Source organism: Corvus kubaryi, unplaced genomic scaffold (genome assembly GCF_017639235.1).
Source record: "Corvus kubaryi isolate FWS band 111438036 unplaced genomic scaffold, C.kubaryi_AGA036_p1.0 133, whole genome shotgun sequence".
Lineage (NCBI taxonomy): Eukaryota > Metazoa > Chordata > Aves > Passeriformes > Corvidae > Corvus > Corvus kubaryi.
The window spans coordinates 17,953,755-18,025,843 of record NW_024580667.1 but is presented as its reverse complement, the minus strand read 5'-3'; the positions used below and the strand labels follow the sequence as shown (position 1 = coordinate 18,025,843).

At 37.1% G+C, this 72,089-nt stretch overlaps 1 long non-coding RNA gene across 1 annotated transcript; it reads left to right on the top strand.

The window, feature by feature from the left end:
* The first annotated feature begins 32,847 nt into the window (after window positions 1-32,847).
* Window positions 32,848-41,455, top strand: LOC121666821. Its single transcript, XR_006016808.1, has 3 exons — window positions 32,848-33,179; window positions 36,275-36,921; window positions 40,760-41,455. It is a non-coding gene; the product is annotated as an uncharacterized LOC121666821 (long non-coding RNA).
* The last annotated feature ends 30,634 nt before the right edge of the window (window positions 41,456-72,089 follow it).

Sequence of the window (72,089 nt, the reverse complement as noted above, 5' to 3'; positions counted from 1 at the left end):
GAGCCGAAATAGGGCTTATAAACATGTTCCAGATACTGCTGCTGTCCTCATCTAGATATTTCTGATAAGGGTGGTCAGTGAATAATTATGTCCTGTTGCCCTCATTTGAAAATTGTGTTAAAAAAGTGCCAATATCTGAAAAATACTTTGAAAATGTGACTCTCAAATAGTTGGAGAACAGTCTAACTAACAAGTGGTTGAAGATTTTCTAAGGACTTGAAAAGCTCTACACAAGACTCCTGTGATGCTTTGTGGAGGAAAATGTTCAAACATGACATCAAAAGACACATAATTTGTACAGAATAGAGTGCTGTTGTGTCTGCACATACCCACCACACAAACAGCTTAATTGTCTAGTTAGAAATTGCATGTTGGAAGATGGCAGCCAGTGGGAAGTCAACAGCATACTTCTGTGAAAACTTTTGTGAAGAGGGTTTTATTCTTTACATTGGACTGCTGGCCAAGGAGGTCCAGTTTTGTGCTGTTTGATCACAACATTAATGTATAGGTTTGTTTACCACAGTAAGTATCCTCAGATAAAGAAATCAGATTGACAAAAGAAATATTAAGCTGGGCAAGCACTAAATTAATGTGTTTCCTTAAGAAGAGAGAGTTAGATGTGAACTCTGGACCAGACAGCTGTGGCCAATTAAAAATATCTGCACCTGGTGTGACATGAGTAGGGCAGAGCTGCTGAAATGTCTTGGAGATGAGATAGTGGCCAGTGGGGCAGTGCAAATGTCAGATGGTAGAAGAAGGGAGACCTGTAAGGAGTGACCAATGACACTAACAATTTACATATGGCTTCTTTTTTTTGTTCTTAAGTGTTTTGGTACTTCCCTGGCTATTCCCTTGCTCATGAGCAAACAGCACATCCTTATACCAAGAGGTCTGAGCTGTACCCACAGGTGAAGGAGTAAAGTCATCCTTTCTCCATCCACACTGCTGGAAGTGCCCTGTTCTTCCTTCCAGCAGTGGATCAGGAAACTGTGCCATTCAGTTTTAAACGGAGCAAATGCTTGCACTTTTTTTTGGAGGGTTCTTAACAGCCTTCTATAAATTTTATCAAGGAGCTTTCACAGTGACCAGAATTCCCATTATGTCTTTTCTCCATCCACCCCCACAATGATTCATGTGACACACCTTTTGCATAGAACCACCCAGGAAAAACAACCCCCTTATGCAATTGAAAGTAGTTTCATCTTCAATTTCTTGCTTTGCCAGAGGCCACGAGAGCTTATTATAAGCATGTGGTGGTGGCAAAAGCCCTAGATTTTGCTTTATTATTTGTGTGCATTTACAACCTTCCTATGTGACAGTCTCATTTAGTTAGTGCTACAGGCAATCTCTGTCTGTACTTAAAATATCTTTAACAGCTACATGTAGGGAGCAATCACAGGGGAAGGAAAAAAAGCATACAAAAGAAAAAGGCAACTTAGAAAGGAACTGGAGCCAGAGGAATTCATGGCTGGGGTTCTTTTATTACCTAAAAGGACACATATTTTGTGGAGCATGCAGAGTCTGCTTTTACTGATTCTATTTTTGTTGATATTTTGTCCGTTGCCATTGTTTGCTCAAAATAGTTTCTCAGGAAATACCTGGTGTCTGCTGGCAGCAAATTTTAACAAAGTAGCTCTGAAACTGAAAAATTGGATTATTCTCTACAGAAGACAACTACTTTATACAAGCACATGAAATATCTATGAATCTTGGCATTATATATTGGGGAGTGTGACAAGTTCCTATAAAGTCACAGACACAACCAAGAAATAGTGCTAAGAAAATATTTTTCTCTCTTTTCAAACCGTCAGCTGAAAAGACTGGGGGGTAGTATCTTTTATGTATTTTTCTGGTACTCACTGGAATGCTCACGTTTAAAAGTTCTTTTATGTCCTTTCTTCCCAAAGTCCTTGTAGCACTTATTATCTCACAAAGTTTGCCTGATCCCCTTCCTGCCACCCTGTCACCACTTCAAAAATTGTTAAGCTAGGGCTGAGAAAAATCATTTGCTCTGTGTAATCTCAAAGTGAAGACCTTAAACTGGCAAACAGAAACCAATTTATAACCTCTTTATGAACTACCCCTCCCTCCGTTTCCATCATTTTCTGTAGATTTTCTGTGTTATAGGTGCTTATAAGTATTTTAACTTAGTGATTAGGCAGAAGGTGCAGTATAGTCCAGTTTGTCATTGGACACCCCATCAGGACTGTCTGACAGCCTGCCTGTTTCTGACATGTATCTAAATCCCATTTAATTTCCTCCTTTCCCCCCACCCATGCTACAGCTTTGAGATCATAATAGAAACAAGTTTCTGGATATCCTAGTTTCTTGAGGGATAAAATTAAGTATTTTCTTCATCCCAGAAGAGTGGGATGGTGAGTAGGTTATAAGATTCATGTTGTCTCCATTTTCAAGGTGTTTTTATTCGTTCAACATATTGGTTCCCTGAGGAACTCTAAGTGTTTTAGAAAGGAAGGCCTACTCAGGAATGCAGAAAATAATGTGTTGCTCCTCATACCCAGTGTAAGAAAAAATATTTCATAGTATCTAATGTGCAAAGAGATGATCATCATTTTCCCAGTCTTTTTATTCTCATGTTGCAAAGCAAGAATAGCAGAAATATGTGCATTGTGCCCCTTATATCAGTGCAAGAGTGCCCACATATGCCCACATATTTTTCTCATCTTTCCCTTAGATATCTTGTCTGAATTATAAGAGGATTTTGCTTTGTCTGTCCCTCAATTTATTCTGAACAAATATTTGTCTACCCTGTCATAAAATTGTCCAGTAACTGGGATTTTATAACCTGCCTAAGTACTCTTTTCTGGTGCTTCACTAAATATTATTAACTCAATTAATTTCCCTCTAATTCCAAAGAGAATAAAAAAAATGAAACAAAACACCCACACAGAATTCATTACTTCCAAGTAATTTTTACTTAACTCAACTCTGGCAAGATTCTTCTAACCTGAATTTAGACGTCCATAAAAAAAAATGTTTAAAGTTGTGCTGACTCCCATTGTCTCCTTCTACACTCAATGGAGAAAATGAGACATTTCTAGACTTCTATTCATCTGGCCTATTTTAGCTAATCAGTAAGATTAATCACGACCTGGAATTTCCTTTTTCACTCACTTAGCTAAAGAGGGACCTCAAGTAGATTAAGACATAGAGCTAGAGCTTTACATTTACTCTGGCAAATTCCACCTAGAAGAGAATACAATGTTACTACCTAAGACTTACGAATTTCTGAATTAAAATCAATCCTTCCTATGATATCCAGAATCAGCCAATAGCGTCACAATAGCTGCTCAAACAACCATGAATCTGGTATCTCACTATCAGTTCAAGTATGAAAAAAAACCCCAAAAGTGAGGAGGAGTGAAAAATAAATGGGCATAAATTAAAGATGCCCAGAGTTTTTTTACAAATATATCAAGACGTTAGCTGTGATGAGGACAGAGAGTAGATGCATGAAAATGTGAAAAAGTGAAGTAAAATACTCCTGATTCATATAATAAATGAAATAATGAACTGCTTTCAAAGAACCTAGAATTTAAATAAAAACTGAACTAAACTAAACAAATGGACTTCTGGCTGTTAAAATAAATGTGGAAAAAACTTTCCAAACATTAATGTTTTCAGAGACACAGCAGTGATGTGAGTTCCTCTAAAGTGAATGTCTACACCCTTGGACTTTCCCTTCGTCTCTCCTCATCCCACTGTGCAGCAGTAGCACAAGCAGTTGAAGCCATCAGAAAGAAATGTGAAGACTTCACTCAAGAAACCCCTTGAAGAATGTTCAAGCCAATGACTGAAAGAAATAAAGCTAAAGAAAATACTTGCTTGTAAGTTTCCATTTCATGATGAGATAAATTTGCTCACATTTTTGCAAAAGCACAAAGTAAATTTGAAAACAGTCATAGTTGTCAGTCATGAAGTTAAGCATCCAGAGTTTTTCTTTCTTTCTTTCTTTTTTTAATGTAAGAATTCATAGAGTTTTTACCTATTTTTTTCAGTTTTTCAAACTCCTGTTTTTCCCAGAAGCCTAGCTGATTCAATACAAAAGAGACAAGCTATGCAAAGAATTAGCAATTTTTCAACATTTTTCTTTTATGCCTTGAACAAAAGGTTCCGCTATATGAGTTCTCGAAGTTCTAGAACATTTCTGTTACCATTTTCAGTACACTCCTTGTAACAAGGTTTAAGAATAAGAAGTGGAAAACCCATCCAAGCATCTTCAGAAAATCTTAGAAGAGCTCATTTTTTCACAAAATAAAATTTAAAATGCAAAGCACTAACCAAGACAAACAGTCAGATGCTTGCAAAATGTTACACATATACATCTGACCCAGGCTAACTACAACCACTTTTTCCTTTTTGTGGGTACGAGGTTTGAGCCAAAGACATCTGGGGAGCACTGGGCTAGGTTAGTTTTTATCTAGAATAAAAATGTGTAAACATGAAAGAGGATGAAAGGTAAATACTACATACACTTTATCAGAACTTGCTGCTTATTACTTCTTGTTGAGTTACTAAAAGTGGACACTTTTTAAAGTGAAAGCCTGGCTGCATATTTTTGCAGCTCTCTGTGCTGAGAGGCACTGAGGCATCCTTGAGGCTGACTGCTGGGAGTTCTGGAATATAAAAATAACTAGAGAAGTGTGCATTTGATTAACAAAAATAAACACCTCAGTAACTTCTGAACTGTGAATCAACAAATGAACACTACTTAGCTGTAAAAGATTGAGTTCTAAATGAAAAAAATATTTGCTGAATTTCTGATCACCCAGAAGAAATTTGCATTGCAGATAAGTGATGCTTTGAAAGGGTCATATCAATTCTTGTGTGTGTTTCAACACTGCTGAAGCTTAATTTATGTGCTGCCATTGGAGAGAGGGAAGTATAATGGATTTTTAATTATTCCAAGTTTCAAAGAGCAAATGGGAGGTAGTCCAGTTTCCAGACAAAGCAGAAAGAGAATTAAGAGTTATAAAGAGTGAATTACACAGTCATGCCCTATTAAAATTTTCTTGGGAATGTGGCATTCTTATATTTTAAAATGTTTACATTCATTTCTTGATCCACTGTCAGGGTACAATGCTTTATCACATTTTTTAGATGGTTAACGAGGTTGCATGCACCAAATTAACTCTGGTTGATTTATATTCCCACATATCTCCTCACTTTTTGGATAAGTAGGTTGATGTACCATACAAAGGCAACAAAGCTCTGCTATAACATTTAATATTTTGGGATTTGTTTTCCAGTTCCTTGACTAAAGAAAGTAGAAAGTTTTTCACATACCTTGAAAAAGTTCTTTGTTCTCTGATCATGAAAGAAGGTACATCATTAAAGGGATTTTCAAGCTTAAGATTTTTTCAGTAACTGCTAGCACTTAGGATGAGAATTTAAAGAGCCAGACTGATAGGCTTGTTCTGACAAATTATTGCACTGGCGTGGTTTTGAATCTCAAATGTTTTTGTTCAGTAATAGCTGATTGATTACAAGCACATAGCAGTGCTTTTCTGTATCTCTTTTTATTTCTTTCTGTTCACTAATAACATGATCCAGCACCTGAAAAAGGTCACAAAAATCTTAATAATTTTGATGTGGATTTAAACCATCACAATGCACAGAACATTTTTCCTCCCTAAACCTACCAGAACTTTATCACTAAAACTAATATTTAGTATGCCCACTTCTCCCCCAACAAACATCTTTCCATGTGTCCCATGTCTCATTTTTTCCCGTTTCATCCTGGTTGCCACTGAAAGCACATTTGACATGGGCTTTCATTAAAATAGGTAAATTTATATATGTTCTTTTTTAAGTTGCATTCATCTAAATATAGAAAATTTTGATGATTAGATAGAGTTGGGTTGAACTCTTTGAATAATTTGAGTTTTAGAATAAGTCTGGAGATCTTACAAGAAAATATTTTCTTGGGATATTTAGAGCTGTTCTGCTTTTGGTTCTGAAATACTGCAACAAACCCTGTTGGTGTTTCATCATTTGCAGTTCCATCTGGAACCCATAAGGCAAATTTGCATACATAAAAATAAAATGTTATTTGAATATTTCAGACCTTCATTAAAGGCTTGGTCTAATTTCAGGTCTAATCACAGATGAAACTCTAGTGGTGTTGGGGGACACTTAGATTTGGACTAGTTCGTATCTAATTTTCATCACCAGGAAGACTGCCTTCTCTTGGGAAAAGGCAATAATTAATAACTCTGCTGCTTTTTCTCAAGATTATTGGAAAGTGAAACTAGAAGTTAATGGATTGGATTCAAATACTTGTTAAGCCTTTGAATAGGCTTTGAAGGACCACAAGAAAGGGAAGGTAAGAGTTCAAAGTCAGAAAGTTTGCATGCACCTACTGTTGATAATTCATATGATTTAGTGCAGAAACTTCTGCAGTAGAACATAAGACTGGTTGTGGACTCTCCAAATGAGTCTCTCTATGGCAGTGACAGCTATGCTTCAACCATAAAGGAAATAAAATATGTTTTTATTACTGTGTTAAAATTTTTGAAATAGATTGGTTCCATTGTTTTTTAGAACATTACTTCATTGTGTTTCACAGCAGAAAAATTCACACTGGGACCTTTTGAAGACCCCGCATGTCTGGAGAGCTCGGGCACAATTTAGAGGGCTTGCAATTGAGCTGTCTCTGAATCCACAGAAGGAAACCCACTACTTCCATTATTTTGAGTTATTAGTGTTTAGTTCCTTTATTTTTCTAATACATACACAGTGTGTAACAGTTGATTTCTTTTCTCAAATTAGATTTAACAGTAAATGATATCAGTTTCACCAGAAATGTTCATATACCACGGAGACTATGGCCACATCTGCTATCAATAACATAAAGTAATATCTGGGACACTCCAGAGGGTACTAAAAGTGGAAACAACATCTACAGTATCAAGTTCTCAAACCAGAAAATTATGATATGGCAACATCGTAAAATCCACCTCTGTGAGTAATGGCTGACATGGATACAAGTCTCAGGCTCAACCTTAAATGTAATCTATTACTTTTGCTGCTGCCATTCCCTGGTGACTGCTGGTGCACTCTGCAGGATGGAGAATGCAAGCTACCAAAAATGTGTGTTTGCTACTGTTGGTAGACTGTCTGTGAGAGCAACATACAAAGAGGGAAATCAGACATGTGCCATCCTTCCTGTGGAAGTTTTCCAGGAGGTATTTCAACATGCTTTGAGGGAAAATTGTGAGATGACATTTCCGTACTTAGGAAATAGTTCTGGAGGTGGGGCCTGCTGAAGTTCTTTGGGGATAGAGAAAAGAAAAATATTTAGCTTCTTCTAGGGTTCAAGATTATAGCAGATAAGTCTAGTGAGGAGAAATTAATGATAACATATATGTCAAAAAAAATTTCAGTCAAAAGAAATATTTTTTTTGTCAAGGAAACCACAGAATCTGAAGGTGAGTGTATTTATCCTTACTTCTGAACATTTTTGCAATTTTCTGCATCACAGATAAAATAGATACTTCATGTAGCTGGTGATTGCGCAGCCCTGTCAGTTGAAGTCCTGCTGTTAATAATGCATCAAGCATTTACCTTGTAGGTACATAGAGACTAGAAAAATAAGGACCAGAATAATGCAGTCAGTATGGACTATTAAAAACAGTTGCACCTCCCACCACATTGCAGCTAACCCAGCCTCGGAGAGGTGAAAATTGTTTCCTTGTACAAATACTTGTTGCTACAGAAATAAAGCTGGGAGAGATCTGTGAATTACATTGCCATCATCCACAAGTTTTAAAATAAAAGCACTTATGAATAATGAGCAAGTTCTCTCAAGTCCTGACTTGAAAACCCTGAACTTCTGTGATGTAAAAAATAAAAAAGACAGACATTTAAAAATGATGCCACAAAAGCATACAGAGAGATACCATAGGTGCTAAATACTGTTCCCAAGGAGGAGACTTAGCTGGCTTGCAAACATGCAGTTATCCTATAAGGAGTTGCCAGTGAGAATGAGTGATGAGAATGAGTAATAAGAATGAGCAATGAAGAATGTAATCAAGATTAAGCAGGTTATTTGGAGATACGTAAGTGTGGTAGACATACATTTTCACCTGATTCCAGTTTGCTTTTCTGATTTGGTGTTTTTCTGGTGATATGTAACCACTTGGGTATTGTTTTTTCAGGAGTAAGGTTCTCTTTCTTGTAAATTTTGATAGGGAATAGGCCTTTGATGTGGGTCTTCCACACCCTTTGTATATACTTGGTTTACTGAGTGAGGTGTGCTGCATACTTGTGCCAGTTATATTAAGAAATCATCCAGTCTGATCCTGATAATCTCTCCTTTGGAAGTCAGTACAGTTCCACTAACAGACGTAGTTGTGGCAAATCACTGTCATCTCCTCTGGTTATATCACTGCCATGAGAAGTGCAATTCTTCTCTTTTTAGCAGATTGACAAGGTTTATTCTCCTTTAACTAGTCTCAAGCTAGTTATGGTACTTTAACTAATAGCTGGGGATTTTCTTACTGACATCAAGAAAATTGATGAGAGTTAAAAATAAATTAAATTTCAGATGGAAACCCTAGTGTCTGTTAGATCCACAGATTTGCTATCAATCATAGCAGGGTTGAGACTTCCTAAATAAAAAGAAAAAAAAAAGGAAAAAAAGAAAAATAAGGAGAAGAAAGAAAAAAATAAAAGAAAAGCTTGTGGAAATATGTCAAGTAAAAAAAATATGTTTTAATCTTCTTTTTGTCATCACTGGGATATAAACCAAAGGCACCAAAGATTCTTATGACATATGATTGACAATTTTTTTGTCTTTCTGCCTGCACTCAGAAAAAAAATGAATGTGTTAAGTCTTCTTTTTGGCAAAATTTACAACAAGATCCGAAAGATCATTTATAAAAAAACCAAGATGATTTTCTGACCAAGGTCCATATCCCTGCCTGGATTTTTTTATTATTCTTATCAGGACATAGGAACAGACATCAGGATCAAGAAGCCATCACATCAAAGCTGTTTTCAGTGTGTTGCAATTACAAATTCAAAGAGTAATGGTATTACAGCAGAATATATTTAATCATTTCTGTATCATGGTATGAACAGAGAACACGCTTTAAAAACCACCTAACTGAAAACCTAGAAGATCTGGCAATCCACAGAAATATTTATAAACAAAAACACAGCAATCAAAATCTCATTAACAGAAATTTGCACAAAATTGTTTAACACCAGAAACATGGTAAAGCATGCTGAAAGGTGGGATTACATTAATTAAAGGGTCTTAGCAACCCTTTTCTTTTTTCTGTACTTCACTGGGGTGAATTTAAGTGGTATAACATCTGCAAGATGGGCAGCTCTTTTGTTTTATGTCACTGCATGTGTGAAGGTGCTGTAAAGAGAGAATTCAAGATGACCCTCCTTGCAGCTCAGAAGGCAGGGAGGTACCCACTCTGTGGTGATGTACAAGATCCAAACCCTGCCATCTCTGCTGCTGTCCACACAGAAGGCTGATGACCCTTCTGTCAGTAAGATCTGTTTCTGTTTCCCCCAAGTAAAACTTTATAGTCTGGGGACAACAAAAGGAGTCATAGAGTAAATTTCCATGTGTCCTGACTTTTTTGCCTGTCCAGTGGATTGGAAGTGATGTAGATCCTGTTTTATTGAGATTAGAGTGTAACACTAACCAAAGGATCACATAGAGGTGTCAACAGCATTCTCTCACTGAAGGAACTCCATGAAAAACACGTTGCTCTGTATAATGAAAATTTAAAATTATATGTTAATGAAATAGATTTAGTGGAGAAAGTCTCTAAAAAGTTTCTTAGAATTAGGAAGCAACACATTTCCATTGCTTTAACATAATCTGACTATAAAATTTTGTATTAAACTGAAAATTAGAAAAATTTAATCAGAAGATATTAACAGAAAGCTGGTTCTTGAAAGTCAGTTGTGATTAAAAAGATGTTAGGGAGCAAAGTCTTTGACAAATACCTCTGACAGCTAATTATTAATTTGCTTAAAAGTTTCGTCTTCCAAAGCAAGGTCAATGCGGGAAGATATGTGAAAATGAATAAAAAGAATGAGCTGTCATTTAACATTCTTTGCTATAAAATTAAAAATATGCATTTGTGTCAAGGTTATAACAGCACAAATGTAATACATTACATAAGCATCTTGGTTCACTTCATGATAAACTTTGCAGCAAAAATGTCCACCCCCTAGATCATAAACTGCAATCCCTGTAGCTTTTATGTATTTTAGTTTGTGGAATGGATAAGAATATAGGGTAATACATAGCCTAATATACATACCGAAGTAGTTAGACAGTGGTTATTTATGTTGTTGACATTGTATGTTAAAAATGTTTAAAATTTGTCATCAGCCTAATGTGTACTCATATTCGAGTGATACAAATAAAAGGAGTAAGCATTTTACTTTACCATCAGTTCTCTTGAGAATTATATATGCACATATTCATGTTCATGTGTAATTCCTTCTAAATGCATGGATTGAATTCTTTGTTCTACAAAATCATCAAATCATAGAATTATTAGGGCTGGAAGGGACCTTAAAGATCATTTAGTTTCAATCCACCTGCTGTGGGGAGGGAACTCTCCACTAGACCAGGTTGCTCAAAGCTACAACTTGTCTGGCCTTGAACACCTCCAGGGGTGGGGTGTCCATAACCTTTCTGGGCCACCTGTTCCAGTACCTCACTCCCTAAGTGAAGATTTCTTCCTAATATCTAATCTAAGGCTGCCCTCCTTCAACTTAAGACCATTATCCCTCGCTCTATCACTACATGCCCTTGTGAAAAGCCCCTCTCCTAAAATCATTAACTATTTTTCATTTATAACTCTGTGTATATACAAATGAATAAACCAGGTCAACTTTTACCCATAGACTTCATCAGCACCCTGAAGAAAAGAAAAATGCTCTTAATAATACGCAGAATTGGAATTATGCATTTTTGGGAATTTTTGTGCTACTGTAAATTCTGTAAAGGGTAATGTAACTACTAGTCCTATTAACAGAAAAGATTTTGAATGAATGCCAGAAAACAAGATTTGGCAAAAATTCTCCTTCCCATGGATTGAAGCAGTTTCTCTTTGTCCCATTAACTCTTGAGTGAACAAGTGAGGGTGTGATATGCTTTCTGACAGTATCATGCAAAAGGATTTATTTCATTCCATTGCTGTGAAATAGGTTGTTACCTTCAAAATAGTTTTTTTTAGAAAAACATGGACAAATAGCAATAGAGTGCTTTGAATCCTTTAAAATTGCATGCCTGACAAATACGTCTTTATCTGGTGCAAAACAAAATGATAAATAATTTATTTCTCTAAATATTATGGCATCATATTATAAAGAAAATGTCAGAATGAATAGTTAAAAAATGCTACTTATGAATAAACGTATCAGCTGCTAACCCACTGAAGTAGGACATCTACAAAGTTGTGAAATATTTTGACATTGAAATTTTGTCACATTCAGAGTGGCATCTCCTCACCTTAAGGTGTCTCCAGTATAGGTGTAACATTTATTCTGGGGTATCTAGACCTTAAATTTATTCAGTCGAGACCTACTCAGTGACATCTGTGGCCTCCAGAGGTTTATTCATTCCACCGTAGAGCCAAATGTAGATTTGATCAGATAACTGCATCCTAACCTCATCTGCCTAGTTAATCTGCTGTAGTGGAGACCAAACGTGTTACTGACAGGTACAGGTCTGTTTCCTAAATGGACCTACCACTCTTATTGTAGGAATCACAAGATGTTCCAAGAAGGGAGAAGAGGAATGCAGAGGGCACCAGGTTCTTGTTTTTAGCTTTTTGACAGCAGCCAAGCATCATTTCATACTATTAGTCATCTTGAGAGTGGCAGTTGAAAAAAAAATGAAAATACATGTCTCTTTGCTTTAGCGCTAGTATACATCAGTGTATTAAAGGAGGTCAATACCAGAATTCACACTTCAGACTGATGAATATAAGGAAGAGAATAAAATGAACTCTGGAACTTGAATGACTGACAAAAAGTAGTTTCAATGGAGAGAATAAGGAGAAGTTTCAGTGTAAGGGTGTATACAATAGCTATTATGTAAAACTCTTTTAAAGTACTTTTTCTTGGACAGCTTTAATGGTGAACTTTCTTTTCTCTTAGATAGTAACAATACAAAATGTAGGAGAATACTTCATATCTCACACAAGAACTGATCTTGTTAGCCAAAGCCACAAGTGAGGCCAGGAGTATAAAGGTCGGTCTCACAAGTAGCAAGCAATTAGGTTTTGTATTTGCTGCTTTGTACTTAAAATAAAGGGTAATGCTAGATTAGAACATTAAATTTTTAAACAAATACAAAAATTAACCAGCTTAAAAGGAAGGCAAACATAATGAATTTATCAAATGAATGGTTATCCTGCAGGAAGCATTTTACTGAACTTTGTGTAGTATTTCTCTCTGTAAATATAATTTTTCTTAGACTGTAAAGAAATGTAACAATGTAAATGTAAAGAAATCAGTAACAAAGAAAAAAATCATATGAAAAAAGAAAATTTGAAAAAGCATTACTAGCATATCTAGGACACAAGGTATTTAGTATTGGAACACAATCACATATTGTACATTTTTTATGTGGAATTTAATATATATACATATGTGTCTTTATGTGTATGCACACTTATTATTCCTTGGATGAACCACACAAATTTCATCCTTTTAAACTGTATGAAAGACAGATAATGGAAACAAGAAAGGAAATGTATACATTCATGGAAGTAAATGAAGCAATGACTAGAACATAATGAGGCACTAAGTCATAATTCTTTCTGCTGAGAAAGAAGTTTTCCCAATGGAGAGAAAATATCTGGTACTTATGAAGCAGGGTTCTTGATTTTAGCATCTCTTCAGACATTCAGAGATCTTCTGGCATCTCTAAATGATAGAAAATCATCATAAGTGACAGAATGACTATCCAGATTGAATATATACTGTGAGCAGTGAAAACTAACACAAATGAAATAGAAACATCCCTGCTTACAGAGAAACCAAAGAAAACTAGATTGAAGAAATAATGTTTGCATTTATTTTATGATCACATTTGCACTTTGTCCGCTCATACAAAATATCCTCCAGGCATCCTGTTCAGACTCTGACTTTAAAAGTATTGATTATTTTGGGTTAGAAGCTAGATTTCATAGTTTGAAAGAATAATTTGCATTTTGAGGAAAGAGGACTTGTAAGTATAACTACATAGGACAGATCTACAGTTTGGTGCTCATCTCTTGTGTGAACAGAGCATCAGAGGGGAAGAGGGAAAAGTAGATTTCTTAGTCCAGAAAATTGTTTCCAATTACAATTAAAGATTGCTTAAGAAGAATCATTTGTGAACTGTATGGTTATGTCTACAGCATTTAATTTCAGAATAAGATTGTTGTGCTATTGTTCTGTTTGGTTCTATCCTATTATAGGAACACTATCAAAATACAGAAAGCTTTTTCTTTGTCTGAGATGGTTCTGAAAAGAAAAAATTCCAGTATAGTGGAATGATGCAAGTACTTCACAGCTGTGGGCTAGAGGTAGTCTAGGAAATTGCAAGTCATTCAGCTGATCACATTCAGCTGCTGACAGCTGACCCAGTGATCCATGAAATAGTCCAGATCTATGCTACTAAGATCCTGTATTCCCCAAAAGTGGGTAGCCATAACCAAGACATGAGTGGGCTGTGGTGCATTCCAGCTATGACACATGCCTGGAAATTGTTTAGGAGACCATTAGCAGACAGTGTCTTCCAGAAATTAGAATGGACCCAGCTACCTGGGCTTGGGGAGAAAACTCTTCCAGGGACTGTTCACACAGGCATACCTGGAGGCAGCTGTCACGACTTGTGAGTCTGCTCTGTTTTGTCAAAGTCCTCCAATCTGCTGCTGCTGTCTTTTTTACCTTTCTGCCATCATCTGGCTTGCACAAAATCTTTGTGGATCCCTTCTCTGTTTAGTCAGCTCTTCTGCAAGTTTTTGTACTTTTCCTGTTGCCTTCCCACCCTCTCTATGTGACTAACATTGCCTCTGCTGCTACTGCTAATCATCATTTGCCACTGATTTTTGGGTTCCATTCTTAGCAGAACTGCACCACCATGTTGGGACCCTGGATGACCCCAAGACACTCCTGTCTCTACACAAGTAATCAGTAGTCCAAAGCTGCTTCTGGCCTTGTATGAAACAATTTAGTTTTAATCTATTAGCTGAGATTATTTGGGGAAGTTCTATGTTACGTGACTTCATGTCAAGACTAGCAAAACCTGAGACTAAGACTGAAAACCTCTGTCTTGGGAGATTATTAAAAATTTAACATTGTGATTTGAAGCAGTCGAAATAAACTGGATATCTGAGCAAGCGTAACAAGCTGAGTGCTTTAACAGTCCTAGGAAAACAAAAATAGGAATAAGCCCTTTCTCTGTCACGTGGTTTTTGGCAGGAGATATGACCCTAAGTCAGTTCAGCCATAAACACTGGATTGATAAGCCTTAGATCTTATTTATGGGCTTTCCCAGCAGTGTGACTCATCATCATCTAAGTTGATCTTTTTGATTTCGATAGATTTGCTTTGTCTTTAAGCTGTTAGATTGCCATTTTATGTTATGTACTTTTATGAGCTAGAAACAGAAGCAGAGAAAAACAACCAAGTCTTTTAAAAAAGCCAATCAGATTGTACCAATGAACCTTAACTATACAGGGGATGCTGTTGAAATAAACTGTCATCTTTGCTCTGCCTTCTGCAAAGTTGAAGGCTTAAAATAAAGTGTCTTCTTCAAATAACACAAAAAAATAATTTACATGCAATGACATGGTTTTTCTTATCCTCATAAGCCCATCTGTGCAATAGAGAATATGACAGAAATAGAAATTGTAAGGCAAGGGGAAAAAGCTATCTATCTACCCCATCAATGTTCATATAGTAGGCCAACTGAAGTAGCACATGAGCAATATAAAGCTCTGCCTATTACCTTGGTGAGAGTGGTGGAACATGTTCTGTGCCTTGGCTGGTCCATTTCTGTATTGATTTTGAAATAGTGTCACAGCTGAGTGATGGTCTTGGTTAATCTGTACTGTAAACTGGGCCTCTGGTTTCTTAACATGGTTTATGCAACAGCATGCCAATATGGACATACGCAAATAAAGGTAGAGAGGACCCTCCAAAGCAGATTTCTTCAACTTATTGCAATTATTTCCTGTACAGCCATCAGAAATCTGCCTAATGAGCTTCTGATACTGGCAGCAGGCTGTCATGTTTGTGGTTATCCAGGCTCATATCCATAGAGAAGCTTAAGGAACTCTCTTTTGTTAAATCACAATGCTTTGTGGTATTATTTTGTACATGGCAAACTCCATAAATCCAATACCTTTCTTTCCTTTGATATTTACCTTTTGAACCCATTATGGAACCAGTCTCTGGCTTTTACTCATTGCAGGACTAGCACAAGGATCCCTTCATATGTATTCTACAAGTGGCTGGAATTGGAAGAAGGGCAGAACAAATGTCAAATTTGTATTAAAGCTTTTGGCTCTAATTGTCCATTTGGTTCTGCAGGTCAAAATAAAATATTTTTTCCTCTGTGTTACAGAGAGTTCTTTGACCTGTAGAGGACACAGTTCCAGAATTGCAGTTCCCGAAGTAATACTGTATAGTAGCAGCCATTTGCCAGTTCATAGCACAGACCAGATAGTTTTTGGAACTGGGTGTTCTGATCAACTTGATCTTGTTTGTTGAGGTTTCTTCCTCACATATAGAGTATATATGATTGTGTCTTAACTGTTTAGAGACCAAGACAAAGGATTGCTGAAGTTACAGGATCCTCGTCTCTTCCTACTGTAGTAAAGGCTTGTATTTGAATTTTACTTGAAATAAGCACTTCCTTTTGAGCTTGAAAACTGAATGAAAAGCTGTACCTTTTTTTTTTTTTTTTTTTTTGTCCTGCTGTGCCTAGGTACTATGCCAAGCATCTATTGACAATCCCCTATACTTTACTATGACAACAGAGGGAGACCTTCCATTTAAACTACATGATTTCCTGGGAAACTTGTTTTATCTCATAATTGAGTGCCTTCAAACCCCATGAAAGATCTACAGTTTGTACAATTTAGCTTTTTGAAGAGTCTTATGACCTCGAGGCAGATCTTCAATGGTATGTGTTGTTGTGCTGGAATTGCAGACAATTTTAAATGCCTTAAATTCTAAGGATAAAAAGAAGTATTACATTTTAGATGTGCTATAGCAGTTTAGATATTTATAGTTAAACATAATGAGCAGAGATTGCCATTTTTTTACCAGGTAACTGAATATTTGTTTGTTTAACTTAAGTGTTGTTCCCATCAACTCCTGTTTTAGCAACACAAGTGCAACCTGATAACTGAACAAAACAATGGTGAGACAATAATGTGGAATTTGTAGCTGTTTTCTGAGTAATGAATTACATTCCTCAATGCCAGAACAATATACAGTCTAAAATCCGAGAGTGTATTTTTCTCCTAAAATCCTCACAGAATCTGGACACTTAATGTGAAATATCAAAGAGTAAGCTATATGTTTTGCTTATATCTATGCCTTTATTTTCTCTCTTATTAAATAACAGATGGGCTCACATTGAATAATACCTTATGCCTGAGAAACCCATCTATGAATCTATTTATGGATGAGTATGCTTACCTACCTGTCACTCAGTTCTGTCCTTGTTAACCATTACATGATAGCACTTTCCATTTATTTCACTTCTAATTAAAAAAAACATAAATTTATAATCTCATTCTGAAAAAAAATTCAGAAATGCAGTTCTGTATAATCACAGAATAAGATGAATTGGAAGAAACCCTCAAGGATTGTGGAGTCCAACTCCAGGGCCTGCGCACCACCATCCGCAAGAGTCACACCATGTTCCCAAGAGTATTGTTCAAGTCAGGCTTCATGCTGTTACCACTGTCCTGGGGAGCCTGTTCCAGTGCCAAACCACCCTCCGGCTGAAGAATCTTTGTCTAATATCCAATCTAAACCTCCCCTAACACAGCTTCAAGCCATTCTCTCAGGCCCTGTCACTGGTCAGCAGAAAGAAGAGATCAGTCTCTGCCTTTCCTCTTCCCCTCATGAGGAAGCTGTAACTGCAATGAGATCTCCCCTCAGTTTCCCCTTCTCCAGGCTGAACAGACCAAGTGACCTCAGCTGCTTCTCATACAGCTTCCCCTCAAGGCCCTTCACCATCCTTGTTGCCCTCCTTTGGATGCTCTCTAAGAGCTTTATATCTTCCTTACATTGTGGCACCCAAAACTGCTCCCAGCGCTCGAGGTGAGGCTGCCCCAGTGCAGAGCAGAGTGGGACAATCCCCTCCCTTGCCCGGCTGGAGATGCTGTGCCTGATGTCCCCCAGGACAGGGTTGGCCCTCCTGGTTGCCAGGGCACTGCTGACTCATATTCAAGCTGCCATTGACCAGCACCCTCAGGTCCTTTTCCTGGCACTGCTTTCCAGCATCTCATTTCCCAGTCTGTACATCCACAGTTTCCTCATTCCAGGTGCAGAATTGTCCAGGTCCCTTCCCCCCTGCCATGTGGTCCTTGGAGAGGGGCCCTGGGGGGGAGACACAGGGTTTCCCTGCCCCTGGTCAGCCTCGTTCCCCACTGGCTGTTTTGTGTTCTCCTGTGGGCAAGGACCCTCAGGTCCCATGATTGCTGCAGTTCCTTGGCAGAGCCCCGGCCATGCGGCTGGAGAGATAAACATCTCTGAAACATCTATCAAGAATCGGTCTATATATATATTTCTTTTCCACGGGCCTTGTTGTTTGATATGTTGCAGTTTCCCCACTGTAACAAATGATAGAGAATTGCAAGCAGAACAATCCCTGATCCCTAAGGACAGCGACTGATTTGTGAGTAAACTCCAGATTTCTCTTTTTGTTTTTGTTTTGCTGTTCCATCTCTAAACTATGGAGGAACTGTGGAAAGACTCTTGGCTCTCTGAGCCGCATATGGACATTTATCTTAAATTTGAAAAGATTCTTGAACAACGATTTGTAAATTTTAGCTTAATTCAAGCTCAAAAGGAACTGAAACATTTCCTTTTGTGGTTGTTTAAGAACTTTTTCTACGTTTCTTGGGATTTGGTTCTTACCAAAGACTTTTGGGAAACTGTTTGGACTCAGTTTTTCTGAGTCAAAATATATGCTGATAGAAGAATATTTTTGTGAATATTATTCAATTACCGAGACTGTTGAACAATGTCAGCTGTCTCCTTGTGAAGTTAAAACTGCTTCAGGGACCGTGTGACCCAGGCCACGTGGACTGAGCGCTCTCTGAGCAGCAGCGCGGCAGTTCCTGTGCACGGGCGGAGCGACACGAGCTGCAGTGTCGGCAGCAGAGCGAGGCATGGCGGGAGCCTGCCCCGCCCCGCGCAGCGCGTGGTGGAGCGAGCCCCATGAGAGGAGCAGTGCATGGGCAGCGGCTGGCAGTGGAGCGGAGCCGCACCTAGCCGAAATGCGCACTGGAGCAGGGTGCGGGGGGGTCATCGCTTGGAGGCCCGGCCGAGACATGGGCGTGGCCCCAGGCAGCGGCAGCGCAGCTGAGAGCAGAGGCAGCGGTGTGCATGGAGCTGAGCGGCGCGGCCCGGCCCGCGCGGCCCCAAATGCAACCCCGGGAAGAGCGCGCAGGCCCGAGCAGCCCCCATGGCCCCAGCAGCACTGACAGCTCCAACATGGGAGTGAGCGAAAGAGAAAGCAAAACCACAGAGAGACAGAAAACAGCAGCCACTCAGAGAAAGGAAAAAATCATCATAGCTAAGGTTTTAGGAATAGTAAAATGGTATAATGGTAAACAAAATTATGGTTTAAAATGGCATAATGTTAAACAAAATTATGGTTTTATAACGAGATGTGACAACCAGCAAGACATATTCATTCATAGAACTGCTATATAAAAAGAATAACTCTGAAAAATACATCCCAAGTTTAGGAGATGGAGAAGTAGTAGAGTTCAAAATTGTGCAAGGTAGAAAAGGGTTACAAGCAGCAGAAGCCGCTGGGCCTGATGGTGTTTTTGTGAAAGGCAGTATATATGCTAAAAATCGTAGTCAGACAATATCTCCATTATAAGCCCCCCCTACAGTCTCCCTTTCCTAATCCCACCTTTCCCTTTTAACCTATATCCCATTACCCTCAGTGTATTCCCAATCAGTCTTTTCACCCATGGTTTCCCTCACAAAACCATGCCTTTGCCAATTGTTTCCCCAAAAATCCCTTTCCAATGCCGAGTGGGGGAATGAAGAGGGGGAGGGAAGAAATTAACTATTGTTGTTTAGAGTTCCAACAGGTACAAATAGAAGAAACCCTCTCCTGCCTCAGTTTCCCCACAAAGCATGCTCGGAGACGCCTGTCTCCCTTCTGTCAGCCTTAAGATGTTTCAGAGAATCTGTTTGGACATTTAAAGACTCAGGAGGGTGGCTTGTATTGTTTTAAAACTGTTCTTGTTATGTTTATCCAGTTGTTTTCAATGTTAAGTTTTAAATCTCTTTTTGTTAAAAATAAACGTGAAATGTTGGGGTCCCTCCCCCTGCCATGTAGTCCTGGGAGAGGGGCCCTGGAGGGGAGATACGGGGTTTCCCTGCCCCTGCTCAGCCTCGTTCCCCATTGGTTGGTTTGTGTTCCCCTGCGCGGGCAAGGACCCTCGGGTCCCGTGATTGCCGCAGTTCCTCGGCAGATCCCGGCCATGCGGCTGGAGAAATAAACATCTCTCTGAAACATCTAGCAAGAACCGGTCCATATATATTTCTTTTCCACGGGCCTTGTTGTCTGATACACGTGTTGCAGTATCCTCGCTGTAACACAGAATGAAGCACTTTCTCTTGTTGAACTTCATATAATTGCCTAAAGATCTCAGGAATAATAAGGATTATGTTCTACCTTGAAATTTTTTTTGGATGTAGGAGTTTAGAATCTGAGCAAAGTTCTCCCCACAAAGTAGATTCAGATAAAATAGCTTATTTTGTTTCAGTTTCTCATTCTGAGCATTGACTTGGGACCAATTGTTTCAGTTTACAAAACCAAACTCACGTGCACACAAGAAATAAACAAGCAATCCCCTGTATATATGTTGGAATGCTAAGAGTTTTTTCTTCAATAACAGCAAACATGGAGTTAATCGTAGATAACTGGGAGAGCAAAGTGCTTCCTGTAGGCGATGATCAGGTTGTTTACCACCTGAAGAACCTGAAAGCACATAAGTCTATGGGGCCCGATGAGATGCATCTCAGAGTCCTGAAGGAATTGACTGATGTAGTTGTCAAACCACTTTCCATGATATTTGAAATTCTATGATTCTATGAAAGTCATGGCAGTCAGGTGAGGTCCAAGATGACTGGAAAGAGGGAAATATAGTACCTGTCTTTAAAAAGGATAGAAGGATGATCCTGAGAACCACCAACCTGTCAGCCTCTCCTGTGCCTGGTGAGATCATGGAACAGATCATCCTAGTAAGGCACATGGAGAACTGGGAGGGGATTTGAGACAGCCAGCACAGCGTCACCATGGACAAGTCCCACCTGACCAATCTAGTGGCCTTCTATGGTGGGGTGACTGCGTAAGTGGACAAGGGAAGGGCTACAGATATAATCAATCTGGACTTCTGTAAAGCCTTTGACACAGTCCCTCAGAACATCTTGCTCTCTAAATTGCTTGCTTTCTGTGTAAATCTCCACTGAATTTAGTTGATTTTAAATGCCTGTGTGGAAGACATATTAATTTTCTAGAATTTCAGACCCTACTGAAGAATTAAAATTCAATTTCAAAGATATACTTTTGTCATAGTGTTCTCATATGACTTGCATTTCAAGCTAAACTTGCCTTGGCTGAAGGTTTATGTGTCTCTCCTAATGTTAACCTCATGTTGTAGCCTGGATAGCATTTTACATCAACCTTTTACGCACATAGAAAAAATAAAAACATGCACTAAGTGACCTCAAAGCTTCCCAAAATTCTTTCACTGACCCTTTTATTCACTGCACAAAGGTACCTTAAACATTTCCTATTCTTGTCTCAATGAACTCAGACAAGGAGAGAAGCTACCCTTTTTCAGAATAAAAATATTTCTTTTTGTCATTTAGGCCTCTTTCCCTAATTAGTGGTGAGTACTTCTGGAAGATATGTTACTTTTGAGCCTCACTGCTGTTGTTATAAATGTTTCTGCCCCTTGGCTGCCACTGGAAGCAGATGGTAGGCTGACAAGATCTATATAAGTTCTGAGTGTCTTGAAGGAAGCAAAAGCAGTAAAGGAAGGTAATTTGAAGTGTGGGGAATATAAATCATACCTTCATCAGCATAATTGTAAAGCTAGGCTTTGATCATGGAAGCGAAACTTCTCACACAGGAATCTGTACCGGATACCATCATATGTGGTGGTACTCTGTCAAGTCTCCAGTGCAGATCCTTTTCAAAAACACCAAACATTCCATGTCTTTATCCTTCCTGAGATTAAAAATGTGCGTGTGTGCATAGCATCAACAGTCCCTTCAGCCCAGTATGACAGTTTTGACAATGGTCATAAGCTGATGCTGAGAGAAAAGCATAAAAACAGGGGAATAATACATAGGGGTTTTCCTCCCAGTACTTGACCAATAATCACTTATTTTCATGGATTCCACCAGTTGTTTAGGTATCTCTTAATATTTTCAGATTTCTCTTCCATGGGTCTGATAAGAACCACTGCAATCTGCTGTTGCAATCATACACCTCTTAGAAGAACACCTTTATAATTTCTTTTTAGGGCTATTGGACAGATGGTGATCACCACATGTCTATGAAATGCAATTGTCTGTGAAGATGCCCAGCTATCTCCTTTGGATACAAGGAGAAACCAGCTTTGGCTGCATTTCAAGCATAGGTACTTCAATTAGTTATCTGAGGATATGAATTTTGTAGCTGACATTTGCTTTTAGAAGACAGAGTACTGCCAAGTGTTGAATTGTCTGTCAGGGGCAATTTACAAAAGAGATAGGAATAATATTATTTAGTGTTATAATAGTTGGGTATATGCCCCAGAAAGACTTTACTGAGATATCCAAATTTTCCCAAGGTTATGACAAGCAGCAATAAAAGCCCAGGTTCACATTTGAAGGTGCCACTACTAATAGACTAGCTCAAGTCTTATACAAGAAATCCAGAAAATTAACCTGAACTTTCCAGCATTCAACAAACAGCTTTTTGCCTCTTTCAGAAATTCTTTAATTAGCTTAAAAGCTAACATATTCATCAACAGGAGAAAAATCCTAAGAGATAAACAGAATAATACTACCTAATTCTTCATGCAATTATGAATTTATAAAATTTCACTCAATGTTTGTCAGTTCTTGCTTGGTAGCAAAGCCCACTTTGAGCCAAACTGCTGTTACAGTGTGAGTTAATTCTGGCCATCGTTTCTTACACATGCTTCAGTGGTGCTGTTCCTTTAGCCATTCCTTGCTCTGGTCCTGCATGCTGACCATGATAGGTAGCCCAGCCGGGACACAAAGAGATTTTTATTTTGCATCTGAGCAGATGTGGAATTCTTCTGAATACAAAATACAGTTTGCTGCCACATCTAAGATCCGGGTTTTGCTCAAATGCAACATACACAGACAATATTCTTGATTTCTTTCTAAATTCTCGCCTCTGAGCCTTAGTGCCACAAACTATTACTTGAAGGTACATGGCCACTTATCCCATGTACATTTAGACGTTATTGGTAGATTAGATTCCTCCATGAAATTGTAATTAGAAATTTTCCATCATATCATGATAGGGCTCTTTTTTTTTTAATTATAACAATGCCTATTAATCAGAATACAAATCAAAGTATATAAAACAGACATTTTATTATCTATTGCTCCCTTCAGCTTTCTTCTCTAGTCATGAACAACACTTTTTTTTTTATTTTCTCTGGAATTCTTGATGAAGAGAGCAGAGGAAGCCTGGAAGTTTTGTTTTCATATTCAATTGCAGCCACCAGGCCTACACAAGGTACTCTTATTTGATGCTATTTACTCATTTCACTCCAGTTGAGAATGCAAACATGTTTTATTAACTCATTTTTTATAGAGTTTGAAAATTGGCAACAATTTATAATCAAGAAAAAATGTTAATAATATTTGGGAAAAAATAAATAAGCATTATCATTAATAGTTACTCATAAACTGAGAAAAAATAGCAACTTGCTTACATTGCATTATGTCTATATTTCAATTTTTGCTCTAAAAAAGGGAAAACCTTACCTGAGACAAAACATATTCTGGCAAAGTAATCAACGTAAATCTCTAAAAAAAATAAAGAATGAAATTGTTCCTTGATTTTTATAAAACAATGTTTTCCAGCTAGATATATCTCAGAATAGTTATGAAATAGATAAAAAGTATCAATTTTTGTATTTGTTTTTTAAGCATGAAATAAGGAAAATTTATTTTAATGATTATTTTAATAAGAGAATATTCAAAAATTACTCAAAATGAGATCAGAGAATCAAGAGCTTTATAGACAATAAAATAGTATGAAGTTTCAGAAGATTAAAAAAATATGTTTAAGAACATTTAACATGTACATTACTTTTTATTGCATAAGTATACACATACATTTATACGCCAATTTTATGTTACTTGCCAGCTTGAACAGTTACCTAGAGACCTTGCTAAAAGATTGAAGGAACCTGGGTCAAAGAACTTGTTAAATCACTGCAATAGTCCATTTCCTGAGGAAGAAAAAATATTTTACATGCTCTTAATTAAGTTAAAAGGTCAAAAAATCTAAGGCTACCCCTAAGATCAGTTGAAAAAGAAAGGTCAAAAATGTGTAACATCAAGGTACATATACGCCTATAAGAAAAAAGTTTGTTCTACTGTATTAAAATGCCCTGAAAATGGTGCTTCTGACATGTCTATACTCTGCAGAGGGAAGAGACCAGTTAGAACAAGCCTGCTCCTGACCAAGGTGTCCATAAGATTCCAAATAGAAAGGATCTCCACATACGGCTCCAGAATAACTCCCTTAGATGTGCATGTGTCATATTTCACTGCTCTCTGCAAGCATGATGTGGATTAATTTTCGAAGTGTAGATTGTGTGGCCTTGTTCAAGGAAGGAAAAACTTTGTTAGAAAAGTTCTGCTTTTTGTTCTTGGAATAAGGGAGTAGGATGGAAAGACATAAGGAAGTCAAAATCTGGTTATAATTAAGCTCTCCAATATAAATTTGTCCTGTTGAATCCAGCCTTTAATAGTTACCGGGATGTTACTGGACTAGAAAAAACATTCATTTGAGAAAGATTCTCACTTAAAGTCACAGTATTTTCTTTTGTTGCAGTCATTACATGAGTCAACCATTGAAAAGCTCAAATAAACCAGGAAAAAGTTAGGAATACATTACAGAAAAAAACTTTCGTGACAGTGCTTTGCTTCACCTGGTCAAAGTGCTGTTTAGTTAACTAGAACAGTCTGGGAAAAATATGTTGAAAATGAGATAAAGTTCTTGAGACTCAAAAGAGCTAGTTTGGTTAATAAAATTTTATGTGATCATAAATGTGTTTGGAATCAATTGTCAGGTAGTTTTTGTTGAGAAAATGTTTTTTTGGAAAGGCTTAGTAAAGACTCATGCAAATTTTTGGTTTGAAATGCAAATTTTGACTGCATTAAAAACAGGAGCTAAAATAAAAACTAGTGTTTAGGAACTATTTACATCTCTAGCTGTCAATTAGGCTGGTAAATTGTATCTTATTTTAATCCTAGTTTGGGGGTCAGAAGGCTACATAACCATCTACTTAAAACACTTTAAATAATCATTTATTAAAAATATCTTGGCTCTTACACTTTCTCAATGGTTTTTAAGTCTAAATAGCTTCCACTGTGTGCATATAACTCCTTAAATACATCTTCCCATTATATCCACCACCTTCCTGTAGAACTTTTGCCTTCATAAGACGAAGTCTGCATTTGTTAGGTGTATTAATACAGATGAGATTTTTGCAGTTTCAAAGTCTCATTGTATTATTCTTTAAAATATCAGCCAGAAACATGCTCATTTGCAAAATAAACTTGTGAAATATAATTAAGAGACTATTTCAAAGCTCTATTTCTGCTCAATTGTCATAGTTGATTATCTTAAAGGAAAAATTCTCTGGATGGAAGAACTGGCTTAGATGAAGTCAAGAGCAAATATCCTTTTGACAAGAATATGACCAAAATTTCCACAGATTAAACTGTATTGAGGTAAGATGAAATTTTTTTTAAGCAACCTAGACCCCCAAACTGCTTGCTCTTGACAAATCATCAAACCAGTTCTGACAACTTTGAAAATCACAACTGACACACAAACCTGGCAAACTCAGACAATCACATTTAAGTGAATGTCTTCCAGTGAGGACAAATTCAACCCCAAATTAAAAAGTAATGAAAATCTGTTAGTGCTCAATGCTGTCTAACTTTAAGGCCCACTCTGTAGTTTTGAGGCCTAGACATCTCCAGTTGCTGTCATGATAATTGGTCCCAACCAGGTAAACTAGAGCCTGTTAAGGTAACAAAATGAAAATATGGTCAGATAAATGCCTCTTCCTTGTACCTCAGCATGCTATTGATCCACAGAAAACATCCTTTATATTCAGGGTTTATAGCCTGGAATTTCCCAAATGCTTTTTTGGAAAAATGGAGACAGATGAAGCCTGGGAATCTTCTACACCTCTAAGTCTAAAACACTAGATTTGTATACAGGGAAAATCATGTGCTACTCCTTCTTTTACCAGATCTTAGCTTTTCTTTCACTGGATAGTACTGAAAATGACAAGCTGGACTCTATTCAGAATGAAAGGATGCTGTTAATTCTACATCCTTCCTTGGGAAGGAAGGCACTCTCCAAGAAAGTATAAAATACTGAATCTGCCAGAGATCAAGAGCATGTGCAAGATTGACTACACCAACAATTAGGGCATTTATCCATCAAGGGAAATTCAAAGGTTCAGGTTTATAGTCTCAGACTTTTATCATTCATCTGTACAGTCTTTCAGAATTAGAGATAATAGAACAGGTCTTGCTTAACCCAGGAGGAAATATAGCAATTTTACAGTCTCTAGCAAGTTAACATTAGCAAACTGTGAGCATAGAAAATGTTTCTGAGATTAAATACATTGTTCAGTTAATGATCTTTGTTGGCAGCAGACCCAGAATGAAGAATGCTTCATGGGTGTAGGTAACTCCTGCTGACCAGCTCTGTGAAACATATGTGGTGATGACAGCCCTTAAGTGAAAATAGACATACGCATAATTTTCAGGACCTAAAATGCCTAATGGGAAACCACACCAGGGAGGATAATTCTCATAATTATAAAACTGTTATGTGAACTTTGCACAAGTAAACCTGAGAGACATACAAGCGTTTATTAGGAAGATTCTGTGAATAAACAGTAGCAATGGTTATGGTTAAATGCCTCCCTCCCTCTTTTATTTCTTCATTCCCTTATTCTGTCAGACACCTAATGATGTGTATTTTATATGTTTTGCTAAGACACTCCACAGTATAATTGCCACTCTATGTTTCATCATCACAATAATTGGCACCAATCTTAAACTCAGTGTCCTTTATGGTGTCCTAGATGTCCTACTATTTAAAATGTCATACTAAATCAATTTCATAAAATCAGAATAATAGAATCACAGAATCACAGAGAGGTTTGTATTGGAAAGGACCTTCAAAGATCAGCTATTTCAACTCCCCTGACATGAGCAGGTACATTTTTCACTAGATCAGATTGTTTGAAGGCCTTACACACTTCCATGGAGGAAGCATCCACAACTTCTCTAGGCAAAATGGCCTAATATCTCACCAACTTTACCATAAATTTTTTTCCTTACATCCCATATAAACCTATCCTCTTTCAGATTAAAATCCTTGCCCCTTGTCCTGTCACTAGAGATTCTGCTTAGAATACTATCTCCATCTTTCTTATAAGCTGTCTTTAAGAATTCAAACATGTCAATTAGGTCTCCCCGAGCCTCCTTTTTTCCAGACTAAACAACCCCACCTCTCTCAGGCTTTCTTCATACAACAGCTGATCCATTTATCTTCATGGGCCTCCTCCAGAGCTGCTTTAACAAGCCCACATCTTTCCTGTGCTGTGGGCTCAGGCCTGAATGCAGAACTCCAGGTGGGGTCTCACCAGAGCAGAGTAAAGGTGCAGTATCCCCTCCCTCACCCTCCTGGCCATGCTGCTTTTGCTGTAGCCCAGGCTACAGCTGGCTTTCTGGGCTGCAAGCACACATTGCTATCTCATGCCCCAGTTTTCATCCACCAATATCTCCAAGTCCTTCTCTGTAGTACTGCTTTTAATCCATTTACCTCCCAGCCTCTATTAATATTGGGGATTGCCCCACTGAGGTGTAGATCTTTGAACTTGGTCTTGTTGAACTTCATGAGTTTCACATGGACCTGCTCCTCAAGCCTTTCAAGGTCTCTCTGGATGGCATCTCATCCTTCGAGTTTAACAACTACCCATGCAGCTTGGTGCTGTCTGCTAACTTGCTGAGGGTGCACTCAATCCCACTCTCTATGTCATTAATAAAGATCCTGATCAACTTCAATCCCAATACTGCTCCCTGAGGGACACCACTTCTTACTAATATCTGTTTGGACACATTGATTGAAACTCTTTGATGTGGTCATCCAGCCAGTTCCTTATTCTTAACCTCTATTTCTGATAAAGACTTTGAGTGACTTACGGAACCTAGGTATGGAGAGAGGGAAATCCATGTCATCAAGATTAATGAACCTTATACTTTGAATATTTGAGTTCAAAATGTAATTAGTGCTCAAATATTTGCAGAAAGTTATCATGAAATTGAGATGCCACCATAGATGTGGCATTTTAAAAGAAAAGTGTCAGCATCATCATTCAAATGCATGTTTAAAATTAAATGGCTCTGTACATTTTTATAATGCTTATACATATGCCTGAATTTTGTGGTTTCCATCTTTGTGTACATCCTGGTTTCAGCTAAGGTAGAGTTTATTTCTTCTCAGTAGCTGTAACAATGCTGTATTTGGTATTAAGAATGACAAGTATTGATAACACACTGATGTTTTGGTCTTTTGCTAAATTGTGTTTATAATAAGTCGAGGACTTTTTCTTTCTCATGCTCTGCCAGTGAGGAGGTAGCAAAAGAAATTGGGAGATACCACAGCTGGGACAGGTGGCTCAAACTAACCAAAGGGATATTCCACACCATAGAATGTCATGCTCAGTATATGAACTGGGGGGAGTTACTCAGAAGGGAGGCTGATCTGGGTTTGGGAAGGCAGGTCTATCATCAGTCAGCAGGTAATAAACAGTTGTATTGTACATCACTTGGTTTTCCCCTTACTATTATCATTAATAATATTATTATAATCATTTACCATTATTGCTGTATTTTTTCTTTATTTTAGATTATTACGCTGCTCTTATCTCAATCTACAAGTTTTACTTTGATTGTCCTCCCCATATCACTGGGTTAGGTGGGGGAGAGAGGGGATGAGCAAGTGGCTGTGTGGTGCTTAATTTCCAGGTGGGCTTAAACCACAACAATGTGCAATAATCAAGATTTCATCTAACAGGATCTTGAAGTTAAGATGCAAAATTGATGTTTAGGCTCTTGAGACTTGGTGTTCAAGGAACATTCATTAAATACAAGCCAGTAAGATACGCTGTCTTCTCAAACCAAAATATGTAGAAATCTAAGTAACATTTTATATAAAGTAAGTTTTAGAAAGTTGTCTCTTAGAATTACAAAATGAGTTGTGTACTGAAGTCAGCCTTTCATGCCTAAATTTTAGAACCACTGAGCTAAGAAAATCAAAGCTAGGTAATGCCTTTTTAAGGATGCTTGTGCACTGTGAAAAAAGTTGCAATAACAAGGTCATATGGTATATTTAGATCATATGGTATGGATTATCCCACCCTTTATAATCAGCATATGTTTCCATCCCTTATTTCTATGGTTCCTTAACCAAAACTTGCTTCTGGATTTTTCTTCAGCATTCATTGCTACTGGATTTGGGAATGCGAAACTTTTTTAAAGTATTACCCTAACTCTTCTGTGAAAGCAGTTCCATTTTGGACTGGAAGAGAAGAACAGGTAAGATAAGTGTGAAAATGTTGTGCAAGATCAGGTTCCTAATTTGACATTTCTAGCATCTGTTATTTGCAGAATGCTTATCACTGGATGGCACTTCTTATATCCAAAACTTAGCTCTTACTCATTGCTGTTTATTACTGTGACTGAGTAGCAGGTCCATCAATTAGATACCAGATCATCAAGCTGGGCATTCAGAAAATAAGAAACACATAATAGTGACCATCTGTGAAGAGGCAGATTAACTGACTTGACATAGAAATTTTCCATAGCATCATTTGTTTGCTTTGACTAATGAGACCTTTTCTCTCTGCTTGCAATCACATTAGTCACTCAGTATGCTCTTTCTAAATTCAGCAACAAGAAAGAATCCTGCAATCAACAGCTTTCTTTACCATAAATTCTGACTTTCTGACACAGGAGATCTACTCTGCACATTCAAAGAAGGAAAAAAAAAGAAAAACTAGAAGGCAATAACATAAAGGGAGATCATATGAAGGAAACCTCTCTTCTGTTATACTTTAAGAGATCATAATGTCTTCACAGATTTTAACAGGATGATGGCTGAAATCTCTGCTCTGAAATTCTTTGCATGGGTAAACATTTCTTTATATACCTAAAAAGCAAGCTGGAAAAACATAGATGTGATCAAATTGATACCCATTTTTAGGCACTGAACTTAGAAGGTATGAGTCACGTTTCACAGGTTTCTATAGTCTCATTTATTCATAGTGGAGAAGCTGGATTCTAGATTGAGTGCCTTTGTTAAGTCCTTGAGGAGGAACAAAGATAAAAATAAAAAAAAAATTAAATTTGATCCTATATTTTGATAATGTCATTGTTATAAAGCCATTATAATGAATATGTCTTTTGATTTTCCATTTATGCTATTTTTTCTCCTGTTCATTGGGCAAAATTATAAACTTCACTCTACTCTTAATTGATAACAATTTGCTCATAAGTATAATTTTCTTATTGTCTTTCTTGTTTTCACTTCCTTGCCTCGCATATTGCAAGAAGAGTCATAGACTTCCTTTGATACTTTTCATTTCTGAAAATCTGATACATTTGTACACTCTTCTGTTACAGAACTGATGAGACAGAACATATCTAAAAATGAGATATCTAAATAATACAGGACGTTCTAGCACATACTTGTCTCCCACAGAGCCCCTCTAATCTCTCTAATCTTATTTGCCAAAAGCTTTCACACTCTTGTCCAAAAATGAGCACCATCTCAGAACTTGTTCTCACCAGGCAAAAATACAGTGCAGAAATGGAAAAGAAAAGAAGTCAGACATGTAAGGATACTAGGAAGTAAGAGGGAAGATAGATAATGAGATCCTGGCTAACTATGGCAAATATCCCATGGGAAAAAAGAGTCTTACATTACAAGGAGACAATTCTTTTCTTACAACCATTTATCTTTATGTATGTGTAGACAGGCTTTTGCAGGTGAAAAGGAGCCCATCCTACTAAAATCTTGAGCTAAGTGGAAGTGGTGTGGATGCATTGCTGCATAGCTGAGCCTAAGTAAACACAGTCTTTTCAGCAGGATTTAGCACTACACTAAACCAGGTGCTATGGTAATGGCATAGTGTAAACACTCATCTGTCTGGACTAAGCAAGCATTTTGTAGAACAACCCAGGCACTCAGTTACTGCAAATTTGCATACAAAGCTCACATTAACTTCTCATAAATTTATTTGTGTTGCTAATATTTTATCTACTGGTGGGAATTACATACACCAGTATAGTCAGTGACCTAAGGTTCATTGGTCTTGATTTCAATGCCTTCTTACACCACTGATTTTTCAAGTGGTCTTGGTCAAGTCACCATGTTTGTGTTCCTCTAGAAAATGGAGAAAATAATTTTATTCTCCAACTCTAGCTAAGAAGAACGTTGAGAAAATTTGTGAAGGTTTCAGAAACTAAAAGGGGAATTCTTCTAATCATTTAATAGAATTTTTTGCACTTTTCGTAGTGTCCTTCTGAAGAATATATATTTTAGGATGCCAAAAGTAATGGAAAGAAACAGACAACAAACTAATGTTAAACAAATCTTTAGGAGAAAGTGAATGGTCATGAAAGTAAAGTGTGTAATGGTGTCTCAGTGATGGACTCCATCCCCATATACAGGGATGGCCAGCCAAGGCAGAATGACATGATACAAACATGTATGATGTGTCAGATAGAGGGAAAGTGGTGGGAGGACGGAAGCTGAAATTCCTTGGCTCCTTTCAGTTAGTACTGTATATGCAAGCCTCCTCCTGGGGGGGTGAAGCCTAGAGAAAAATGCTCATCTGACACAATTCTATCAATTTTTTTTTATTATATTGGGTACTGCTTAATATCGTTGTGTTGCACACATCACTGGTTTTTTGTTGTGGTTTTGGTTTTTTTAATTCAAGTCATTAATTTTGTTTTTCCATAGTGGTCGAGTGTATGATTCTCATTCTTTGTTAGTTTGAAAACATTCCCACTTAATCCATTCTCTATATTATTTGCAAATACACGAAAAATTCTCATGTATGGAAATTATTTCTTAAGGATAATGCTTTAATCCAGACACTCTTTGGAAGTACAACCTTTTATAGTTGCAACATACTGTGGTTTTGATTTTTTTAGTTTTTGCTTCCAATAAAAGAGTAGAATACAGGTTTTTTGTGAGTCACGTAGAAGTTAAATGCAGTATCATATTAAATGGAATATAATTGGTGCATATCTGTCCTTTTAAGACTCTCAAAAGAACATTGTGCCTGTCAGACAGTCTGTGGTTTCTCAACTACACTAATCTTATTTCTCATTAATGGATTTTGTTCCGTTGTTAAGTTAAATTCCCTAATTGCTATCTTCATTGTTTTTTCTAAGGAAAAACTAATATTGAAATAATCTCATCCATTTTCTTAGATAAGTTTTTTTTTATTTGCAAATAAAATGATACTTTTTTCATGTACTCATTTAAACAATGCCTTTTTTTCTTCTACAGATCCATTTTCTTCCTTTTGTCACTTCCCCTTTTACCCTATGTTTTATTCTCTATACATGCACTCCTGCTAAGACTTCTTCATCTTTGTTACTAGGTTATCCATCACAGCTGCCAGTGATTCCACTTCTTTTTGTCAGTTGGCTTACATCCCTTCATTCTATTATTAGATACTTTTGCCTTCTCAAATACTAGGCACTCTCCACATCTAATAGACACTATTATACTTAACAAAAGAAAACATTGTTATGGCTGAGATTATTTTCCTGCAAAACAAAGTAATTATCATAAAATCCAGAAATTCCTGTTTATTCCCATGGCTGAATTTCTCCCATAATATGCTATATATATGTGTGTGTGTGTGTATATATATGTAATAATTACAGTCTATTTTCTGAGAAAATTAAAAATATAAAAGCATAAGAACCGAGAAAACAGAAAAATCTCTAGCTATACAGGCATAGTTACCTTTGGACAAGTTACTTGCAATCCCTCAGGAAGAATAGCTATTCTCTTTGTCATCCACTCAGATCTTGTCATTAAATGCTGAACCCAAAATCAAACTCTTCAATGGGATTAATACAAGAAAGTTATTCTAGAACAAATTGGAAGAAATAGAGATTTTTTTTTTTGACAGCCAGACACTCAAATCCAAAGCTCAAATTGTAAACTTTTGACAATATAGCACCATTCAGAAGCTGTGATAACTCAGATTCTGCCTTGCTGGCAGTGGTTGTCTGTCTGTTTTTATATTGCATCACAGGTTAAAACTCTGCTCTCACCAACTCTGCCTCCCTTGGAAAAAGCCTCTAATATCAAGAACAGTTCCATTCACTTCAAATCCTTTTGTCTCTCAGCCTCAAGAAGCTGTCATCTCTAACAAAGAGCATCCTACCCAACAAATGAAATATGCACTTTATTGCCTGCCAGCAGACCTCAGGACCTTTGCTACTCATCCATAGACATCAGGAGAAAAAGGGGAACAAATCCAACTGTCTGGAGAAATCCATGTTGGGTGACCATTTTGTTCTCCAGATAAAGAGAGGTAAATAAAGGGATATGAACAGGTTCTTTAAGAGAATCATATTGTGAAGATCTGCTAATGTATAGGCTCTAGTTTGTCACTCAGATAATCTAAGAAAATGGGTGTTAAAGATCTTATTTCCATAATTTATATATTTTCAACATTTTCCTTTAGCTTCCCATAACTCCTTATAATCAGTTTCAGTTGAAGTCTGGCATTTTTCAGGATACTGCTGCTTAAACAGAGATGAAAATTCCTTTTGTACTTCTGCAAGTTTTTGTCCACTGCTAAAGCATCAGGGAAGATATAATTTCATTGCTAGCATTTAGTGTTCTGCTTCTGATTTACTTAACTGCATCTATTTGTTCATAAACTTTATGAATATTTTTAAACAGAAAACAGTGAAAGAAAAACTGCCAGGAGCATGGCCAATATAGCTTACCTTTTTCATCAAAATAAAATTGTTTTCTTGAAAATATTATTTTTCATTCTTTTATGAATTTAGGGACCCCAAGGAACATACTATCAAACTTTGGGTACCAAGATTCTTTTCAGTGTAGCCTGACACAGATTTGTTTAAAAGAATAAGTAAAAGACAGTGCATGTACTCTCAAAAATGTCTATGTAATCTTAAATATGAGGAATGTTCAAAATGGAAACAAACCTCTAGAGTCATTCCTGGGGATCTCTACTCCTTCCTATCTTCTAACCCCAGTAATACATATGGACTGCTTCATCACTTTACTTATTTTATTATCTCATGTATTTACAAGAATTTAGGTTAAAACACAGTTTCAAGTTCATCCAGGATTACAGAAGGATTCCTCAATATGTTATTATTGAAATATGATCAATATTTCTCAGTTCAGACATGGTTAAGTGTTTAAACAATCTATTGAATTAACATACTACCTGTCTACTCCCTTCCTGCATATTATGATTTGTATCAAGAAATATTTCCTGGTTTCGTAACAATTCACATACTACATCTCATAAAAAAATCAATGAGATAAAATAGCTGATAATATTGCAATTTATATAATTGTAGATAAAGTTGTAAATCATTGATAATATTACAATATTAAAGTAACTTGACAAGATTAGTGTAAAGACTGCTTTCCATTGTTGATTGATTAAGGATTTGGAGCATCCATTTTGCTTCGCATGTCTTTCAGGTTTACAAGGTCAGTCTGCCACAGAATGCTGTAAGAGCAATTCAGAGCCTGTCATTTCCAAAAGGAATTTGCAGCACTGGCTTGCAGTATGTGGGGGTCTGTGAAAGTTTAGCCTGATAAGACCTAAAAGTTAGCCTTATTTTACTCTTTTCTGTTAAAATAGCCTTTGGGGTGCTGAGAAGTTGGCCCTCTCTTTACAGTAAAACTGCTGTCATTATAGCTATTATAATATATTTCAATGGTATTTAATTGTCAAGGAAAAGTTGATTTTTATGAACAGGAATAGAAAATACTTGCAAGGCATCCCATCAGTGTAGTCAAAATTAAATGTGTGTGAAGCATTCCTCCAGATTCCATGTGTTCCTTGTATATACAAACATTATTATCAAGGTTTCCCTGATCCAATGAAAGGAAATTAACAATTCATTAAACTTGTATGCTGGTATTTGGAATGATGAGCAACACTTCTCTCACATTTCGAGGAGACAAAAAAAATGCTGGTTCAGGCACTGTAACGCCTTTGTACTGCATCAACACAGAGCACTAGTGCATGAGTTGAAGAAGTTCTGATGAGAAGGACGTGTGTGTGTGTGCATATTGTATGTGTAAATGAAGGTTCATTCTCTTCATTTGCGGCACTTGGCTGTGTAACAGATTTTTTTGAATGCTTTCACAGAGGTCCATAAATGTTTTTGGGATTCATTGGATGTAGTATCCATACAGACAACATCATTTAAATTCTGACAGTTGATTAACTTTCCTTTAAGACTCATGTAAAACGGTTGTCCCCCCTGTCTGCCTCCCTTACATGTTTGGCATGACAAAATAATGTATCTCTTAGTTATTTAAGATTTTACTACAGCAGTGTAAATCTTCTTGTTAACAAATACATGCAACTGCTCAATTGTCTCATTCAAGAATTCTTTAAGCAACAGCTTTAAGTTAAACCAGGAGCTAAATTCTGAAAATAACTTCTAAAATTCTGTGGCACAGATAAATTAGCATTGCCATTCCTTGGTAATTTTCTGAGATCTCTCACTGTGCCATTTTTATAGAGCTCTAAATTGCTCATATATTCTTCTTTTTATTGTATGTTTTTAAAGTAGGTTTCACTCTCTATTAAAGCAGATGGATTGGAACAGGTGGACATTTTTATTTTAATCTCATAAGTAATAAAAGGAAAGTAAATTCTTGCATGTGACCTACTGCCATGATTTGCCCTGATGATGAGACCTTTTGATGGATGAAAGCAAATTGTTCTTTAGTCGCATTCTGTCTTATTTTCTTTTTGTACTGAGAAAGCTAACCAAATTGTTAAGAAATGCAAACTGCTACAGTATTTTCTTTTATTTTTATACTCATTTTCTGATGTGGAAAATTGGGCCATTAGAAAGCAGACTGAGATCAATGCATTTCAACATGAAGCATGAAACAACCCTCTGAAAGTAATATCTCTTATTTAATAGCTTGAGTTCAATAGTGGAAAGTGGATGTCTACTTTTAGAAATCTGACTGCTACCCCTGAAGCAGTCATGCTATCTCTGATTTAAAACATAAAAACATTTCCAGACATAAAGATTACTGAGAAGTAGTCTAACCCTATGTGAGACAGCCTTTGAACACTGATGTTGTGTCTCTGACCACCATTTAGAATAGTTACATTTTAAAGTGTCACTACTTCTTAAAAGAGGCAGCTAGTGAAAGGACATTTTTTCCCAACTGGTAAGATTTATTCTTGTCCTTTACTGAAAAATTAGATAAGAATTAATTAAATACTATTAAATACTATCCCACTTCCAGATAGTTGTTGCCAATTCCTTATCCATTCTCCAGATGTGAGGCAGAAAGCAAACATTGCTTCCAGATCACACTGACAAAGCCTACAAGGATTGATTTAAAAAAAAACAAAAACAAAAACAAAAACCTGTCTTTTTTTTGCAGTGATAAATTTCCTAGAGTAATCTGAAGACCTGGATGTGAAGCAGACGGTATTTTCTTTCCAGGGCACATTTTGGCCTTTGGGATAGCAGATTTAAGAAGGGAAAAGCAGTTAGTGTGGTGAAACGAGTGCAACAAGAGAAGGAAAGAGTGAGAATTTGTGAGAGAAACAGCCCAGCAGACAGCAAGGTCAGTGGAGGAGGAGGAGGAGAAGGTGCTCCAGATGCAAGTGCAGAGATTCTCCTGCAGCCCATGCAGAAGACCATGACGAAGACCTTGGTGAGGCAGCTGTGCCCCTGCATCCTAGGGAAGTCCATGGCAGGACAGAGATCCACCTGCAGCTGGAGGACCCCAGGGTGGAGCAGGTGGATGCCTGAAGTAGGTTGTCATCATGATACCACGGAGGACCATGATAGAGCAGGCTCCTGGCAGGACCTGTGGCCCTATGGAGAGAGGAGACCATGTCGGAGCAGCTCTGCTGACAGGACTTGTGACCCTGTGAGGGATCCATGCTGGAAAAGTTTGTTCCTGAAGGACTGTACACCGTGGAAAGGACCCATGTTGGGGCAGTTTGGAAGAACTGCAGTCTGTGGGAAGGACCCGTGTTGGAATTCATGTCTCCTGTGGCAGGAACCCCATGCTGGAGGAGGGTAAGACTGTGAGGAGTCCCCCCACTGAGGTGGAATGAGCAACAGAAAGGTGTGATGAACAGACAGCAGCCCCCCTCTCCTGGCTCCTTGAGCTTATGAGGGAAGGAGGTAGAAAAAACTGGGAGTAAAGTTAAAACCAGGAAAAAGGGAAGGTGAAGGGTGGTGAAAAGAAGAAGGGAGGTGAAAACACATTTTTTAGTTTGGTTTTATTTCTCAGTATCCCGCTCTGATTTGATTGGTAATAAATTAAAATAATTTCTTTACGTCAAGTCTGTTTTACCAATGCCAGACAAACCCAGTACATGTATATGCTATTATCTATACGTTAAATTGACTTGAATGTCTTCGTAGAGCTGATACCACTTAGAAGCAAATAATTCACATTGGTAAATAATTTTGCACAGGATTTTACAGTTCATAGTTTGGTCATTAGAAAAGAACACAGGACTAAAACCCATTGCTACTGGAAAAAGATAATTATATCAACCTTATCTTGTAAATCACTTCACGACATGAATGCAAATAATTTCTAGCCAACCACATGCTATTTATATTTAAATACAGTTTTCTTTCTCTTAATCTTTCTAAGCACTAGAAATACCAATTAGGTACCCTAAAGTGTAGATAAGGCTGTATCTGTTCAGAACCTCATACATGATTAAATGATATGTTTTATCCTTTTATGGGAAAATAGTAAAAGTAGATGTAAATAGAAATTACATATTCAAGCATATTTTCTGTTGCATGGTGAAATGAACTCCAGAACTGAGATCGTTTCCCTCTTACAAACAAAATATCCAATTTCTGTTATTAAAGGAAAAGGATAACATTTAATATTTTTCATCTTGCTATCCTCAGGGTAGTAGGTATGAAAGGTTAACAGTGAAACTACTTTCTAATAAAAAGACGGTAAAATAGTCAGTAAAAATGGAAATCAATAAAGGCCAGAGCACTTTCTCCTATCCACTGGTTTCTCTGAGCACATAACACTACAGCACCTACACAAAGTTTTCAAATCTTCACAGAGTCCTGCATTGGCCAGAGGTGGGTCTGTGTTGAAGCCAGCTGGCCCTAGCCCTGTTGGACATGGGGGAAACTTCTGGCAGCTTCGCACAGAAGCCCCTATAGCCTGCCCCTCAGGCTCCCTCCCGCCCCCCAAAAAACCCCAACCTTGCCATGTAAATCCAATATGTTACAACAGAAATGCTAAATAATACAATGAAAGAAGCACCTGTTATAATGTGAAACACTCATTGCAAGCAGGCAGCATTTGACTGTTTTGCTCCTGTGGTCTTTAAGGCTGGTTGTAGGACACTGGCTCATCTGCCGACACTGCTGCTCTGGAAGATCTCATCTTAATCAGTTTTGCTCTCTGGATGTACAGACCTACCAGGACTTGTGCAGAGCAACTTGCTCACTTGATCACTTGTTTTCCACTCCATTTCATCTTCTTGCGTGATGCCTGAAGTCACCACCTAAAAACAGAGACTAGACAAGAATAAGGGAATAAAGGTAGGTATTTATTTGAAGGGCCTTCAAGGTACCCCCTGGGGAGCCAGAGGCTACTGCCAAAATGGACTCCATGATGGACAACAGGTCACAAGTTCTTCATACTTTTTAGGTTTGGTTCATTTGCATATCAGGATTAATTCTCCAATTAAAGCTTCAGTTAATGATGTATTTTCCCCTCCACTTGCCCCCCTCAGAGGCTCTTTAGTTTATACTTTTTGGGCGTAGGACAGTCTGAGTGTCCTTGGAGAGCAGGCCTGGAGAGGCTTTGTTATGTCTACCTAGCATGAGAGAGCAGATATTAACAGGCTACAAGAAACTTCAGAGTTACACACTAGGCAGTACAGGATTTGAAAAATACAAAAGTTAAAACCTAAGGCATCGTGTGTGCCAAGTGTGCTTTTCAAGGTGTCTTAGAGTTGCATCTCTACCCTGTTCATCTACCCCTTCACTAAGTCAAGTCCCTTCATGCCATGTGCAAGCAGAGGGATTTGGACAGGTAATTTCAATGCTATAACAGCTATGGCTACATAGAAAACCTTTCAGGCAATCCAGCTTTAGCTCTTGAATTTCCACCCAAATTCTTTAGCCATGAATTTCCACCCAAATTGTATATGTCACTGTGTTAGGAGTACCAAGGCAGCAAGTGAAAAATCTAGCACTGATAAGTTCTTCCCTCTCTCCCTTAAATATCCACAGAAAAATTGAGTGGCTGTGATTTTCAAGCCTCTTTTTGGTTTGCCTTTAGGATAAAAAGTGTAGGGGTTTAAAGATGATAAGCATTTAGAAAGCATTACAGTCTACAACAGCCTTAAAGATCATACACCAAACTACTGTAAAATGTTTCAAGCTCCCCTTCCTGCTTGTGCCTTAAAGGATCAGCTAAGAGAAAAGTGGAGGGCAGATGGAGTGGAATTTCAATCAAAGATGACATTAGATTACATTAATGAGAGGAGTGTGAGCTGTTGTATCAACAAAAGCACAAAGATTTTAAAGTATTAGCAATGTCTGGGCTGCAAAATGCACTTTCCTTTATGGCCACTGCTTAATGGCATGTTTGCACAGAGGGGTTTTACTTCTACACAGCAGCACACCTGAGGAATCAACGTAGTGAAGAGAGAAAAACACAGAAATAAACTGACATGCAATAGTGTTATGCTAAATAATTGGTTTTTTCAAGACCAAGCTCTTGAATGGTTAAAAGAAAAATGTTCTGTTAGTCATAAATCCAACAGTGTTATTAGAGGGTCATAGTTCAAGTTATAGACCAGCTGTTGAACACCACTACCTTTAAATTTTTCTCTTCTTCTCACTTGCACAACTCCATGGAATAAAATAGGGTCATGTGGGCATATTTTACACTCTATGAGTGTAATACAGTCCTTATCATCCTGAAATCTTGAGATTTGTTTCTGTTTAAGAACACTTACTTCATTTTATTTCATTTATCCACCAAATCTTTTCATGATTGAATGGTAACATCCAAAGATAAAAAGTTTGAAGGCTAAAGCTATACTAAATCCATGGAATAAATAGAAAAAAAAAAATAAAGGTGTTAAATTTAACGTTTTAAGGGAAAAAGAAACATAGTTGGCAGTGACATCTCAGTACAAAAGATCATTTTAGTGGTAGACATGATCACAATATTGGAGATTTTCTATATTTGCATTGATCTTTAAACAGTTCTGCTTTAAAAGTCAAAATATAAATTTAACATCTACTGTATCTGTAGATTTTTATGTATTACTTTCTTTTTGTCTGATAAAATGTTACAATCTTGTTCCAGTCATGTGAAAGCACTTTTTACTACAGTCTCTGAATTTTCTGGTTTATACCATGCTGCTCACTAACACTTCAAAACTGCTAAACTATAATGTACAGACTTTTTATTACTTATTCTGTTGACAAAAATGTACTACAGACACCTGCTATTTTAATGGCATTTTAATGTGGTATCATGCCATGAATTTATGTTCAATGCAGGTTGCCTCACCATATAATTAATAAGCACACATATTCACTTTGGTGAAGAGACTTTCAGACCCCCATAGGAACGGCCACTTTCAGATTGCAGCCTGATAAGCAAGAGCTTCCTTGTTTCTGCTTGTCATACATGAAATAGTTTTCATAATAAACTTCAAGCAATTTTCAATTCCAGTGCAATTTCTCCCCATATTACATTTACTAAACTTCCTCAGCATGCTCCTCACCAGAGAGTCAATTTTCAATGTACAAAAGCAGAACTCTGCTGTCTCAATGACACTTTTCAAATGACTGGCATATAAGACTCCTACAAGTCCAGAGTATCTGAGCCCTGTTTCCTCCACAGACTACACAGAGAAAACAGCTTTGGACCTGCATCGAGAGGTTGGATTTCCTGATCTCCTGCACCATTCTCTGAGTCTGTGAAACACCAAAACACGAATGGTAAGTGCTGTTATGAGTGTGAAAAAGAATTAAACTGAAATTCCTACATATCTTTTAATAGGGTCATGATGTTCAATTAAAGCTTTCCTATAGCTGGGGTATCTAGGATCTTCTCTCCATGTGAGTTCACTGAGCTGTTCAAGAACATGAGAGTTTCCATAGTAATGTCTCCCACTGAGCAAGCAGAGGTGCTTTCCTCAGTGTGGCTGTGTTTTACTAGTTGTTTCTCAGTGTAACTCGCAATGTGAAGCTTCAGTTGAGTTTATTTGGATACTACCAGGTTCAACAGTTGGCCTACCCAAAGGTGCTTCATTTTCCTCCCACTTCCCCTAAAATGCCAACCTCTCCCCATCACATAAAACTCATTCTCTTGGGAAGACTGGATAAAGGGAAATAAGTGAACCTGTTTGAAAGTATCTTTAATAAATTAGCCTGAAGATAGATAATGGCACTGTCTAAATTGCTTTCTGTTGCCTACTGTACCTCATGCCTAGGAATGGAAACATGAAAACTTAAAATTACTAAAGATTGCATTATTAACTGGCAAGCAGGTGGCAATGGAGTAGAATCTAATCAATGATTAATTTCAGTGAATTCAGGACCAGGAAGCAAGACCCATTTATTTTGTTTAGCATTTGATTAACTGTTTTTGCTTGGTTTTAATTTTGTGTTTTAATTTTCCTTAATCAGCACTTATCTGTCAGGATAACAGGTGGGTTTAGAAACTAGAAAATTAAATTAATAAACCAGTTACTCAGGATCACTGTTTATCTCTGGGATATCTGCCCTCAGAATGTACTGTCTTCTCCGGTACAAAGAAACTGGAAAGATGAAAAAGTCTGGAAATAGCAGTGTCCACTGTTCCATGCTGCCTGAAAATTCTGCTTTTTTCTTATCCAAAGTTTAAGGCTTTTCTTTAAAAAAGCAAATGGCCAAGTAATTTAAGAATAGAATGAAAATGAAAGACAGAATTCTCAGTCCAGGTTTTTGACTTGTAGTTTTTCTTCATTTTCTTCAAAATAGGGTTTTCCAACCTCACAAAGTCAAGGTCTTTTATTATAAAGAAAGGGAGACAAGGACTTTTGTTTCTCAATGGCTGAAAAATCTATGTCAACAGCTCTTTAGAGTTTATTGAATTTGAATAGTCTCAGTGAAATGTTTTCAATTTGATGAATGATAAAGATGCTTGCTTGGAATTGGTTTTGGAACGTTCTGCTGGGACTGACTTCTTATCAGATGGATGTTCATTTATTCCAAGTTTTTGAGGGACAGGTAAAATTTTACTACTAGGTACACACAGGGATATGTTAGTATAATTGTTGACTAAGTAGACTATATTGAAAAAAACCTATTTTGTCTGCCCATATGCTTCTACAGGTATATGCATTCATATTTCATCAAAATTTGGTGAGATTGGGACCCTATTGTGTTACATAGCACAAGTCCACATATTTAGAAAGATTCTATAAGACAAGAAACCATTTACAGTAGTATTAATAGACTACTACAGGAAATTACTTCTTTTCCTTCTGAGATGATTCTCTCAGCACAAATTTGTCAGAAAGGTCAGATATGAACAGGTTCACAACCTGTGCAGAGTCTGATTGAGTCTGAGCATAAATCAACATTTCTCTGCAGACTGAAATCATTGTTACCTTTCTGCTCCCATAGCATGGTACCTGCTGTTGAAATGCACTTCAGCCTGATTAAGTTCCTTTCCATCTATCATCTTTTCTGATTTCCCTATAAGGAGACTCGCCACACTTTACTGTTGCTGTCTATGGTAAAGACACATCTGCAGAACAGTCTGGGTATGCTATTGGGAATTACAGAGAAAAGTCATCCTGGGCTGCATTTTGGTTTGTTAAGCTTTTACAAGAAATCTAGGGAATTGTTTCAATGGCAGTTCTTTTCCTGGATACCATTTACTTTCTTTAGACCCTCTAAAAAGAGATCCTTGAGGGTCTTGAATGTCTCATTGCTAAAAGAATACATTTGGTTTTGATAAAATTTAATGGAAATAATCTCAGATGATATTTAACATTCATTAGAAAGCAGCTGTCTGTGCCCAAGGCTTTTGTTAAGGGTGACTTCAAACATTTTGGTTTCCTAAAAGAATATGGCCAACATCACAAGGCACCTGTGCTTGTGATAATGCAGCAGAAGGAAATGCTAACAGAAATTCAGGTTCAATATTGTTTCTGTTGCTGCAGTGGCTGTTTGACAGATGGCTATTTCTGAATACCCGTGTTATGATTCTGAGGTTTGGGGTTTTTATGCACTTTTTTTTACAAGAACTGTATGAATAAATTTTATCTGTGCTTCTATTGAAACAGTTTTTCAGGGGAGGATGTAGGGTCTTCTCAGACAACCTCATCTTCAGATAGACTGGGCAGAACTAGAGCCCTTTGAAGCTGCTCTGAACCCACTGTTGGAAACATCTGAAATTGAAGACTCCGCTTTAAATTGAGGGATGATGAAAAAGGGCTGACTGAGGCTTTGTCTGCCCTGCCTTTTGTACACTGGCTCAAACTCAGGCTAAATTTTGAAGGAAGGCTCCATCAGGCTCTGCCGACAGAGGCACTGGCTGTGCACGAATCTTTGCTCTAAGCCATCCACAGTGCTCCCCTGTCTGATTCACGTCTGGGCAACCTGTTCCTCTGCTCCACACTTGGTCCAGGTTTGGGGGTAGAAATGTAGTGCAGGTTTTCAGTTGACTGGGCTTCAGCACACAGCAGTGTGCTGCAGCCAGCTCCAAGCTTGTGTGGTGGCAGAGACATAACCTTGCAGCCTGTGCAGTGCAAAAGAGGGAAATATTAATTGTTTCATGAGCTACATAGGTCAAGTACAGTGTTAATAATGGATTTCAAAACTAACCGATGAGGTATAAGGAGGAGTTAAAAAAAATCATTGAATGACTCTGACTGAGGAATCTGAAGGCTGTCTGATACAGCGAGCAAAAGGTCAACAGAACTTTAGAGCCATGACAGAAGGATACTTCTTCATTTTGTCTCCAGGTTTCCAGGTACAGGATATTTACTGAATTTACAATCTTATTTTTTGCCCTTTGAAGTAGGCTGAACTGAATTTTACTTCAGAGATTGTTTCAAAATGGAAAAGGAAATGGAAAGCAATTAATAAAAAAAGTTTTTCAGATACTATGGGAAGATAAAGACAGTAGGCCAAAGACAAATGCAACAGAAAATTCCACATAATATATTTCTACTGTAGCTTTCAGGTAAAGGTGAAACCAGCAGAATGCAAAATGGATTTATATATTATAATGTCAACCTGCAGGTGAACCACAGATAAAATCCCATTAGTATAAACAGAGAGGATACATGAACTCCTAGGTTTTTAATGATAGGGTTTCTGCTCTTGGACAATGAGCAAATGACAGTCTAAAGCAAATTTAGTAAATAGATTTATATGAACTAGATTTAGTCAGAAGGATTCTTCTACCAGTAAAATAAATAATTCCATTAGCAAATGCTCACTCACCTTTGTTATGTACAAATTGTTATATCATCAATACACTCTGCACTAGGCATTCGTCTGCATCGTCTTGCTAATAAAAATACTTCACCACAGGTACATTGCTACAGATTGCAAAGAACATCAGTCAGTAGTAGTGGCTTACAAATCAAACCTAGTGGGGCAAAGCAGTTTATTAGTGTGCACCACATTCCGTGGCATGTAGGATTACCTGCATGCAACACTTGAGCTGTAAAAATTTCCATTTGCAAAGGGTGATGAAAATAACTTCAGTAATGTATACTACACACGCTTACACCACAGTAAGAGTCAGCACCCTCATGTTTAACCTCATAGCTGTTGATAGGGCATAACAGTGAAGAAGTGAGATGACATCACTGAAGCACAAATAGCTGGAACAGCTTCCTGCCTGTGTTCTGGCAGGTTGTGGAATATTTTCCAACCCAGAAAATAGCCTCATTAATGTATTTAAAGGTAGGCTGACCAAAGCCCTGGTTAATGTACAATTGAGAAAACTTTGGAATTAACTTAATTAGATTATATAGTTCTTTTCTACTTCAAAATTCCTCAGCTTTAGGGCATGGGGTAAAATTACTGATCTTTTAGTAAATTATTTCAAACATGCCTAGCTGCAGTTTTCATTACGCAAAATATATCTCATGTACCAGTGCATTCTATTTCAGCTCATTAATTCAGGATCACTTTAATATTAGGAAGGATTTTACTCCCCATCAGTGAAAGGGAAATCCTGCCCACTTTTCCCAGTAGTAGGCAAAGAAATGTATTGCCAGTTCATTTTTTTCCCTTGTGCAATTCCATAAATACTCATTTATTCTTTCTGCTATTATTCCGGAGAGTTTCTAACATGTAGGGGAACATCCTCAATTAATAATAGAACATGGTTTCCAGTGATAAACCAATAAAACAAATTTGGGATTGTAATTTTTACTTATTACTGGTTTCAATTCACAATGTGGCAACAGTTAGTTACATTGTTTTGCTACCTTTCTCTTTTGTAGTAATAGGTGTGCATAATGGTCGGTGGCCTCTTGCAAGCAAATAATTTGAAAGAATATTACTCTGCTATAAAAAAGGATTTTTAGATGTTAGTGTATGATGATTTCCTTTGTTATATTCTCTTCTGAGTTCTCCTTGTTAGACAATGACAAAGACTACTTACAAAGGGAGGACTGTATGCACTGGGTGTTTGGGTCTTATTTTTTTTCTACTGAGAATTTATATTAATATTTGAGAATCTTTTTCTGCTTTAGATGTTTCACCAAATTTGACTGTGGGAGCAGTAGATACCCATTAGAATTTGGTTCAGTACAGGTTTTGACCTAGTCCAATAGGTATTAAGCCTAAATTGCACATGTTTTAGTAAGATTGTGTAGGGTATTCCACCTGGCCTGTAGATACCAGAACAGAAAGCCTAAGTCTCCTGTAGGTCCTCAGCTGCATGTGCCAGACTGTACAGACGTCTTGGCTGGTACTACACCCATGTGTTCCGGTCTAGATGTCCATAGGTGAGCTAGAAGTTCCAATCATACCCACCACAGATCTGGTAAATACAGTCATTGGATTATAGAAAGTTGTTTTACTCATTCTTCTGTAGATGCTTATATTTTACTGCATAGCTGTCTTGAGTTCATTAGACTCGGTTGAACACAGATGATACCAGAGTGTAGTATTATTTTGCTTTATGTTATACTGGAACAGCTGATTTGCAACACCTGCTTGTCTTTGTATTTTCAAAAGAGAAATTTTCATCCGATGTACCCGACCTCTTGATGTTGGGGTTCTGCAGAACTAGAACATAATTAAGCAGAATTATGAATCTTCAACAGCCTTGTTTTTCTAGTTCTATTTGAATCCAGCCAAGATGATGTTTTCTTTTATATGTCTCTTGGAAATACCCTGTCCCTACTTGATTAGCCCTAATAGATGGATTTGCATGTTTTTACCATCTTTGTGTTCTGTGTAAATTTTCCATATTAAATCAATGCTGGCTCTTCCATCTACTGATCTGAGTTTGTTTTTCTAGGACATTATTTTGTAGTTTCAAAATGTGTGGTGGTAAGCAATGTGCTTTAATATCCTGCAGATGTTTCTGGTTAAAGTTGGAATCTTTTCTCTTTAATTTATGGCAGGTTTAATTAAAGTACTTTCCTTTGGTCTAATCATTATAACGTTAGTAATTCTAAGTTATTGCTTGAGCTCCTGTGTCATATTCCAGGGACTACTTAAAAAAATATATCTTTCCATTTTACAGCTACTTGCCACTTATGATTTTAGAGCTGGTGGCTTCTATTAACTCCAGCTTCTGTGTATTATCCTCTAATTTCTTTTCTTAGTTTGAGTTTTTGCAGCTAGAGCATTTATTTATGTTTCAGGTGTTTTTCTTCTGACCTTGAAGACTCAATAAACACTGTTTTCAGTTAAAGTACGGAAACATTGCTTCAGGCTTCTCTTCTAATATTTTTTCTCTCTTTTCTTTTTATATTCCTGCTTTTAGAGATTACATATTTGACCATATGTTGCTACTTAATTGATTTTTTTACTTTTATATTTGCATTATTTTTGCTTGTTAGCAATAGCTAGTGATTTAAGATGATGTACAAGCATTCATAAAGAAAACCAGCCAGCCATTCACTTCCCCACACATTCTTCATGCCCTTTTTAATACATGCAAGCATATACAGTGTAATGAAAAATAAACTGTTTGTTTGAAATGGGGACAGGGCTTGGGTATGTTAGTTTTTCTGCTCCATTACTCAGCTGGAAAAAGGAACAAACAGGTGCTTATTTACTTCCTGAGTTTGTCTTTGCTTGCACTTCATATTTAGATTTACTCAAGGCTTCCAACATGACGGAACCAAATACATTTCCATGCTGTAGTGTCCATTTTGCAGTGATAACCTTGGGCTGCCTGGAAGAGATTTGTTAACCTCTAAAGTTCATATTTCAGTTGACAACAGTAGCATCAGTCAATCTGCTGAAGTAAAATACTGTCTTGGCTTTGGCTGGGATAGAGTTCATTTTTTCTTAGTAGCTGACCAAAAAAAAAAAAAAAAAAAAAAAAAGGGAGGGGATAAGTGAAAGAGTTTTTAAAGAGAAAGTGAAGATAGTACAAAATGATCATGGAGAAAACAGCCTTTCCTTGCCTTCACATTTTTCCAGGCTATATTTGGAAATTTTATGTAGTAATCCTACTTGTAGAAGGTTAGAGAGAACCTGCCTTATGGGATCATGAAGTTCAGGAGTTTAGGTGATTGACTGAATAAAGTAGGGATGCTAATTCCTGAGACGTGCATTGTGGCATAACTCCAGAAGAGCAGGCTGAGGGGCGGGATGCAATACTGTGGCTGGGCAATAAGCCAATGAACTGCATCATTGTAACTGAAGATGAAATAATAATTATTTGTGATAGCTTTCTAATCAGTGAAAGCATGGAAAAGGCTGCTGACAAGCACCATCAAGGTAATTAAGGTGAAGCATTGAATTTGCATAAATTTACACTTTGATAATTGTTCACAAGATACTGTCTCTTGAAATAGACTTGGCTGGTTTCAAGATGAGCACTAAATCAAAGCAAAGGAGTGCAATAACTGCACAGTATCAATAGTGCTTACAAAATACAGATGCAACTTACATAGGCAATTATCTAAAAAATCTATTGTCCTTAATCAAAGGATGATACTCAAGTTACTTTTTCAAATGACTAAATAGTCCTAGTTAGCATATGCCATTCTGGTTGTAGCTCTTTGATGAACACAGAAAAATCATGAAGGTGAGATCTTTGGAAAAGACAACATTTGATTTTTTGCTTAAAACAACCCCAGCCTCTTAAATGAGGACAGCTGAAGGAATCATATTGTTTTGATACATATGCAAGCTGTCTCGGAAGTATGTATTTAATAGATTTCTTTAGGAGCTGCAAAAGTGATACTCTCATGATCTCAGGCTCTAAGTCACCATCTCTGAAGGAAGGTTAAGCTCTAGTCCTTCAGGCTTCTATGCAGGTTTCCTCAGTATCAGCTGCCAGAGTAATTCTGGTGCTTAGGCCTGCAGCCAGAGCACTGTGGTCTGCCTTAGCTCCAGTTCTGTGATTCTTTTCCCTCTGGGAAACAGCAATGGGTCTCTTGACAGTGTTATTTTCCTAAAGGAAATAACAGTTTATGTAAAACAAAGGACTTTGAACTCTCAAAGCACGCATGCAAACAGCAAAAATCTAGAGTGTACACATCTATTCACTCTTCCCTAAAGTTTATTACTTACTGGAAAAACCCTACTGAGACTTCTGGAGTCCTTCTTTCTATCAACCTTTCTCTACAGATCTTTCTGACAACTCATTTTCCACTTTCTTTCTAACTATGGTTTTTTTAAAGCTTTTTTTCTTCTGGATTTAGGGGGCTCATCTTACTAAAAATAGCTATAGGTTTATACTAATTATACGGTCAGTCACAATTTCTGACTATTCTGATTTATATTATATGACTGTTTGTTTGCTCTGATTTTGACTAACATCATCCTACAGGAAACTTCTTTTCTTCCCTTGTTGAGCATGTAGTATTGATGCTCCTAACTATTCCAGAATAGATATATCATAATGCAAATATTCTATATGTCTCATTTGGGTAACCACATATACACATGAAATAATAATTTAGATGCTAAATAATTTTAGCCACCAATTCTAGAATTTTTTCTATTGCCTACTTGTGTTCTTACCTCAACTTCCACCTACAGTAATGCTGCATAAAATTAAGAGGCTACCAAAATTGTAGTCTGCTGTAAAAATTTTGCAACTTATTTATTTATTGCCTATTATTTTATTTCTGACTTATACATGGTTATTCACTAACAAAGTTGTAAACCATGCTGTCATGTTTGAGTGGGTTTTTTTTTTTAATTTTAGCCATGCAAATTATTTTTTGCCTAGATACAAAATTTTAGTAGAAATACAATGTATTTGTCTAGTACAGCATGTGTTGGGCATGTTTTTATATTGTACTTATTTAGAAAGATGATCTCTTAAAGCTATTGTTCTCACACAGTCATGAAACATGTAGGGTTTGCTTTTGCAGTGCAGCAATAAACACATATACTTAGGTACCAGAGATTTTATGCTAAGACAGATCTCTTGGTATGCTGCATTTATATTCCAGGCAACCTCCACATGCCAATGTAATTATTTGATTAAGAGTGAGCCTCATTATTTTATATGTGAGCATTCCATGCACAGCTCTCCTGGTGATGTACACACTGTACATGTCTTAAAAGTGTCACCTGCTCTGTCATTGTTTTTCACCTGTTTATTAATAAATGAATCAAGCTACTTTACAGAATATTAGAGAATTAGGACACGAGATACATAACAAATGGTGAAGCTGCCTTCCCTACTATAAATCTGATGATCTTATCATATAAATACAACTCAGAAGTTATATCTCAGATGAATGAAAAAAGTTTTTTAGAAAGATAACACTAGAACTATTTTGGAAGTTCTGGATTGAATGCCTGGCCCCAGTAAATCTGTAGCAAATACATACTGATTTCAGCATGGCCACGGTTTCACCGATGGTATTCTGAACTATTTCCTTAAAATTCATTCATTTAGCTTTTTGAACTCAGGATATATTTGTCTTTCTTCTTTTTTTTATGCCACTGGAATGACATGTGGCAAGGAAAAGAAGAGAAGCTAGAATAAAATATACATAACAAAAGTGTGCGTATTTTTCATAGGGATTTTTTTAATGAGGGATTAGTTACATAGGAGCTTTAGGGATTAATTAACCAATACCTAATTAAAGCAGGGTTCTAAAGTGGATTCACTGTAAATCTGAAAGTCATGTTGAAGGAGAAAAAGTAGAAAAATGAAGTGATGCAAAGTAATGGGTCATTTCTAAACTGAGGCAATATACTACCTCAAAAAGAATGGGGAAAAAACAGGAAAATAATCTAGAAAAGTGGGAACAGGAGGTTGTTGCTGTCTCTCTATTGCTTTTGGTTTTAATAGATAAAATATCTTATTTGTCTAGCCCATACATTGACCTCTGTTTACAAACTACACTTTGAAAAGTCATCTATTTGAAGAGTAAGGCTTCCTGCAATGCAGGCCTGAGTGTCGTGCTGTGTTTCTGCTTGACTCACTGAGGATGGGGGAAAAGACACAGATGAAGCACTGATACTGAAGTCTATACTCGTTATTGCCCTTGATTATATGTTCATTCTCTTCTGTGTATTATCCCCATTCTTGCATCAGTTTCTCTGACCTGATATTTCACTGCATCTTCATTCTATACTCTCTGTGCTCTGGTGCCTTTATTTAGAGTAAATAAAGGCACAGTCACTTAGAGTTTTGCTATAGTGAAAACAAGATGTTTTCCTAGAGGAGTAACATGAAAAACACAATGACTCTGTAAAATAACATCCACTTAGTATTTTGATTTTTTGACTATTTTCCCAAGTAGCATGTAAAACAGAGACAGTATTTTGGGGGAGAAGGGAGGAACCCTGCATGGTCTTAAGCTTTTCATTTGAAAAGTAGCTTCAACAAAAATTATAAATCCAGATTATAATGTGGGTCTCTTTTTTTCCTCCTTCCGCCAATTTTAAGTTTAAAATGAGCCTTAATGCATTTTTATTTGAAGCTCCTATATAATATCGACTATAAAAATTCACCTTGCAATACCTTCATTGAATCTAATAATTTTTGGATGAATAAATACAGATTTTACATAGATAGTCTTAGCTCAAAAACTTTTATGAAGGTGCCTCCATCATTTCTCCAGGGAAGTTTCTCAAAAGGTTAATCACTGCTAAAATATGTCCTTCTTCCCTTTTGAATTTGTCTACCTCCAATTTTTTAATGATTTTGGAAATTCATGGTCAGGTGGTTTTGCAATATGGTCAAACACTAAATCTTTGTCAAGGTCATTGCTTCTTCCCAGGATGTTCGATAATATTTTGTACCACCATATTTATGTCTTTTCATCTGACTCTAGGAAAAATGGCAGCAGACAGAGCCCATTATTCCTCTTTGACGGTGATCCTCTTAAAAAAGGTTTGCCTCAATTCAAAAATGCCCCCTGCTTTTATCTATCAGTTCACCAGTCCTTGGTAGACTATAAACCTTGATGGAGAAGGGCTTATACTTTCTTGTCCTGGGTTGCAGTGTATTCTATTACCATCCTCATGAGCTGTTGAAATCAGGTGGGGCAGTGTTTCCTTGCCTCCTCCCCCCAGACTATCTTTCTCCTAATGGCCCATCATTGTCCTGCCGCCTGACTCAGAGATAACTCCCTCTGGACTATCTTCTGTTAATGAGCCTAATCAACACTTGGCCTCATGACTCATTACCCCATTGTGAGATGCTCCACCCAGAGGGAGGAACCAAGCATCCCATTGTTGATATAAGCTGGGACTCTGAACACCAGAGACAACCCTTCCCACTGGATTTCCAGAGGACAGGAGCTACACAGCTACCATTGGACTCTCTGAGGAAGAGCAGACTCTTTTACTACAGGATCACTGCTTCAGAGGACTGCAGCCACCATTCTACCAGACTGCTACCACCACTGTGCCTAACAGGGTGTCAGGTTGTACCTTGACTCTGTCAGTTTGAACCAGTGTTTTCTTTTACTTTTTTTTCCTTTTCTTTAATTTCCATTAAATTGTTATTCTGACTTGGTGCCTCCCACTGGTTTGTTTTCAAACTAGTACATTTCTTCACACCTGTGATGGAGACATTGAGTTGCATTGGATTGAGGCTGTGTGTTCATTCTGTGATTTCCTATTAGCGATTACATTTTCTTATCCACCAGTTATCACTTTGTCATCTATTGACTAAGTGCTACATTGATCTCAAATAGTGCTAATTCCTTTAATCAGAATGTTTTGTGGTAAAACTCAGTTTTGCTGACCACAGCAAAACCCCACAAAACCTGTCTCTTTTCATCAGAATAGACTAAAGCAAAAATACACATAATCAAAGGAAAAATCTGTTGTTTAGTGTAGTATTTCCCTGATTGTATGGAACAGTCACAGGCTCAGGGGAACTGTTTGCACTGAAAAGACAACCAATTAAAAAAAAAATCTACCATGATAGTGCCACTGTCTTATGTAATATGTTATATCAGTCTGGGATCAGCACAGCACAGCTTTGCCTGACTAAATACAAGAGGAACATATTCAACTGTGAGAATATGTTCCATCGAATTAAAAATAGAGAATGTACACTATCTGTAGTTCATAAGTATTGCCAGGTTGTGTTCTGCATATCTTGTGTTAAATTTCACAAACAGAAATGCAGTGGCTGTCACTCGAGGACTCTTGGTGACCCTTTATTACTGGTACTTCAGAAAATGGGATTTTAAAAAGTTTTCTTTGCAGCAGTACCTTCTAGTGGTGATATATATGTTTCAAAGACGCAGCTATCTTACTTTAGTTGAATCAGAAACCTCAAGATACGGCACTTTTCTTTTAAATCCTCTTAAGTGAAACTGACTTCAAACCAAGTATTGGGTGAAGTTTTTGCCTATTTGTTTACTTATTATTCTCACTTAGAATTCAGAATTAGAAACAGTATTATATTTTTCTGCATAGCCAATTTTCAAATTCATAGTCATAGTCAAAAGTTCATATTTAGCACATATCAGTGATAACTGTAATTGTTACCTATGTGGCTCAGAAGTATCTCTTTCCTTTTACACAGTGCAATGTCAAGATTTCTGGTACAGTCCAACCATGAATAAACTAAACATATGATCTTGTTTCACATGCCTTAGAGGTGGACTGTAGAATTATATTGAAGTTCATTTCAAAGGCAATGTCAGCACTTGTCTTTGACAGAATTCCTTAAATCTACATATACATGACAACATAAGCAGTAAAACTGATTGAAATAATTAAGACTGGCTGAAAATGTCCAGGAAATGTGTTTTTCAGTGATACATAGCAACTAAAGGAATTGAAATACTCCATGAGTATGTATAGATAATATTTCTTTTGATCCAGAATTATTTTTTTTAATCATATCAATAAGAATAAAATATTTTTTTTTTATTTTTTTGCTTTCATAAACTTCAGGTTAAGGTGTATAAGGAAAGATGGCTGGGGGTAAAATTAGAGGAAACTGAGAAGTTATATTTGCATCCTAAGAGAAATTGTAACAGCACAGAAATTATAGGGAAAAATGCAGTTCCTGCTGCCTGGATGGAATGTGACTGGCATGCTCAAAATCTGTTCCACGATGATCCCTCACACCTGCAATCTGTGTCCATAGCACCCACTAAGGGGGATGGAACAGAGAGAGGAGCAGAGTGGAGACACCATGGCCAGGCTCTGTTGAAATCCTTGGAGGGAGGGGAATTCAATGGTACTTTGCAGCTGAGAAACAGCCCAGCATCTGTCAGCCAGGGCAGAGAGGGGGAGATGTCCTGCTGGTGAGCTGCAGCTGTGGTGGAATCGCTCTCCTCTGATGAGCTTGGTTCATTATAACTTAATTATAAATCAAGGCACACCTCCATCCCAAAGTTACCCACCTCCAGGGTATGACCACCCCTCACTGGGCATGTGCTCTATATTTTATTGACTGTATCTTTAAGAGAAAAGTGAGGGAATTTTGCATTAATCAGTAACAAAGATATGTAGGACTAGAGTCAATCAAGCTCCACCTAAACACAAAGAAATAGTATAAAAGTAAGTTGAGAATGGGGAAAAGTTAGGGAAGAGTCCATTTTACCTGTTGGGATCAGCTGATGGGCTGAACCTGTCTTCTCATCCATAGGGACACCTACTGGGTAAAAAAACATACTCTTTGTGTTCTGAATATTTTTTGGGGGTTAGAGCTTGTCTGTGTATTGCTTTAAACACATTTTTGCAGTCAGATACTATGACCAGCAATCCTCAAACCTTAACCTGTCACAATTTTCTATTGATAGAGTTCAGTTTCACAAACTGTTGGTGTGAGTCCTTCAGAGCACTGGCAGTTGCCGGTAGTGGGTAGCGTACTTGAAAGAAGTGGAAGGCCCACTAAGGGACCATAAAGTGGAAAGACCTGCTGAGAGGTCTCACTTATGCTGTTGGTATGTCCCTGGATAAGTCAATGAAGCCACCCTCCAATCCTGCAGTACTGCTCAGTGAAAGGTCCCCATCATGGGATGCTGACAGACTGCTCAGGCACTGCTCTGCTTTCCTGGGGCACTGACAAATCAAACATGAAGCGTTGAGCAAATCTCTCTACACTTAGGGTTGAAGAAATCTCCCCTTTCCATGTGACAGAGAATAAGTTAAACAATTAAGTATTTAAGGTCAATTGGGACAAATGGAGAGAAAATTCAAACCTGAGCAATTGTGTCAAAATACATAATTAAATAGACTAGGAAAACATGGCTTTAATAAAGAGTTGAGGGAAAATGAGTGATTTGTTATACACGTATCTGGACATATAAGGGGTTAAACAAGTAACTGTGGAAATGCTTCAATCAACAGGAAAAATATCTTTTTCCTAGAATAGTACTTCAAGCAACTGTAAAGCTATTTCTAGTTTTAAAATTTATGTCAGTCAAATATACCTAAAAATAACTGTTATCCCCATAAAATTTGCAATTTATAAGAAGAAAGAAGCATTGTTGACATGTGAAGCACTTAGTTCCATTCACCTTCTGTGGATTTCTCTAGAGTTCTGTCACATCTAGTCTTCAGCTAGTATGAGCTGGGGATGTGTTCTGTTCTAGAAGAAAATACCATCTCTAACATGCTCAGCGAACCAGATTTTTGTTTAAGTACAAAACATTCATGGTCTATAAACTAGCAAAGTGCCTTTAAATTACCAACTTGAATAAGTACTTTGCAGAAGCAGAGTTCTACCATTAGCGGTTGTTAGCACAATGGGGATGAACAGCTAGCAAAAGATTAGACCTACTTACCGGTATTGTTTCCTGTTTAGAGTATCATTGCTATTGGTAATTTGAAGGAGCTTAGGGGAAGTGAGAGAGAGAAATAAAATACAAGGATAGAATGAAATGATAATAAAATAATGTACAGAAAATACTCACCAGGACAGAAAGCTGTGGTGATGGCTTTGAATATCTTTTTATTGTTTGGAGGTTTTTTTGTCCAGGTAGGACATCCAGCGTCCATGCTAACAGAGAAACTAGTTTTCCTATGAGTCAAAAAAATCCCTAAAAACAAACCAAACACATTACAAGGGTTAGATATAAATGCTACAAAGAGAAAATACTGTAAAAGATTTATTGATATATGAACAGTAAATGTCAGAAGAATATGACTGAAATTACAATCGTACAGAAGATATAAACTAGACATATTTATAGAGTTATGAGATACTGTATTTCTAGTTCATAAGAGGGGGCTAATCTGCAAATAGATAAAGGTTTTTGGAATGTTATGAGGAGGACTGGAAGGCCACAGATGTGCTTTGCATTTCTCCACCAGCCAGGTGGAAAGAGTGGGTGAAACTAAGGTATACAGAACATTAATTTCCAAGTTGTTAATTTTAGAATAGGTGCTTTGTAGCCTTTGCACAAAAGGCATCATTAAAAAGCGATTAATGTTAACACAGTATTTTGTTTACAGTAATAAGATTACTATCTGCTGAACAACAATTGGATAATTATACCAGTTGTGGTTATTGGTTGCACAGATGGGAGGGTTTAAAAGCAAATTACTTGACCAAATTCTGTTATTAAATTTTAATTCACTTTTGGATATTTTTCTTTGCTGTCTGAAACACATAATCCTTTTTACTCAGTTTACTTTAAAAAGGTAGGAGCTTGTATAAATGTTGAACATTTTGGAGGAAGAGTGGGGCTGTCAGTCTGAAACTTATTTGTATTTCATATTATCAGCCTAATATGCACAACTGATAATGAGGATGGACATTTTTTCTATGTCAAACATATCAGTGACTAAAGTAAAAAAAATCAAAAAAAATCACAGACTTACACAGAATCTCAAAATGGTTGAGGTTGGAAGGGACTTTTGGAGGTCATCTGGTCCAATCCTGTTGCTCAAACAGGGCCACTTGAAGCATATGGCCCATGACCATGTCCACACAGCTTTTGAATATTTTTGAGGAGGGAGACTTGACCACCTCTCTGGGTGAACTGTGCCAGTGCTCGGTCATCCTCTCAGTAGAAAAAAAAAAAATATTTTCTGATGTTCAGAGGGAACCTTCTGTGGTTAAGGTTGTGTCCATTGCCAGTGCCTGTCTCCGCCTCCTTTGCACCCTCCCTTCAAGTATTTATATATATGGCTAAGATCCCCCATCTCTGTTCTTGTCTCCAGGCTGAAGAGCCCCAGCTCTCTCAACCTTTCTTCGCATGTGAGGTACTCCAGTACCTTAATCATCCTTGTGGCTGGCCCATTTGCCGTCTTTGCATCAAGAGCCCATTACTGATTCATATCCAACCTGGTGTCCACCAGGACCCCCAGGTCATTTTCTGCTGAGCTGCTTTGCAGAATGTATTGTTGCCTGGGATTGTTTTTCTTCAGATTGAGAATTTCCTGAGTTTCTTGAAGCCCCTTTCTCCAACTGTTGAGGTCCCTCTGGATGGCAGCATGGCCCTCTGGCCATGGTATCAGCCACTGCTTCCAGTTTGGTGTCACCTGCAATTTTGCTGAGGGTACACTGGTCCGTCACCCTTATTGTTATGAAGATGCTGAACAGGATGGGATGCAGTACTGACCTCTAGGATACATTGCTGGTCACTGGCATGCAACCAGACTTGTGCTGTACATCACCACTATCTGACCTCAATGAATCCAGCCAATTTTCAATCTTATTCACTGTCTGCTCATCCATCAACAGCTCCTCTATGAAACTGTTATAGGGGAGAGTGTCATAGGCACTACTGCAGTTCAGGCAGACAACAGCCTCTGCTCTCACCTTGTCCACCAGGCCAGTCACTTCATCAAAGAAGTTTACCAAGTTGTTCAAACAAGACTTCTCATTAGAGAAGCAATGCTGAATGCTCCTCTTGATTTGCTTGTCTTTAATGAGCCTGGAAATTATTTTCAAGATTAACTGCTCCAACACCTTTGTAGAGATCAAAGTCAGGGTGACCAGCCTGTAGTTCCCTGGGTCCTTCTTCTTGCCCTTGAAGACAGCAGTGACATTTGTTTTTCTCAAGTCTTCTGGTGCTTCTCCAAGTCTCCCTGATGGATGAAAGATTATGGAGAATGGCCTAACAATTTCTGCTATCTCCCTCATTGCTCATGGATCCATTCCATCAGGGCCCATGAATTTATCTTCCGCCAAAAGTGTGTGAAAACAAAACTTCCTGGAAGAATAAGTTTCCTGGCTTATACATTTTCTGGATTGTGTATCTTTTAATGTCTGTGAAGATGTCTCATTAATTTTCCCTTGTTATGGTTATCTAGTAGAATTATCTGTTTCCCAACACTCTTTACAGACCTCATTATTACTCAGTTTACTTTAAAAAGGTAGTAGCTTGTATAAACGTTGAACATTTTGGAGGAAGAGTGGGGCTGTCAGTCTGAAATGATTATTTCAGATTATTTGACCTATTTATGTGTGCCAAACATTTAGCGGAATATTAATGAAATACCTGCATCTTCCAAACCAGGAGATCTCACAGTATCTAATGTATATTATTCTAAAAGTGCTAAATGGTTATGAGTATTGCTTATTCCTCTTTAACTTTTCATTTCTATATTGTTTCAGTACTGTAAAATAACATAACATTCTCAAGATAATTGTCATACCAAAATAGAAAATTGCTCGGAGTTTGTCCTGGTTTTTGTCTTTATTCTGACTTTCTGAAATGAAAGGATTGTGAAATAGGACAATTAGATAATAAATTAGATAAAAGAATGCTTATTGTCATTACTACTAGACCAATATATTTTAGACATTAAAAAAACCTGGTGACTAAGGTAGAATAAACACTTAATTAATATAATTAATAATATAGATATATTATAGCTAGCAAAAACAAATGCACACGTTTGTGGGTTTATGTACAATACTAATTGCTTAGTATTTCATAAGTTTATTGGGCTGCCAAGCTGGAAGACCCTCTCAGTGTCCCAAATATGTCCAGCATTGCTCAGACAATTAAAGTAACATATGTTTTAGCAATTGAGCCTCCTCTATGTGGTTTTAGCTACATTCATGAATCAGGAAGATTTAAATATGTGTTTTTAACACCATAAATTGTCCATTCATATTTTCAGTAGCAGATAAATGGCTTAGAATGAGTGATACCAGAATAAATCTTAGTGGTCCAACAGGGAAGAAACCAAACCAAACCAACCAAAGAAAACCAACCAAAAAATTCACTACAAAACAAAAAGCCAAAAAACCCTAAAAGCAACATAAGGTTTTAGAGGTATGAAGTGTCAGCCTTTGGAAAAACCTTCCATACTCCCATATAACAATTGTTTTTCTAAAATGCAGCATCTAATTGAGGTTTTTGTCATCTCTTGTTTCTACAAAATAGTCTTCTGAACAAAATACTATAAGCAGGATCAAAATGTCTTAAAGTCATGTCTTTCCCTACATGAAATATTTTCAAAATAATTTGGTATTACTAGGAAGTGCTAACATTCAAAAAAGAACAAAATTATCTCAGATATTATTCTAGCTGCCTATTGAGGAGTGTCTCATCTGCATTGTTACATCATAGGTGTTTCCTGTAGAAAGCCACCAAAACCCAGGTTTCATGGATCACAAGCTTTACAAAATAGTATTTGCTACGGCCATATCAGGAACCCCAAATGGAGAGTCAAAATGATTAAAAGTGAAAGAACTAGAGCATTGGTTCAATGCAACATAGTCAGCTATATGCAGATCTGTCAGTGTTATTGTGCAACTATCCTGTCTCAGATTCAAATGGTTAGGTAAACAAAAACAGCCCAAAAAGACACAGGAGGTCTTTGTTCAATAAACGTGAGATGAATAACAGTGATAAAGGCAAAAATTAGAAACACTTTTTGTGCAGTGTGCAGAGCGCAGGGAAAGCAAAGAAACACTAGTTGAGCCAGGTTCTGTGTTGGGAGAGACATGAGCCAGAGTTTATACTTCATCTGTGGCTCACTATTTGGTTTCCCACATTGGCAGTGAATAGAACTGGGTTTCAGTGTCCTACATCTGAATACTGGGCTACTGAATATAAAAGTCAGCTAAGTATCCTCCAACCTTACTTTGTTCAAAGCACTGCCTAGCAGTGATCTTCTCACAACTGTGAGATCCCTGTGCTTCTACAGAAGCAGTGTGGATAAGAACAGACAACGACCCTCTAGACTCTGGATCAGATTAGCTGTCTGAGTGCAGCTATTTTCAGAAGAAACCATTCAAACATCGAAAATAACCCTGGGTGCTTGCATTGAAGAAGGTTCATACGCCTGAAGATTTGACACTCTTACAGGGATAAGAAGCACTTAAACAAAGTAGTTGTGGACTTTTGCTGTGAGGTTGCAGGGACATAAAAACCTAAGACTTAGGCAAACTTTACCATTCTTACATGCTAAATCAAGATCTGAAAAGCCGAATGTGATCCACTACTCTGAAGACACCTCTCCATAAAAATGTTTCTCTTCAGATGAAAATTCCTTTAAAACCTGATGATTGGCCTCTGCACAGCTCATTCTACAGTTCCTGTCTGTCCAAGTGCACTGAAATGTGAAGAGGTGACACTTCACCTGATGTACTGTTTTCCATACTGGCAGCCAGGCATGATCATGGTAATACTGTGGTTTCTTCTGACTTTAAAATGCTAATCCCAGAACTGAAGACTAAGACCAGCTCACTCTCACATGGACTAGAGGTTAGAGCAGTAGCTCAAGGCTCCTTAAAACATGATGTTGCCATATGGTCATTGAAATAAATGTTTCTGGCACTGAACAGTGCCTTAAGAACAGTAGCTAATACATTGTCATTTAAATTTCATAACATCCCCTAGAAACAGATGAATCATTTTGCATTGATTTTTCCAGGATGCAAGCCTATACATATATATGTAACTCTCAACTAGCCTACAGAAGAATGGGAGGCAAAGTGGCTGCTGTTCAGGTTGACTTATTCCTGACAGACAAGAAGAAGAACAGGAAACCTCTGTCAAACCTCTATTGGTTTAAAATCAAGATATATTTGAATAACACCATAATGAATCCCCAGAATACAAAATGGTGCCATTATTAGCATAGTCCATATAACAGCCATTGGTAGTAATAAAAAAATAAAATTAATTTCTTCATTTGATTTCCAAATTTTTCACTTTCAGGTAAAAGGAGAAGAAGCATGTAATGGTGCACTATAAAATTTAAGGCAGCTCAAGAGCTAGCAGGTAGCCAGACACATTGAAACAGAGAAAAGTAACAGACATTTATATTTAATTGATTCTATTGAGCCAAGAACAATATTTTAGAGAATACCTCCAGTGTTCTGTGACAGGGGTGTTAACTGGGTGAATGGGATCAATCAGTGATGAGATTAAATGTAAATTGCTATTAAAGCTCTGCTTCCAGCTGAGCAACTAAAAGAGAGAACTGTGATTAAGGAGGTATGGTTACCCAGCTGAGAAAAGATTTGGGTCCTGCTGCTGAAGACTACTTATATATTTGCCCCATTTTGCCAGGCATATAAAAATTACTGAAAAAATGGCAGCGCTACTGTTCCCTCATGGACCTGGAAAACGAGAACTTTCGTTCCCTGTTGTGAGGAGTAGTGAGTGAATATGGAGTCCTATAATTCACCATTTCAAACTCTGTAATGCAAGCATAGAAATCAGCAGCTAGAGGGAGAGGCCAGAGGTCTCCTTTTACATAGATTCCAAGTAAAAATTTCCTGTCAAGGAAGATAACAAAATATCTTGGTTCATCTAACCACACAAACACATGACTTCCTCAAGTTCTGGTGTGTCCCTGAAAAGGTATCAGTCTGAGTTTCCATCATCCTGCCATATCCCACCAATTGCCATGTCTTGCAGTCTGCTAGTTGATCTGCTCCATAAACTTTCAATCGAATGTTTAAACTAACTTGGCTTATTTTCCCTGAAGTAGACATGGGAGCCATCAAATTATTACATCAGCTGGCAAATCTGAGGCAATGGTCATCCTCAACCATTCGCTGTCAGGGACAATCAAACAAGTGATGGCCTGGAGCTGATAAACTTCTGCCATGGTGTAGCTGGAGCCAAAACAGGATATGTAGTTTCATCTTACTTATAAGTCTATCAAATTAAAAAAACCAACTCAAACCTTTATTTGGACAATTTTTCTTGTGTGTTCACTTTATAAATTAGCTACAACAGAAGAAATATTGAAAACAGACAAAATGTTATGTCTGAAATCATAATCTGATATTTACTGGGAACTGCAAAGAGGTCTTCAACCTCAAATCCACCATCTATGATTCACTTTTGTTTTGGTCAATACAAACAGCTTTTCTGCAGAAATGATGCTGAACTGGATGGACAGCAGATCTTTTTTAGGGCATTTACAGCATTCTTTTATCAGCAAATGTATTAATCATGAGGACCATTAGGAGAAAGCTGTGTCACATCCAAGATAAGCCAAGGGATAACAATTGAGGCATCCAGAGAAAAATCAGACAATCAGTCCTCCAGAATGGCAACAATAATTGGGTGATATAAGAAATCTCTATCTAGTAAAGCAAGAATTAAGAAGAGTAGAAAATAATAATTTTTTAGAGACTCATTAATTTTGGTTTAAGAAGGACAAAGTTTCAATTTTTTAACTATTTGTCAAGAATAACTTTTTCTTCAGCACAGGGAGATCTATTCCAGTGATCAACTATTATGATAACTGAAAGTGCAACAACTCCCATAACTGAATCAAAGTAGACAATTACATGGATTTCTTTAATTCCTAAATATTTAGAACCTGTAGCATCTTAAATCATAAAGAACTGGGTTCTTGTCTGCTTTGTCTCAAATACAAACGGTAATATATGACTCTAAACAGAGGGAAAATGGGGACAGGCATGGACATCACTTCAGAAAATGGTCAGCTAGAGATGTAATTGTTGTCATGAGGAAGGGAGTGTTAAACTCCAAATTTGAACGTCATCATATTTAGGCTTAAAAACGGAACACAGATACAGCTGATCTATTGTCCATCCAGTGTAATATGTCTGCAACTCTCATTTTGTATCCTGGATTATAACTGTTGCACACACCTGAGGATATGTGCAGCATTGCAGAAGGCAGCATACATGACAACACATGAAGAAACCAACCTGGAAGTAGCCTCATAATATTTATTCACAGCCATTTACAGTTTTCTAAAAGTAAACTGCATGTTGCGCAGTATCTTTGTTGATCAGTATCATCCAGGTTTGCTGAGCACACAAAATTTTTCTTCTAAGAATTTGCTGTATAGTAATAAGCAGTCTTCTAAAATTAATTTTACCAAGGATCGTATAAAAATCAGGAAAAAGAAAACCCCACAGAAAATTTGCAATTTGAGATTAGATATTCTGTCCATATCCATCAGAATTATTTTTTCTAATGTTATACAAGAGCAAAAGTTGACAGGATACCACCATACAACTTATACTGTGGAAGGAACAGAATATAACATACATATTCCTCCATAGACCACACTTTCAAAGTAATATCTGCTATAAAGAATTAGATAAATAGTTCTCTATCTATAGCTCATTTTATATTTATATAAATAATGTATAAATATATATATAGATACATACACACATTACCTATGCATGTGCTAGACAATAGATTAAACATTACAAGCATACTCTATTATTGTGGGGTCCTGAATATCTCTGGCTTTTCTCCCTCCTTTCTCCGGGAAGAACTTAGTTACAACAGACTACCAATGCACTAGATTAATAACAAATATCTCATTATCTGAAAATCTTTTATCCAAAGAGAAATTAATGCAATTAAACAAAATGCAATTAAACAAAAGGTATTCAAGGCACTGAAGGAAGTTCTGTGGCTAAACCAGTTTATCAGAGTAAGATGTTGTTTTCACAGTGATTTATGCCTCAGAGCAAACACTGAGATTGCTTGCTGTGCTCACAGCCCTTTAAGGAGACAAAAGAGAAAATCTGCCAATCTAATAGTTCTATGACTATCATGCATGGAGAGTTGTTGCATTAGATACAATTTCACAGCAGCTTCCAGTTTATGTTTTATATGGCTGCTGAATGGTTTGTTGGTGTTTTTTAGTTTTTAGGTTTTTTTCATCCTGGTTTGTTATTGAATACAATTCAGAAGCTATCTTTTGAAATAGAATACTTTAAAGTAAATGTTTAATACAATTCCCTTTTGATTTGGAAAATAGTCAAACAGCAATAAATGTATATTCTATTGAAAATAAAGCCAGTTTTATGAAGGGAGAATGGAATAGAAGCCTGAGAGTATTAATCTTTTGCTGTATTGACATACTTTGGCACTGTACTAACAGGATGATGTTTGACATTTTGCTAATAAGAATAGATAAGATTTGATTTTTCTCATTTGGGTTGGGACTTAGTGGGAAGGGGCTGTTTAAAGAAAGTGCATCTTACCCTGCAGCACTCCAACCAATTAGCATGGCTAGCAAAATGGGAATGATGGATGAGGAGAAGGCTGAGGTACTCAAAAGTTTTCCTGAAGTCTTCAATGACAGCATTTCTTTCACACTTCTCAAGTGGTTGAACTGCAAGACAGGGAATAGGGGAGTAGAGTTACTCCTTATACGAGAGAAGATTGAGTTCATGACCACCTGAGGAACCTGAACACACATAAGTCTATGGGACCCAATAAGATGTATCCCAGAGTCCTGAGGGAATTAACTGATGTAGTTACCAAACTCTCCTTGCTATTTAACATAAGCTGTTCAGCATGGAAAACAGAAAACACCAGAGAGACCTTATTGAAGCCTTTCAATACTTAAAGGAGGTTATTAAAAGATGGAGACAGATTTTTAGCAGAGCCTGTTGTGATAGGTCAAGGAGCAATGGTTTTAAGTTGAAAGGTTGTATATTTAGACTAGATGTAGGGAAGAAATTTTTTATGATGAAGGTGATAAAACACTGGAATAGGTAGCCCCATCCCTGGCAACATAAGTCAGGTTGAACGGGGGGGTTGAACAACGTGATCTAGTTGACCATGTCCCTTCTCATTACAGGGGGGATTGGACTATGTGCCCATTTAAGGACCCTTCCAACCCAAACTCATCTATGTTTCTATGATTAAAACCTTTTGTGGGTTAGGAAAGGTTTGTACACCAAAGCAGAAAAGCAACTATTACTAAGTGGTCTGGCTGACTCTAATTTTTGTGTATATATGATCACCACCAATATATTTTATCTATTTTTCTTAAGAAGTGCTGTCATAAAATCATCCGTTACTTGAAATTTCCAAGTTAATCTTTTGAGATCAAAGTTTTCTCACACCTTTTCTGGTCCACTAGCTTGACATAAAAAAATTACATCTCTTTCTACAGTGAGTTTTGAAATGAGAAAACAATATTTCACATTATATCTGGCTACTTCCAGTGCTCCAACAAAAATGACCATTGATATCAAGATGAATGACAAGCTTTTGGAGTCAATCCAGCATGAGATGTGAATATAGGCCACCAGAGCTATTGCTATTTATTGCGCCTCCATTTCACTCTACTGAGCATGCTGACACAGCATTAATTAATAATCTATTCTGAATACAAAACCTCTGATACCACTTACATTATAATCTTTTTATATCATGTTATATGGCATTAGAGTCGACATAATGATAATATCTACTTTGTAATGGAAATCGTTTTAATAGAAAGAGCATTAAAACAACATGGTACATGAAGAAAGTGTTATTTGGTATACATTCACTGAAGTATTGCTGAAAGGCAGAACATAGCAGGATGAGTAGAAGGCTGCAATTATCACTCTGCAATTATTACTCTGATTCCCTTAATAAAAACATGATATCTATTTTGATTAATGTCTGTCTTACTGTCTTAAATCCTAGCTTTTTCCTTAATCTTCTTCTCTGCAAGTTGTTGGGTTTTTTTAATACAGGTTCATGTTCTTATGATGCTGCATAAAATACATAGAAATTTTAAGTGAATTCTAGTATTTGGACTTAATTTGTGAATGAAGAAGGATGATGGGACCTTCTCACTGCAGGGGGGACTGTGTCAGGACTGTGTGATATAAGTGATAAATTTGCAGGGATTTCCACAAGGAAAAGACTGTTCCGTGTGATAAAAAATACAAGCCAGGAGTGGACTATAACCCTTCTATTACATTAAGTCTAAATCCTAGAATCCATTTGCCATTTTCTAAGCTGTGCAGGCAGTTTTGCAAGACTGAATGTCAAACTCTTTTCTCAAGAAAAGAGAAAGAAGTTGTTCTTCTATTTCAGCCATTTTTTTACGTGCCTGTGGTATTCAATAGGCTTTATTGTAGATCTTTAATATACAGATATGGATCCTGTGTAGCTAGGTGGCTGCAGACTAAAGGGGGTTAGGGCTTATCATAGGATGCACAGGAAAGAGCTTAGCCTTGAAGTCCAATAAAACTTGTGCTATGGCTGGTTGTGCTAGGTAAGCATAAATCATCAACCAATATGTGTCAGATCTCTGTAGATGCAGAAAATTATACAAATTATGCTGACAGTTTGCTGCTGTTTGATAATTTCAGCCCTGCCAGATCTAGCAGTCAGATAACAAGGATTACTCAGGGTACCAGAGTCACACTTTGCTGTAACTTCTGTCAAGCTGCCTCTAAATACAGCATTAGGTGAAACAGTCATTTATCTCAGTCTTTCGTGGGGCAATGAACAATAAACATCTGACTGCTTAAGTGTTTTTATGTTGTTCTCAGTGTGTGAGTGTGTGCACTTATGCCTTTAGAAGATTATTCTGAGCTTGGTGCTATAAAGCACAGAGCAAATGCTGCATTAGGTGGCCATCAACACCTCGGGCTGAGCACATCCATGTGTCATTTCTCTCTTCTGTCCTCAATAACAGAGGCCTCCAAAGCAGATACACCTAAATGACAAATGGGTTTGTTAGTACTTCTGACAACACATATCCACCTGAATCCCTTCCTAGTGGAAAGAAAAATGTTTACAATTTAGGTTCATTAGACAATTCTCATGGGTTTTGTAACAAAGCCTATACAAATATACACTAATCTGTATAAATAAATTATCCTGACAAATAAAATATTTTGAATTATTATTATATTAAATATCATATTTTAAGCCAATTGAAAATACTCTGTTTGCTGAGCTGCTTTGTACTCATTTCCAAGGCATAAATACAGAACTGAAACTGAAGCTATTTTTGGCTTTGGAAATGTAAATAATGGTTAAAAATAAATTGTACTCCCACTCTAATGTAGAGTACTGGGAGTATGGGGATGGAGGAGCTAAGCTTGGAAATCTGGATGCAGTTTCTCACTCTTAGCACAGATGCATCATGACCTTTACACATTGGCACAACAATATAGTATTGTTGCTACACATTTTCTGAGAGACACTCATCTCTATTCCTGTTTACTAAAGAACAAAACAAATTTGAAGTCAATTAAAAAAAAAATTAACTCTACTTGAATACAGATGTAACTTTTTTTCATTTTAAGCTATGCCATTACACTAATCTGTTTTATAGCAACAACTGGGAGCTACACCCAAGATCAGAAAGATGGGTGATTGTTTTACACTTATTTTTAATTATCATTCATTGCAACAGTAATTTAAGTTCATTAGAGCATCAATTTCTTAATGAATAGACATATTTGAAATACAAAACTGTTGGTATGAAAGATAAGAGAAAGAACAAAAGTGAAAAGACTTTTTTTCCTCCTGGGTAAATAAAACCTACTTTAATAATACTTTGTACAGGTGCAAAGGAGTTAAAATTATAATTTTATCTATTATACATATACTTACATTACATTACCCGACTTCAGCTAGTTCAAATTTGTTAGGAGTAACAGATAGAAATCACCCTGAGGTTAATATCTCTTCCCTTCTGAACTGCCAGCTTCCAGCAGGCTTTTTATATCCTTAATTTTGGTATGCTACTGCTTGCAAATTCACACTGTAAGCATTTTTCTTCCTTTTTTTTTCCTTACTTGTGTGTGTGTGTTTATATTCTTCATTATACATCCACGGCATTTTATACATTTTTATTCATTATATTCACCATAACTGTGGTCCTATTCTTGTTCTCATGAGTCTACTGTTTAATCACCCTTAGAAGCCTTTGCTATCAGCTTTACATTTCTCACAGCAAGTACTCTGAACATATCTGTTCTTTACAGTTCATCCTTCAACGCTATTTTGATTTTTTCTAAAACCTTGCCAGAAACCACATGATATTTATTTTTATGTGAAATGCTGAATGTTTAATCTCCTGTGTAAGACATTAAATGTATGCTTAAGGCGTAAAATGTGTGTTCTTATACTATGCAAGTACGAAAAACTTCAAGTAGCTGATAATGTTGTACATCAGGGAAGTGAAATGTTCCTACAGTCGAAACAATCTGCCAAAAACTAGGAAGGGATACACTGGAAAATCCCATCCCTGTTTCACAGCAGGGAGGCTGTAAGATAGTCAAGACTCCATTTTACCACTATCTAAACAAATACGTAATATATGTTGAAGTCAAAGACATTTTTAGATACATGAATTTGTGCCAATAAGTACTTAAATAAAACATGCTGCACAACTTCACAGATTATCACAAAAGCAAAAATTGAACACAATCTAGTTCATTGTACACATCCTCAGACTCTCTCTTCCTATTAAGAAAAATCTTTTAGACAACTCTTTAAAGCCCATGGAAAAAATCCTGAGGTGTAAAACCTAGTTCAAAGCTACTCAATATCTCATCAAAACAGGATATTTTGTGTATGTGTGTGTGTGTGCACGCGCGTCTGTGAAAAATGAATGTACTTGAAAAGTATCAGAACTACTCTCTCTATGTTCCATGGGAAACACAGAGAAAACTGCATGTCTCTGATAAGCTTAATCTTCAATATTCTTCTCAAAAGAATTTAGCACTCTTGATATTGCATATACCGCCAAGTTATTTAAAACTACTCATTAAAAGTATATTCTTTGAGTTGCAGAGTTAAGTGCCCAAAAAACCCCATGGAAGGTCCAGATTATGCATGTTAGTGTAAAACTCCTCCTGTGCATGGACATTTTAATATAGTCATTAATTATCCAGGCAACATTGAATATTTTTTAACACTTCTCTGCAACACCAAGAATTAGGTGGTTTACATTGTAAAATTTCCTTGGTTGAATCAGACATAAAACCACACACTTGATATCGAATCTTTTATAACATAAGGTTCACTAAACACATCTTTAGCACTTGAATTACCGGAAAAAAAGGTTTATGTTGTGCTTATCTGTGCAGACTAGGATTAAAGAAAGAACCCTTGACCTTAGCATTTCATGAGCACATGTTGAGAGCAGATACATGATGGGAAAGAAAAACTTTAGGTAATATTTCAGGTTCTGATGAGAACTAAATGCTGGTGTAGCTTCTTGAAGCATTTCATTAAAACTTTAGCCCCACACCTCCTTTCTTCTCAAATCTTCTATCCAGCCTCTTCCTTCCTCAGTTTTTCGTTTAGTCATTCCTAGCCCAGGTTTTTAGGGGGTTTTTTTGTTTAAGTTTCTACTCAATTTTTTTTCCATTCTATTTTTATTTGTTTGGGGGGAAAAAAAAAAACGCACAACAAACCAGGTGAAATCATGATGTCCAAAAATGTGGTCTGCACAATCAGCACAGGCACTTTGTAGGGCCCATGGGAACTCAGCTGTAGATCCAAGGAATCTCTGTTGCCAGATTGAAGAATGACCAGTAGGACTGAAATCTTTGAAGATTTAAGATCTTTAAAGTAAACAAGTCTTCCAAAGGGCATGTGTGTACTGAAATTAAAAAAAAATAAAAGTCTTTAAATTTGACCTACTTTTGCAGATTTTTTGGGACATAGAAAAAAAGTCACATTTCCTACATGGCCCTTTCTTTACTGCTTTTCAAGACCTTTTACCACAGGAGAAAAAGAACCAGCATTATCGGAGAAAATTATAGCATTTGTTTTCTTTTGAAATGGAGAAAAATAGTATTTTCCTATATTACAATCCCTAAAAATGCCTGGATAGCTTTATTCTTTTTTTTTTTCTTTTCTGTTTCTTTTAGTCAGCCTACAGGCTGGGAAATTTCAGTCCAGATGGTTGAAGTTTGGCAAACTTATAAACAAACGAAATCAGGGTCTTAAAATGGAAGTGATGGGCAACATTACTAATTAGGCATTCTATATTTATTTTGCCCAGCTGCCTCCTCTTTTTCATCCCCAAATAAAAATAACCAAGGAAACAGAAAATTGAATTTGGTAAAAGATTACAGGTTTGGAGCTTTGTTTTGGGGGAGTGATTAATGAAATTCTGTGCATTAATATCTAAACATACTTTTAGGTAACTATCTTCCCTGGAAATTTCCATTTTTTTCCAAAACCCCTCTAAAATATAATTGTTTGAGTTATTCAAATTATGCTAATGTTCTCTCTGTAGGTGTAAATGTTTGACAGCTATGTGCATTCTAAAAACTGAGCTTGTCCATTCACTGTTACATCTCAACTCCAACTTTATAGGTTTACCACTTGTGTCCAAAGTCAATGTCAAAATGCAGGAAAAAGAAGTGTTGGTGGCACTCTAAACTTTCTGATCCTGGTTTCAGGTAACTTATTTTACCATCTTCCTGTATTTCTGCTTTACATTTAGCACTTGGAACCTAACTGCACCCACCCTGTAAGCAGTCCATCAAGCACCCACCACCCACTGACAGTCCAGCGCGTTTTTTCCTCAGGCCTGAGTGCCTTGCTGTCGGTTGGCTCCATGCTAGAGGCACTTTTGATATTATGGTCTTTATTTGAACTTTTGAAATCTGTGTTTGCTGGAGAAGATTTATACTCTGCATGTCAGATGTGGTAATATGGAAAAGCTGGAAAAAGACAGCCATGGAACCACAGCACCATCAAGTGACAATTGCCTCTGTCCCTGTAAACTATTTCATGAGCACACACAGGTCATTTCACTTTTTGCTCTCACCCTCTTTCGGCCACAGGTAATGAAGTGAATTATAGCTGTCAAATAATTAAATTGAACCCATTTTTAATTATATAAAGTGAAACTTTCTTCTCTTAATGCTTTTGTACTCTGTTTTTTTGAAATACTGTAACATACTTGGCTCAGGATGTATACCAAAGACTGCAATGAGATGACTGGGCTTCCTTTCCAGCCACTTTTCATACACAAGGTAATACTGGGAACATCATTTAGTATTTCTATGCATTAGTTCTCCTGCAGGGAGTGAGAAAATTGTAGCTATCCCTACTTTAAATGCAGTTATTGTACAAATTAAACACATTATATCAAGGCACTATATAAGTCTAACTAGTTTATCATATTTTTTATTTCTCTTCTGTTTCTCTGAGGAATTCATGGGGGTTTAAACTGACAGCATTACCTGTGTGATCTTGCATCAACAAACAAGGGTATTCACAGGAGTTTTCTGAAGCCCACACTAGCACTTCTGGTGGTTCAAATGTTTCATCAAATCTGCAAAGCAGAGAATATACCACACCATGAAACCATCACAGGAATCACAAGATGGGCATCAGTACTTCTTTTATCAGACCACAAAGAGGACTAGAGGACACCAAAGGACCCCAGTTAGGCTTCATGCTGAGTGAAGGGTGGAGGTGATTTTTTTCACTTCTCCTGCAGTCTGGAGCTTTCTAACATCTCCTTTGATTCCACATGCAAAGAGACCCTTAAGCTGTGCAATCTCAGGCCTTCAGAGGCCTTTGGGACTATGCTTTTTTCACATGTAGTCTTTCTGTTCAGAGCAAAGGACAGGAAAATCACACTGAGATTCTTATAGGTGGAATGTAAGCCTAAATTGACACTATCTTTTCCAGTAGCATATCTCCACCATAAATATTCTATCACGTAAATGGAGAGACATGACAGAATGTAACATATGAGTTTTTACTGCCCAAAATGAGTATACCACAATATAACATAGAAGGAGGTTTTATTGGCCATTAATACAACCTATATGTGTGTACAGAGAGGTACCTAAATATGTATACATATTGTATATATATGTATAATGTAACAATGTACCAGGGTATTTTTCACTTTTATTTCTCTTGTGAGGTTTATTCCGAAACATGACCACTTGATACTGGAACAATAAGCAAGGACATCATAAATATTTCACTCAACTACTGGAAGTAGATTCAGGATATATGTCACTATTTATGATCATCCTTCACTCTGGAGGCGTCAAAGTAAGGGGGAAAGTACTCTGGACTAATGGCTCTTAGACTACCAGTAAGAAAATAATGTCAGACATTAGCCATGGTCCTGAGGCCAAAATCTGCAATTCTGCTAATGTCCCAGGCAATCTGACTGAATCAGAAATAAATGAAGCCTTTCACTTTCTTGTAGGTCCCACACTCTTGCTAGGTAACTGGGGCTTGGATTTTTCTGGGGGAACATACACAGCTTCATCTAGATGAAATGTGGACATTTGGATGACATAAACCTCTCTGACTGTGAATGGAAACAGGTCTTGCTTAAGCAACAGCATTTTACAGAAGGTTTTGGAAATGGAGAAATGTATTCCTAAAATACAGTGAAAAAAACCTTCTGTATCCCTTAGGAAAAATATTGATGTGATGGTA